Below are 72,089 nucleotides of genomic sequence, written 5' to 3' on the forward strand. Positions count from 1 at the left end.
ATATATATATATTTATTTATTTATCTCAAATATAGAAAACTAAAAAGGTAAAATCTAAAAATTGATATACATTATATTTATTTTAGTATCTGTTGCATATATTTATAGTATATTTTAAATACTTGTATCTTTTTAGAAAAGGCCAAAAATAGCGAGCAAATGATATATGCTCAACAAAATATTAGTATACATTAAATATATATTTGATATCTGCAACTATTTTAATTCATATAGATTGCATATTTATATATAAAAAAAGTACACTCTTAGGAGATACTATACATTACATTTATTTTATTATATGTTGGGTATAAAATGTATACGTTAGCTATATATTAGGTATATACTAAATAAATTTTAATCAAGATTTTAATTTATTTAATATATTTTTATTCCAAAATTTAATTCTTTTTCTAGTAGCAAAGATATAATATCAATGTTTATTCAAAATAATAGAATACATTCAATTTATTTTAATATATATTTCTTATATATAATATATTCACTATGTTTATATCTTTAGAAAGACACAAGGACAAGTTACAGTAAATGGTATACATTTACAGATTTTAGTATATGTTTCATATATATTTGGTATACATATAGTATATAAATAGTATTCAAAATTGGTCTTTAGTTTCAATTTATATCTTTGGTATCTATGCACCTGTAAGCTTGGCCACTATTTTACCAATTTCTTAAAACAAACATATTATCAAACATTATAAGTGCAAACCATAATCCTATTTAGTTCAATTTATTAACCAACTCAAGTAGTTATTTCATTATTTATTCATACATTAGGTAACATGGATAGTAAAATACATTTTAAGTCAATTCAACACTTACAATGTCCCAGAAAAAAAAAAATAAATAGAAAATAATATTTTTTTTGAGATACATAAACAACATATCAAAAACTAAAAATTTTTAAAAAATCAGACTCAAAATTTGTTTTCATTTCTATAAAAAAAAAAAAAAAAAAAGAAGAGAAAGTTAATAACAAACTCTTTTATGGTTCAAGCACATTAACAAATAGTTGAAAGATAAGACAATTTGAAGTCATAAGTTACCGTTTTATTCACTTTAAGACATCCAAAATACTATTCAACTTTTTAATATTTATGTGACAATCTGGCATAGAGAAGCGGTCCGATGAGGGCAGGAAATGGACGTCGGGGCAAAGATATGATGCTTGGACAAGGAGCGACTTCTAGGATGGCAGCACTCTAAAATACGGAGGTACATGAATGAATCGAATTACACATCAAAATAATATATGTAAATAGTTGGAACTAATCACATGAGGCACTTTTTGGTTGTTTAGTTGTGAAGTTATAGAAAATTCAAAGTTAAACATGCTTGGTTCAAAGAAATTCTAGGATGGATGACCTCCTGGAAAGTTCTCAAACCCGCCAAATGGACAAAACCGTAAGGCCAGTGGGGGCCAAAGCGGACAATATCTCATGTGATCTAGTTCTGGGTCGTTACAAATGGTATCAAAGCAAGACTCCTCTAGTAGATGTGTGGTTCAAGAATGTACTAGGCGGAAACTGGTGGGCATGTGACAACCTGGCCTAGAGAACTGGTCCGATGAGGGCGGAAAGTGGATGCTAGGGCAAAGATAGGATGCCTGGATAATGAGCAGTTTCTGTCAAGCTTCTAAGATGACAACACTCTAAGGTACGGGGGTACATGAATGAATCAAATTGCCCATCGAAATGGGGCGGGGAATGGTTGATAACATATATGTAAAGAGTTGGAACTAATCACATGAGACGCATTTTGGTTGTTTGGCTATGGAGTTGTAGGAACTCTAAAGTTAAACGTACTTGATTCAGAGAACTTCTAGAAAATCCACCAAAGGGACAAAATCGTAAGGCCAGTGGGGTCAAAGCGGATGATATCTCATATGATCTGGTTCCGGGTCGGTACAATTTGTATTCACATTTTACTTAACAATACCACAATATAAAATTTGAATCAAATATCAGTAAAATCATTCAAACAAATCAAGATTAAATAATTTTAAGACCAAAATATTTTTTAATTATTTCTTCAAATTAAACTAAATTAGATAACAAGAATTTAATGTCAAAAAAGATACAACTCGTAAAAATTGTAAAAGCCTTTGCCAACCAAACACCCATGCCTCTCTCCATCACTAATGTCTGTTGCTTTACAATTATATAGTTTTAATCTAAGCTTTGGAGTTTTTAAATTGGCTTTCTTCTAAATATTGATTTAAACATTTCTTTGATTTTTAATACTCGTTGAAGGTTCGCCAAGACCTGATGATGACAATGAAGAAAAAGAGTTATGATATTCTCCTTTGGTATCATTATAGCCGTAATGATGATAATGACGAAGAAGAATAAGAAGAAGAAAAAGAGATATTATATTATATTTAAAGAGATATAGTAGAAATATCTGTTTTAAGAGAAATTATCATATAAATGAAATGAAAAAAGTCAAACAAAGTAAAAAAGAAAAAGAAATAAAGTAAAAATGAAAGAAAAATAAAACTACAATATAAATGATATTTTTTTTAAAATAATATATAGTATAATTTTCTCAAAAAATAATTGACAGTTCATCAAACATTTTTGCCCAACCAAACTATCTATCTAATTCTTTTTTTTTTTTCTTTTTCTAATAATATAGTTTAGCAGCAGAAAAGTCTATATAAAAGTTGCATTCTATTTTTACATATAAAAATAATAAAAATTATGTCCCAAATCTAATTAAGTAAATATAAAAATAAACTCAAAATTAATATAAAATTCAAGACAATATAAATAAATGAATAATTCAATAAAAAACCATTTACATAGTATTTGGTTGAAATGTATAAAATTCATTTACAAATCTAAAATTTATATGCTTTAAATGAAGTGGAAGTTAATTTAGCATTCTAAATAATTAAATTTGTATAGAATTGATTATAGCTACATTAAATTACAATAAAATAGGTAGAATTTTTAAATAATTTCCACATTAATAAGTCAATACATTTCATAACACTAAAATATCTCTTTTAATTTTATTATTATTATTTTATTTTATCTCTCATGTCTTTTTTTCAAATGAAATGATTTTTTTTATAAATTTCAACCAAACATAGCATTAGAGATGCATCTTAGTGATTTCTAACAATTTTTGATGCTCATATATCTTACTTTTGCAAAATTCTAAAGTGAATCTTAGTCCTTTCGGCACAAACAAATGTATTTCTGAAAAAATAAATACTCAGTAAAATAAATAATTTTTCTTATAAGTAGTGTGATTTTTATTTTAAAAATTTAAAAATCTAAATGGTCAGTTAAAGTTTTTTAGAAGCACAATTTGATTCAATTAGCTAAAATCTTCTACGTAAAACATATATGCACACTACTATTTTTTTTTTGAATTTATGGGAGGGCCAGCATGCAATGGACTACACAACATGGGGTAGTTATCTTCTTACACTCGTCATAAAAATAAAAATTTACTTAGTGTGGAGGAAAAAACTCGTACTCGGGCCTTTTACTCGCAAAAGGGAATGCGCTTACCGTTTGAGCTAGCCCTTAAATAGAAACTAATGATTGAATTAAATAAAATCATAACCTTTTAGTGTTTTTACAAATTTAACATTATTTTTCTTTTTCTATGGCCTAATTATTAATTAAATCTTAAACTTTACACTTTTTAACAATTTTATTCAATTGTTTCAAACTTTTAAAATAAATATCTATGCGTTTAATTTATTTTTAAAAATAATTTTCGGTAATAAGTTTTAAAAATTTACAATGAAAAAAATGATATGGCAAGTCAATTCTGCTTGCTAATATTAAAATTAGTGAATTAACTTATTGCATTTAAATATAAAATACGTAAAAAAGGCATATATATGAAATTCTTAATGATCATATTATTAAAGCTAGAAAACAATATTTTTGTCGATTCATAATTATTATTCTTTAAATAAGCACAATCAACTTTTTATATTTTTTTATTATGAAATACAAAATTATTATCGAAAAATAATTCTAAAAATAAATTAAAATATTGAGTATTTATTTTAAAATTTAAAATAATTGGATAAAATTATTAGAATTTAATTTAATTAATTAGGCCCTTTTTATATATTATTTAGGCAAAGCTCTACTCTGAACTAATAGAGAATGGGCTAATGGGTAAAGCCCTAAAATCTAGCCAGAAATAAAACAAAAAAAAAGGTCCAATTAGCAACAAGGCAGCAAGCCCTTAAAAAACTAAAAAATATGTATCTTATCCAGCTAAAGCATCAATAAATACTGCCTTAGTATCTCCCAAAACCCTCACTCCTATCTCTCCCAAAACCCCTTTCTTCGTTTCGCTATAGAAATGGCTCAAACCCTAGCTCGTTCTTTCACGCGCCACCTCACTTTCTCCCTCCTCCTCCCTAAGCGCCTCCTCTCCACCATCACCACCACCACCACCACCACCACCACCACCTCAATAATCTGTCCTCCTTTACCTCCTTCTCTTCTTTTTACTCGGCGTTCATTACTTCCACTTTCACATGCCGTTCACTCAATCAAACCGACTCGTTTTACTTCAATTCGGTGCCGGGTCAATCGAGCCGGTAACTCCGCCTACTCACCCTTAAACTCTGGGTCCAACTTCAGTGACCGTCCACCTAACGAAATGGCTCCCCTTTTTCCGGGTTGTGATTATGAGCATTGGCTTATTGTTATGGATAAACCTGGTGGTGAAGGAGCAACTAAACAGCAAATGATTGATTGTTATATTCAAACCTTAGCTAAAGTTGTTGGCAGGTATATCTTCTTTTTGTCTTTTGTGTTAATTGATTGAAAAGTTTGGATCTTTGATTAAAACTTTGGATATCTCATGTGTTTGTTTTCGTCTCAGTGAGGAAGAAGCTAAAAAGAAGATTTATAATGTTTCTTGTGAGCGGTATTTTGGATTTGGCTGTGAAATTGATGAGGAGACATCTAATAAGCTAGAAGGTCTTTTCTTTAGTTTTCTTTAATTTATTTTTAAGGCAATAAATAAGTTGCTGGTGTTCTATTTGTTCTTCCTGATTCTTATGCTGATGGCAAATTGAATTTTGTTATTGGTTAACAGGTTTGCCTGGCGTTCTGTTTGTTCTTCCAGATTCTTATGTTGATCCTGAAAACAAGGACTATGGCGGTAAGTTCTTGCATTTCTAGGTGTCTGCTTTGTGATGCACCTCATATAATTCGACGAAATTGATTTATTTTCTCTTGTTTCACTCAATCTCATGGAGTAAACAACTTTACCATGTTTGAAACCTTTTCTAGCGTTAATTGTTTATTTTGTTAGATTCTTTTCCTCCATCGCATTGTCATGAATATTATTTAGTGTGCAAGATCTTAGAGATTTTTTTTCCTGCTGGTAGTAGATGATTTTGACAAAAGGATGCAGTGTACTTTTGTGAAATATGAAGAAGTATGAAGTATTGTGACAGTGTAATTGGGTTTTCCTTTAATGACAGTCCATCTTGGCAAAGCTAAAGGAGTCTTACAGACAATGCTTAGCTTTGAATGCTAATGGACTTACGCCAAATGTTCACTCTTAAGAATTCTGTGCTTCGTGTTAAGTTGCAGATCAGTGTGAATGAAACATGATTAAAATAGAATTTCTTTGTGTGGCCATAGATATATCATGCAGTTATTTACTCGGTGTAAGCACAATTAATTATGTCAGATCAGTTACACCAATCTATTGTTCCTCCCTATGTATCTTGATTCCCTAATGAATAGTAGAGATATAATGATATGCTTCCCGAGTTGTTATTCCTGCTGATAATCAATGATGATTTTTGACCAGGGTTACAGTGATACTTTTGGTGAAACAAGAATTGTGGAACTACACGATTTTTTAATTGGATTTTTCTTTGATGTAAAGTCTGTCTTTGCAAAGTTAAAGGGTGCATTGCTACTTTTGGTGAAACATGAATTGTGAAACTATGTGATTTTTTAATTGGATTTTTCTTTCATGGAAAGTCCATCTTGGCAAAGTCAAAGGAGTCTAGACAATGTTTAGCTTTGAATGCTAACGGACTTGCATCAAAAGTTCACTCTTAACAATTCTGTGCTTTACGTTAAGCTGCAGATCAGTGGGAATGAAACGTGATTTTACAGTAGAATTTGTTTCTGGCCATGGATTTATCACGCAGTTACTTTCTTGGTATAAGCACAATTAACTGTGTGAGATAAGCTTACACCAATCTATTGTTCCTCCCTATATATCTTGAATCCATAATGAATGGTTCAGATATAGTGATATACTTCCCGAGATTATTATTTCTGCTTACAGTCAATGATGATTTTGACAAAGGGGTGCAGTGCTACTTTTGGTGAAACATAAATTGTGAAACTACATGATTTCTTAATTGGATTTTTGTTCATGTATAATCCATCTTGGCAAAGCTAAAGGAGTCTTTGCAGACAATGTTTAGCTTTGAATGCTAATGGACTTGCATCAAATGTTCACTCTTTAACAATTCTGTGCTTTGCGTTAAGCTGCAGGTCAGTGGGATTGAAACATTTATATAGATGAATCATGCAGTTACTTGGTACAGGCACAGTTGGCTGTGTTAGATAACCTATACACGAATCTAATTTTCTTCCTGTATATCTTAATTGATATGGAATGGGAGAAATAATTCTTGTTTTCTTAGTATCAATATAATTTTCTTGCACTGCAAGTGACAGTAATTTAATCATGGACTTGCTTCGAATTTCTGTCTTCAGTTCTTGACTATTCTGTTCTTTATTCTTAGTGAAGTTGCAGATCACTGGAGATGAAATATTATGCTGCCTGTTCTTTTTTTTTTTTACATGAAATAAATAGTAGAATCTTCTAACACATCAAGCCTAGGTGCATATTCTGGTTGATTGATTGATTTGCATTGAACTAGTCCATTACGTGTTATATACATGGAGTTTTGGCAAACATGCATATATCTTCTTTTTTTTTTTTTTCCCGTTGGTTGATAATGTCTAGCTTTGAATGCTATTGGACTCACATTAATTTCGAGCTTTGAATGCTATTGGACTCGCATTAAATGTCTCCGTTACCTGTTCCATTCTTTTCTTTTTGTTAATACAACTCAGTGGAGCTGCAGAATCATTGGAGATTATACATGCATATATCTTCTTTCTTTTCTTGTCTGTTAGTTGATAATGTCTAGCTTTGAATGCTATTGGACTCAGATTAAACATCTCCATTACCTGCTCCATTCTTTTCTTTTTCTTAATACAACTCAATTGGAGCTGCAGAATCATTGGAGATTATAAGTGAATCTGGAATGATTATATTTATGTCTGATTGTTGATATACCCCTGAGAAAAAAAAAAAATTGTGGAAAGGTTAATGCCCTTGAAAGGATTGTTTGCATCCAAATTTTTCTCATTTGCATGTTGTATCTTTATACTCTGGATTTATATGTCATTAAGATACGACATTAAATGTTTTGGTAAAGATTTTTGGACTTTTAAATTCTATGCTTGCATTTTTATGTTTACTGATCTGTTCTGTGTCAGTCCATCTTGGCAAAGCTATTAACCTCTAGTGGGTATTGTCTAGCTTTGAATGCTAATGGACTTATATTGAACTTCTCTCATTTCCTGTTCTCATCTTCTTGTATTTAATGGAAATACAGAATAATTGGAGATGATACATTAATTTTAATGATATTTGTAAATTTCTTTCTGCTGCTCTAATGTGATTTAGTGCAGAAGCACCTTAATTTAAATTGCTGTAGGCTATGCTTTAAGATGCTCTGTTGTATGTTATAGTTTATAAGATGAAAAAGTACTAGCCATTTTTCTTCCAGTAATGGTAATCTATTTTTAATCTAGTTTGTGCATTAGGATAAAAGGAAACTTGTTGCATCGCATGGAAGTTTGAATTGAAAATTTGATCTGGCAGAGGTCACAGTCTTGAGTTAGGTTACAGGTGCTCATCATTCCTGAGATTCCAACTAATTTTGCATCTCTATCTTGCAGCTGAATTGTTTGTGAATGGAGAGATAGTTCAGAGATCACCTGAAAGACAGAGAAGAGTGGAACCACAGCCACAGAGAGCTAACGACAGACCCAGATACAATGACAGAACCAGATACGTGCGTCGCAGAGAAAATATGCGTTGAAAGACAAACATTGGTTGCAGAGAAAATATGTGTTGAAATACTGTGTGGGAAAACTAGCTGTATAGATTCTGGCACTGGAGCCAATTTTCCTGCTTGGTTATGAGTAGGGTTTAAAATGCTCTAATCTAGTCTTGATGAACTAATGGTAATTGTATGCGGGCATCTTCTAGACACTTGAAAAAAGGGGCAATGAATGTAAGACATGTTATCGTGGTTTGTTGACCAGTGGAATGCCTATTACATTATTATACAGTCGATCTTGAGCTGAATAACAATGCTTTAATTTCAGAATCTGCTTAATTATAAAAGCTTCTTTTATTGTTCATCTTTAAACTCTCTGAAAGCATTTTACATTTTAATCAGAATTGTAATTGTAAAAACAAACATGTTACTGTATTATAGCTGTCGTCTTTGGCCAAATATAACCTGTTTTTTGAACTTTTCTCTTCCTGAGAAAAAACTTTAGTTTTGCTGCTTTCTACGTTCTGACCGTCCTTCATCTTAAAGAAGCCAATAACAATGAAAGGAAACGATCAGAATCTTGATCCTAAACCTGACCTTTGGAGTCCTGGCATTGAGGAGATAGATCGAGATACCGGTCAATTGAGTACGGAAGAAGTTGGTGCCTCATTGGATCCAACAATTGAATCTCAAAAAAACTAAGAACAAGATCGTGAAAGATTACAATGTAATACATACGTAATCAGCGCCTGCTTGATATGGTGGAAAAGATTACTGGGAGTAAAATGTGGTTGTAATTGAAAGTGGAAGTGAACTAAATTTTACCAAGAAATGCAGGATTGATGAAGTAGAAGAAAAAGAAGAAAATGACCTTGTTGAATAGCCTCATCAACCAAGTAAGTTCTTGGAAGGATAACAAGATTCAAGAACTGGAAGCCAACATGCATAGACTGTTTTTGATCAATGAGGTGAAAACAAGAAGAATTTTTTGGACTGGCTAAAAGAGTGCAATGATGTGCCAATAATTAGAAGCCACTGGAAGAGTTAAAGATTAGAGAAGTCCATCAAGTGATCAATTTCTCTCGTCTGGTTGTTCATCTCATGTTTTCAATGTCGAAGGATAATGAGTTTATGGAGAATGTTCCAACTCCTCTAGCATTACTTCAATTGTTACTCGAGGGAAAAGGAAGACTGCTACTTTGGAGCATTAATAAAATGTGAAGTAACATTGCTGGGGATAAAACTGGAGGTAATGTAGTTACTTGCATCTTGTTCTGGACCAAGAGGAAGTGAGTATGAAGGAAACTGAGGAGTATAAAACAATGGGCTTGAAGATAAAACAGCTCTGGAGTCGAATTGATGAGTCACTGAAGGAGACAGGCTAGAAAATGGATTGATGAATTGAATCAAAACTAGTGTGCCTTTGTTTCAGAAAACGCATTAGCAGTGTGGAGGTTACAAATTGTTGGCATTCTTCCTATTGTTTCCGTTTAATTTCTTTGACAGAAGACATTATGTTAGGTTTAGTTTTATGGAGCTTGCCTAATGGTGCAGATACAGAAGATGAAATTACAAAATGTGAACTTAGCAGTAGAGAAATAGAAATTACGGGTATTCTTGGAAACGTTATAGCTATCGATCATCTTTCAATCTCTATACAATATAAATCAGTAGTAGCAGCGAAATTCAAATGCTGTATTTTCCTTAAATGGTTGCATTATTTGTAATAATGCATTTAAGGGTAATGAGAATCTGCTAAGTTCTTAATTCTATGGTCATAAGCATTACCTTCCATTCAGAAGACTCTATCAGTTACTGCAGTTAACTAATTTCTTTAGCTACAATTTTTGTTAAACCGATATATCTATGTTAGTATTGTCTTGAATTTAGCCCCATTTTGAAGTTACCATGGACTTGTTGCATATCAAGATTGTCTACCACATTGGTCACCATGTTTAAAATGGCTATAATTATGATCTTCTACCATATTGGTCACCAAGCTTAAGTGGTCATAAATATGGCATTCTACTAATGTGGTCACCAAATTTAAAGTAGGCCATAAATATATAACATTTCTACTACATTGGTTATTAAAGTGGTCATAAATATGGTCAATTACTGAATTAATTGCTAAGTTTAATGTGGTCATAAATATAGTAATCTATTGCACTAATTGCTAAGTTTAATGTGGCCACGTACTGCATTAATTGCTATGTCTATAAATATGGCATTCTTTATTGTTTTGTTGAGTGAAGTAATGAATGTGTGCAAGTGTGCTATTTTCTTTGTCAAATATCTTGCGAGATTCTTTTGAAAGATTTAGTCTATCCTTTTAGGTCCAACAATATTTGTTGTGTATAATGAGAGAGGTGAGCTTATTTGGTGTATTTGGGTTTAAGAGTATGAGAGTTATTCTCTACTTTTTTATTTTGTACTATTTAGTTTAATTGATGATTACTCCATGAAGGTATGGATTTATTTCTTGAAGCACAAAAATAGTGTATTTACCACCTTCAAGCAGTGGAAGATTTTGGTAGAAAAGCAAACTAACAAGAAAATTAAATGCGTTCGGACTGATAATGGATTGGAGTTCTGTGATGGTGATCTTAACAAATTCTATAAAGATGAAGACATTGTTAGACATCTTACAGTCAGAGGTATGCCATAACAAAATATTGTTGCCGAGCTGATGAATAGAACTTTGTTGGAGAAAATTCGTTGCATGTTGCCTAACTCGGGCCTATTGAAAGATTTTTGGGCAGAAGCAACTTCTATAACTTGCTATTTGGTGAATCATTCTAAATGCTTCTATTAGTTGCAAGGCTCCAGAGGAATTATAGTCTGGTCATCTTGTTGATTACTATAATTTGAGGGTATTTGGATGTCCTATTTATGTTCATGATAATGATGGCAAATTGGAGCCTAGATCTAAAAATGGCATATTTATTGGTTACACTAACGGTGTAAGGGGATACAAGGTTTGGTACCCTGATCTAAAATCACTTAAGTGATTAGTAGGGATGTGGTGTTTGATGCGTCTTTTATGCTTCATCGAAAAAATGAGCATTCTACTGATACAATTGTGAAGAGTACAGGAGAGCAAGTGAAGTTTGAGGTGGAAAGTACAACTCTTCCACAATATGATGCAGAATCAAGCCTAGTTCAACAACTTATTTCTGATGAGGCAAATGAATCATGAGCAATAGAGGAATATTCAATTACTAAAAATAAGAATCTAAGATATACCAAGCAACATGCAAGATTTGATGATTATTATGCTACTTTTGCACTAGCAGTGGCACAAGAAACATATAGAATTGGCAATCCCTCTACATATTGATAGGCTATTTCTTATGATGATTTTGCCGAGTGGTTGATTACTATACAAGAAGAGGTGGACTCTTTCCATAAGAACAAAACTTAGGATCTAGTCAAACCACCTAAAGACAAGAAAGTTGTTGGTTACAAGTGGGTCTTCAAGAAGAAAGATGGTATTCCAGGTGTTGAAAATGCTACGTATAAGGCACAGTTGGTTGCTAAGGGCTACAGTCAGATAGATGGAGTTGATTTCAATGATGTTTTCTCACATGTTGTCAAACATAGCTCTATTCGTGTCTTGCTAGCTTTGGTTGCTATATGTAATTTAGAGCTTGAATAACTGGATGTTAAAGCTGGTTTCTTGCATGGTGAACTTGATGAGACTATTTATATGCAATAGCCTCAGGGTTTTGACATTGAAGGTAAGAAAGTTTGCCTATTAAAGAAATCTCTATATGGCTCGAAACAGTCTCCTCGACAATGGTATAAGCGATTTGATTCCTTTATGGTTGGACACACTACTCTAGGAGTGAGTACAATAGTTGTGTGTACTTCAGAAAGATTGCATATGGCTCATTTGTATATTTGTTGCTTTATATTGATGACATGCTTATTGCAATTGAGGATATGTCTAAGATTAACAAGTTGAAATCAAAGTTGAGTGGTGAATTCGAGATGAAGGATTTAGGAGCAACGAAAAAAATTCTAGACATGGGGATTCAAAGAAATAAAGCTACAGGTAAACTTATCTAACTCAAAAGAGTCATTGAAAATTTATTAGAGTGTTTTGGCATGAACAATGCTAAACCTATAAGCACTCCACTTGCTACTCATTTTAGACTTTCAGCTGCTATGTCACCATAATCAGAGAAAGATATTGAGTGTATGTCATATGTTCCCTACTCTAGTGTTGTTGGTAGTCTCATTTATATTATGGTTTGTACTCGTCTTGACATTGCACATGCAGTTAGTGTTGTTAGTAGATATAATTCTAATCTTGGTAAGGAGCACTAATAGGCAGTGAAATGGATTTTGAGATATTTTTATGGTACTACCCATTCCTGTTTGGAATTTGGAAAGAGCAAGGAAAATATGGTTGGTTATGTTCATTCAGATTATGCAGATGATCTCGACAAGCAAAGATCCATTACTGGTTATGTATTTGCTCTTAGTGATACTGCTATCAGTTGGAAAGCTACTTTACAGTCTACAGTAGTATTGTCCACTACAGAAGTGGAGTACATGGCAATTGTTGAGGCTATTAAAGAAGGCATCTTGTTAAGAGGATTGTTTGGTGAGCTCAATTCAGATTAGGAGGTGATTGTTGTCCATTGTGATAGCCAAAGTGCTATTCACTTAACAAAATTTTAAATGTTTCATGAGAGGAAGAAGCACATTATTGTGAGGTATCATTTTGTTCGTGATATTATCTCTTAGGGTAATATTTATGTTAAGAAAATCGATATTGCAGATAATCCAGCTAATATGTTGACAAAGCATCTTTCACTAAGCAAGTTCAAGCACTGCTTGGACTTTATTAGTATTTCTCATATTTAAATTGTCCTTATGGGTTTAAATGGAGAAGGTGGAATAAAGTCTTCTAATTTTTTTAAAGTTTGAAGAAATTCAAGTCAAGGTGGAAATTTATTAATATTGTCTTGAATTTAGCCCAAGTCCATTTTGAAGTTACCATGGACTTGTTGCATATGAAGCTTATCTACCACATTGGTCACTATGTTTAAAGCGGCTATAATTATGGTCTTTTATCACATTGGTAACCAATCTTAAAGTGGTCATAAATATGGCCTTCTACTAATGTGGTAACCAAGTTTAATATAGGCCATAAATATATTAGCATTTCTATTATATTGGTCATCAAACTTAAAGTGGTCATACATATGATCACCTATTGCATTAATATGGTCATAAATATAGCCACCTACTGCATTAATTGCTAAGTTTAATGTGGCCACCTACTGCATTAATTTTTATATCTCTCTAAAGTAAAACTAGTGGTTTAAAAGGTGATTTTGGCCAAAACTACTCCCTCAATCTTCTTTATATGTATATTTTTCTTGTAGTTTTCATGTTTAGCTGTATCTTTCTAAGATTAAGAAAAGTTTCTAAATAATATTTTGTGTTCTCATAGTGAGAAGTTATTGTGCTCCCATGGAGCTCCTTTTGAAGGGGGAGATCTAAACCCCTAGTTTTGTTCAAAAAAATTAGTATCTCTTAGAGGAACGTGAATATTTATGAGGAGATAAAAGCCATTTGTATTTTCTTGGTTTATCTTTGAGAAGGGATTATTATACAAGGAATCAACCAAAGAATTTCTAGCAATGTCTCATATGCATTGTTAGATTATGTTATGGCCTGGGTGACATCCTTAGAGGAGATTTTATGCCTTTGGCCTTAGGGATGTACATCCCACTCCTCTTTTCCATCTTTGAGAGATATAGTTGCACGAGTTTTAAGTTTGTCATCTCTTACATATCCAAAAATTTTCTTTGGTGCCTAAGCTTTACATCTTGAGGAGATGAAGACAGTTTCGACATGCTTCTAGAAGGTGCATGAAGTCTAGCTTTTCCTTGGGCATGTAATAATTGTATTTTCTAGGCTTTTTTAGAACTTTCTAAACTGACTTTTCTATGTGCTTAGCTTTAGTTTTATTGGACTTGGGTCTACCTCACTTGGTTGGGTTTGTGATTTCTTATATAATTTCAATATATAATGAAATGATGTTTTTATGGATAAGAAAAGTAATGAGCGTGCGCAATTGTGCTATTTTCTTTATCAAATATCTTATGAGGTCATTTTGAAAGCTTTAGTCTCTCCTTTTATGTCCAACAATTTTTGTTGTGTATAATTAGAGAAGTGAGCTTATTGGGTGTATTTGGGTTTAAAACTTGAGAGTTATTCTATACTTTTCTATTTTATACTCTTCATTTTAATTAGTAGATTTTACTTCTCCCTCGCCTATGGACGTGGGCTTACGCCGAACCACGTAAATTTGTGTATTTCTTTCTTCTCACTTTATTTATTGTGTTGTCCAAATTATTATCTCCGAATAAATATTCTTTCATATCACTTATAAAATTTCCTAACAATTTGCCATTCTAAGGTCCTCTTTTTTATGTCACGATTATAAATCTCTAATCCATTATTCTTGATCATGTAACATTCTTAATCAATTACATGATATTGTAACTTTTGTTAGTTTTCTTCCTATAAATTTCCATAAATTTATATTTTTTAATCACATGTCTTCATCTTTAGTATTCCATCATTCCTTCACATGATTTTCAAGTTCACCACGCTTGATGTCTTAAGTAACCGCATTCTACAAGGTGCATGAGTATCAACAATTTGTAGGCTACTCACCGAAGAAAGGCCGACCAACAAAGTAAAGGAATGCCATTAGATATACTTTCCCATTGTTGGATTCATCCACAGTGCGTTAAAAAAGAAGTGATTGAAGGATAATACATTAGCTAGTTCTTGAGGACTTCAAGTCCTTAATCTTCTCGCAATACTTCCCAGGCCAAGTTTTCAGAATCAATGTATTCATTACTTATTCATGTCAGGCTATATGTAACAAGCGCAACATATTCCATTATTTCTTAAATAAACTTTTCTAGTACCAAACAATAATTTATTGAGTTAAATGATCTATAAAAAGATATCTCTCTCCAAGCAAATTTTCTTTCTAATAATCTTCACTATTTGTATTTATAGACACGAAATCAATAGATTTAGTAGATTTATGAATGGCTTTACATTTTATTTCAACACTTGTTAGAGAAAATATATTATCATTTAAGTCCTTTGGTGATATGCAAGGAAGCTCACATATTTAAACTAAGTGACTCTGTTTGGTTCTATATAAAAAAAAACTTAATAAAAGCAAAAAAAAGAAGAAAGCAAATTATGCCAAAATTATTCAATGATTCTATCTATGTACATACTTTCTCACTCATGTACACTTATATGGAGTCCTTAAGTATTGATATACGAATAACATCATCTATAAATCTATCAAATTCATTGGAAGATGATCCTCCTTGCTTGCAGCTGCTTTTGCTTTTTTCCTCCATTGTAAAGCACTCTTTTCCATTTGGTTTCCTTTCTTGCCTTCCATAATTTCCTTCAATAGCATTTGAATTTCATTATGCTTAATGTTATGGCTAATCTTCAAACCAATGTCTCATTTTGTGCACAAATATCAACAATTCATTGGCTACTTATCGAAATAAGGCCAACATAACATTGGCACCCCATTGCATAAACTCTCCAAAGTAGATTTCCACCCACCATGAGTTAAAAATGCATATACTAATGGATGTGACAGGACTTGATCTTGCGGACACCAAGATGCTAAAAACCCTTTATCTTCAACCTGTTGGTGATACTCTTTAGGTAAAAATCCACAACTTCCCATCACTACGTCAGGCCTAATTATCCACAAGAGCGGGTGCTTACTGTTTGCCAGCCCCCACACAAACTATTTAAATTGTTCTTCTAACAGTATGGTTATGCTGCCATAATTCACATAAACAACTGACTTAGGTTTTTGTTTGTCAAGCCACTTTATACATTTTAGGTCTTCCTTCAATAGATTTGACCTTAGCGACTTTGCTGCTAGGGTTCGTGAGATGTGCCTTTCAAGCAAGGAAAGTGGACCTATTGTATATGTATTAGGAAACTTGGCGTTGATTGTTTTTAGAACTTGGTGCTCCACCTCATCAAATGTGTTAAAGATGATTCCAGAAGATTTTAAGCAATTTTGTGCCTCGTCACTCATAAAATTTAACATGATATCTTGAGTTGCATCTTGGTCTGACGTGGGTAGTTCGTCCAGTATTGTTTTGAACCTAAAATCCACTAAGCCCATAACTAAGCCAAACCCATTAGATCGAACCAATCGTTTGTGGTTAAATTTAGTATTGACAAAGGTGATGTAAAAACGTTTTAAATGAAGAATTTTAGCCAATTGCATGAAAAGGTTCACATGACCTTGTGCTAGATAAGGAAGAAGAACTACAGAGGCTTGATATTAAGCGAATCCATATATGCTTATTTAGCAAGAGAAGGATGAATTGGCCTTTTTTTTGTCTCTTTTCAAGTGAAAATTAAGATGGGTTTACTAGTACTTATGTAGAAGGATAATTGCAAAAACTACATAGAAGATATTTTTTTGCTGGCCATTTCCATGCATGCATCCAACTGTTAAAATTGTCTATTTTGTACAACAAGATGTTTGGTCCCAATTATATGTAATTATATATAGTATATAATGGAATGTACCTTGGTATTTTCTTTCTTTATTTTTACTATATAGATTTAGCATATATTGTTATGTTTTTTCTTTGTTGTTCTTTTTCAAATATTAATTCTTTTCTGTTTAGATTGAGAATTTGCAACTAGTAATGTATGTACCTTTTTTTCCCATTCTTTTAGTTGATTGACTAATGGTTAGCTTTTCATCCTAGGGGCAAGGAGAAGAATTTTCTTTTTGGAATGCATGTTTCTTGTTCTTGGGATACCTTAGTAGCAAATTAATTTGATGAGATTGATATAAGTTAGTTCCCAAGGCCAGCACTGAAAAACAATACAAATATTGGAGGTGGAACCTTAAATTAGCCTAAAGAAATTAGTTAGTTGAAGTGCATGTAAAATTGATTCGAAGACTACTAAGTTCTTTTATAAATTAGTAGGATAGTATTCAAATTTACTTTATACTGCAAAAAGAAAAAAAAATAATACTCAATTCATATTACTTAAAATTTTCATCATATATGAAATATGGAAGCCGCAATAATGATTGAAAGGAGTATTAGTTTCATTCTTATTACATGAAGATTATAAGATTGAGATTTACCAATTTCATTACCTTTGCTATGCGATAATGAGTTGACTCTTGGCATAAGGCAGTAGTTTGAGTTATAATTTAGTTTATAAATAGTCAAACTAAAATCTAGAATTGTCATTTTCTTAATTATATTTTTACTCTGTTTTTTTATTTAAGGATCCTCTCCTTGTAGTTAAGGTAACGACTTCGGACTTGACCAACGCCTATAATGTGACAAATGATGTGTACAAAGCCCAGGAACGAATTCATCACCATATTGTTGATCAGCGATTATCAGCGATTCAGGTTTCATGTAGGCGAGTTGCAGCTTGCAATCCGAAATGAGGACAGGTTTTTGGAGTTAGCTCACCCTCGTAGGATCATGACTCTTTATTTCAACCATTATAGCACGTGTGTTGCTCAGGGCATAACATGATGACTTTGACACCATCCTCATATTCCTCTGGTTTATCACCGATTGTTTACTAAGAGTTTTAAATTCAAGAATGGCAACTAAATATGAGGGTTGCGCTTGTTGTAGGACTTAACTCAATTTTTTATTTTTTATTATATTAGTGACATTTTTTTAAAACTAATGAGACTTAACCTCTAGTCCACTTATAATATAGTCTTACCTTACAAGGAGGCTAAGAGACTAGTTGAATTTTTATTCATTTGTTAATAGGCAACAAGAAGATAAGTTTCTCCCAAATTTCTGGTGTATGATGCTGTGACGAGTAAATTCTCTCCTTAAGCAGGAAGAAACAATGCACATATTTTACATGCAATTTTTTTATTAATTTTATTTTTAGTATGACATATGTAAATAGAACTAGTTGTGTTTTTAATCAAATATTATTCAAACTTAGAACATACATAGTTTTTACCTCTAAGGGCACGAATAAAAGAATCTTAAGTATATGTTTAAGATTACACTTGATCAAAGGAGCGGCTCGAACTGTGGATTGGGCCAATCAAATCCAAACAACCGTTAGTTGATGATACTAGCTCGGCTTTAGAGCTAACAATGGATTAATTTTTTTTTAAATAAATATTCCAGTAATGAAGATAAACAAGTACATCTTGATATAAAAAATAAAAATAAAAATCAAATATCAAGAGATATATGTAAATAAATTTACTTCTAACAATCATCAATCATGTTAATGAAGTAGTAGATTGCAATTTTGCAGAAAGAATACTTCACTCGATGGCACTAAATCACATATCGATTTTATATATGTTTTTTGACGAGTCTGATTGCTTGAATATCATATTGAATTTCTTCTTTCTCTTCACAACTCTTATAGAGGGAGAACTGAACACTTCCATAATGGAAAATAATAAAACTCCTATCGAAGGAGAACTCAACATCCCCATAATAGAGGACTATAAAACTTGTAAAAAATTACATTAATTTTTAGTTATTAGAACTAATTAATAAAGTTAGAATAAAAATGGACCACTGTCTATCTAAAAGTGATCGGCGGTGGACCAAAAAATAAAATTTCAATAAAAAACAAGAAAAATAAGAAAGAAAGAAGAGAGGTGGCTAGGGTTTTGCAATCAATTGGATGTCATTGTAATGCTAGTTGAATTTGGCTTATTGTCTCCTTAGAGTGGATTAAAATTTATCATCATGTTGAACATAAAATAGTTTAATCGGAATCGCTGATTTAACCGGTTCAATCTATAAATAAATAAATAAAATATTAATTTAAAACGTTAAATTTTTGAATTTATGTTTAAATTTAATCTAATTACAATTTATAAAAAATATTCAATATATAAATATATCATTTAATGTTGTCTAAATAATTAGTACTTAAAAATAATAACTAAACTAAATTATAGTTTTTAATTCTCATGAAATATATAAGTATTATAATAAATTTTATAAAAAATATAAAACAAATAAAATAATTCTCGTGAGGCACCAGACCTCACACACATATTCTGTAATCAATAACACAAATATAACGACGGCGGATTAGAAATATGACCAATATAAGATAGTCAAATAATCCGTTTGCGTGTACATTTTGGTTCTCCTTTGGTAAATTGACTAGAATTATGATTAAGCTATAAGGTCAGAATTTAATCAACAAAATTTAAAAGTTTGATAAAAGAATAACATATAATGTTTGTCTTTCTTAATCATTTTTCATATTATATTTATGTTCCTTTTTATCAATAGACATATTATAGAAATAAATATAAAAAATATATTATATAATTATACCTTTTCATTATTTTAATATATCATTTTTAAGACAGAAAGATACATGATTAAAAATTACGAATAAAAAAAATATTTCACTATAAAAAATTTTAATAAGTAAAAATTTAATTATTTTAATTCCGATCAACTACCATTATTATATTATTTATGTTTGATAATATGTATTTAGAGTTTAACAACTCATAACATTATTGTTTGATGGTTATATCCATCTCATCGGAGTATGGTGATTTCTTGAATCGTAATTTGACTGTCAAATAACGAAATTATGAGTTGTTGAACTGTAAACTTAGATTATCAGACACTGACAATATGATAAAAATAGTTAATCAGACTAAGAATGATTTAGTCCTTACAAACCAAAATTTTGAATGATAAGATACTTTTTTAGACTTTGTAACTGCATTTTTTTTTAATCTATCAAAAATTGAGACTAGAGCATATTTCTTTTTTCTACTTTTTCCCATAGTATACATAAGTTGATTACAATGTTATTCAATTTTTAATGAATAGATTGGGCAGTCCTTTTTTTCTCTTACATTCTAGATTAAATTACTAAAAATTCTAGAATCTAGCAATATATACGTACCAAAAATAAATATTTATTTAAAAAATCTGCACTTTATTAATTCAAATATAACAGATATACACTTATAGCTACTATCCAAGTTCCTATTCCATGGGGCGATAATTTTCTTCTTTTTGGAGATGAATGTGCCATAATAATTCTAGAGAGAACTAACTAAAATGGAGGCATAAAGGAAATGGTATAAATTATTTTATATGTTTTTCAGATATTATATTTTGGAAGAGAAAAGGAACCATCAAGGGGTGGTGGCGCAGTTGGCTAGCGCGTAGGTCTCATAGCTTCTGAGTTATCCTGAGGTCGAGAGTTCGAGCCTCTCTCACCCCATTTGCTCTTTTTTCCTTTTAGGTCTGAATCCACATAAATTCAATGGCCTTTTCTGGCGTTAACTGCCATCATTGCTCTTTGTGCTATAAAGTCTTCTCCAGTAAACAAGGAGGGGTGGTGGCGCAGTTGGCTAGCGCGTAGGTCTCATAGCTTCCGAGTTATCCTGAGGTCGAGAGTTCGAGCCTCTCTCACCCCATTCCTTTTTGTTTTCTTTAAATCATTTCCCACCAAATATTATACAAACAATCAGTTTACTCTGTGACAATCGTTTTTCAGTAATTTTATTATTCATTACCATCATTCCCTAGATTAAAACCATTTTTCAAATGCCTTACTTTTTATTTGACAAAAAAATAAAGGTTTATTAATTTATTGCTAACAAATTTAGACTTGGCTTGTCCATGTTAATTCCGAGTTGATTTCTCTCTTTTTCTTTTTTTGCCCCCAACTTTCTGTGATAAAGCAGATCATGAGTTCTATTGGTAAAATCAACTTGTTCTTCACTAAACATCATGCCTAAATGACATAATTACAGAGGCTTGAAAGATTCTAAAGCAGCAGCATGATGATGAAACATTTTTTTGAAACTCCAAGCTTAATGGAGCAAATTAAGGCCGCTGAAGTTCTGAGTCTCAATCACTAACTTTAATTAATATCCAAGTATTATTATCAGCAGATATTAAGTTGGAACCTTAGCCCTAAAGAAAATAAAATATCATGTACACAATGTTTTTGGCAAATAAAACCAAAAAAAGAAAAGGAAAAAGGGAATATCAACTTATCAAGTTGAAAATAATTAATTCTACTAGTTAGTTATTAAATGGATATGAATCATGAAAATTATCTTTTCGCACAATCTCAGTCTCTAGTTAAATTGGATAGCTAATATCTTCCTAAAATGATTCATATTATATTTTGTAGTGAATATGTAATATATTAAACAATGAAATTTCAATAAGTTATTTTAAACTTAAGTGATTCCAATTGTACAAAAACCTATCTCGAAGGACCCCAACATGAAAGAATCTGAATCTTCTACAGTGGCAGCCAAAAGAAACTCTTATAACTAGCTAGTAGAACTATCCACTTATCCTCTTTCCTCTATCTCCCTTCATCAACAATATGGAAAGTTCTCCATTTTTCATCACCATCAGCCTCTCTCTCATTCTATCAATACTTCATCTAATTTTTGCCCTAGACCTACCATGCCGGACCACTTGTGGCTCCCTACAAGTTAAGTACCCTTTCGGCACCGCCTACGGCTGTGGCTCTCCACGGTTCTATCCTTACATAACGTGTGCTTCCGGCGGTGATCAGCTCCTCCTCACCACCCACACGGGCTCTTACCCTATCACCTCCATATCCTACACAGCTACCACCATAACCATCAGTCCTCCTTCCATGTCTACATGCACTTCCATGCATCAATCACCCAACTTGGGCCTCGATTGGGCCAGCCCATTTCAACTTGGCCCATCAACTTTCCTCCTCCTCTCATGTCCACCACCAACCTCCTCCCTCACCATGAAAGGATCACCTGTCTGTGACGCTTCTTCTTCTTACCTTTGCGCCTCAATTTACACGTGTCCGTCGGTAATCGGACTCGGGTTGCCGCTCTTTCCGCCAACGAATACTTGTTGTGTGTATGCTCCTGCCAACTTTAACGGTAAAAGTGAACTCGATCTTCATATGCTAAAATGTTCAGGGTATGCTTCAATAATATCTCTTCAGGATTATCCAACCGACCCTACCCGGTGGGAGTATGGTGTGGTGCTGAACTATAGAAGTGGAGCTTTTGATGATTTTTACATGGATACCAAGTGCAATACTTGTGAGAGTAGTGGAGGTGTATGTGGTTATGCTGCTCCTGGTTACTCATTTCTATGTTTGTGCAATAGTGGAATCAACACCACTACGGATTGCAACGCCTACAGCCAAGATGTGGTGTTTCCTTCGAGCTCTGTTTCTACATCATCATGTAAGTTTCCTCCTCACTTCTGTTGTTCAAATCGCATATTATTAACCTTAATTGGTAAGTTTTGTTCCTGGAGAATAATCTGAGTGTAAACACACTATCAACAAATGACGCCAGGATGGCCTTTCAAGAAAGTTTATTTTCTTTCTGTTTTTCTGTTCAATGGAAACAAAAAAAATTTAATAAGATTGTAGTGTGTTGATGGATGGATAGGCACCCTATTCTTATATGCGGTTTTGCATCATTATGCACTTTTATTATTTATAAAAGAGCTTCTTTTTCCTTTTCTTCTTTTATCATTTTATAGGATAGGAAAATGCAATTGTAATTTCTCCATTTGGGTACAAAGGATCAATTCTTTTCCTTTTTTTTATGAGAAAAGAATAAATTTGCTAAAGTTAAAGTTGTAAAGAAAAAGGAGAAAGATAAAGATACAAGTAAAGCTAAAAGTCGCAAAACAAAAAGAAAAATGAAAATACAAGTAAAGCTAAATTTGATGTAACTCTTGGTTGATTATTAGTCGATTGCCTGGGATTTCTGCAGATTAATTTATAAAACAACAATGAGCTTTACTTATTTCAATATTCTTACAATACGTATTTGATACTCATAAACAATTAGTCTAAAAATAATTTTACACTTATTTATCTTTGATCGGTTCCTTTATTTCGGTAAGTAATTTGAGTTTTACTAACATATAAAACATTAGGAATAAGTATGGAATCATTTTCTTTGTTGAAACGTATTTAGAAATGAATAGTATGATATTTTCTTACTTTCTATTAGCTCAAACAGTAAAAATATTTGCTTTTGGAGGGAGGGATTTTAGTTCAAAATCTCTGCATCAGGTGAGTTGTGTTGTTCTTCTTGTGATCTCAGTATAAATTGTAGTTTTATTGTCATCCAATAGGAATAGATAGATTAGAATTAAATATTTAAATTTAAATTCATTCCTATAATATATTTATTTCTCACTGTTTTTGCAGGGAAGATGTGGTTGGGGATTTTGGCCGGTCTAGTTTCCGTTGGAGCAGCTTGATGTATGTAGAGATTTTTCCCTTTTGTATTTGTTTGAAGGCTTGTGTTTTCCCCTCTGGTATGGGTAATCTCCTTTTCTAGTAAAATACATTTTTCTTTGTTAGAAAAAGATCGAAATAGGATTAAAAGTTAGGCTCCGTTTGTCGAACTTGAAATAACAAACAGTAGCAGAATATAGGAACGAGCATCTTAGGCCTGTATAAGAACATTATAGCTATCCCAACAACTAACAGATCAACAAGGTGCAGAACCTTAGTTTTTAAATTAAAGATAATGACTCAGGCTTCTGGATTTTCTCTTTATTTCTTTCTCTGCATCCGTTCATAGTGAATTCTTAGTTATATAAATATACATCAAAGATATTAAAAAAAGAAGAAACAGAATATGGAAAACAGCTTTATGATTTTCTTTTTCTTACTTTCTCGTCTACTCAGTATGGTAAATTTTGAATAAGAGAGTTTACTTTTCCTCCTTCAAATAATGATTGAACTTTGAATTACAGCATTACTAGCTAGGGGGAGCACCCGCAAGACGTGTGCTATAATATTTAATTTTGATAATGTTAAATAATTTAAGCGTTCGATTTGAGCTGGACTTGATTGTATATTCAATATTAACTCAGTTCGACTCAATTACCATATGAAATATAAGAAAATAGTAAAATAATAAAAGTTTAATCAGGTTCGTGGATATGTCAAGTGGTGTAATGAGGAGTTGGAGCTAATAAAATAATCTTTAATTAAATAAAGAGAAACTAAAACAATTACTTAAATTAAAACCAAAAGATAAGAACCCATATAAATATAAATTAAGCCCAAAGGCCTAATCATAGCCGAATAGCTTTTATTCTTCAAAATGGACCGAATGCTTCATTATAAGGTTGGATTCTTGTTTCCATACATGAGTTGCATTTCCATTTTGAACCTTTTGGTTCATGCCTTTGCAATATAATCTCATGGTAACCTTGATTCAAGCTACTTGTGTAGCTAGAGCTTCACTCAATTGATGTTTAAATCTTGAATATTTCTTGAATCCATTTGAATTGTCTGTGAGTTGATTCAGCTCAATTACACTAGCGTTAGTTGATACTGATATATTTTGGTCAAATATACAGTAACAAACAAGTTTTTGAACTTATATGGCATTACTGCATACATAGTTTCAGATAGAGAAAAGATTTGATAAATCTCATCCTGAAGGAATTGCTTCGCATATGCCATGAGTGTGATAACCAAAAACTAATTAACAGGTGTAGTGAGTCCTATTTAGATGCATGATTGCAGCTAAATCATGTCAAAGGCATTCTTGGCTATCTCTATTTAAATGGTGATATGGTACCAGTTCCCATTATGGTTAATTCAAGCCCTAGATGGCTACAAAACCACCTTTGCTTACTAAGATAATGGATTCTGCAGCTTAGCTTGCTTTTGTGGAAGATTAATTAGTTACAATAGAAGCAAACATTTCAAATCCTTGTTGAAAAATTAATTAGTACAATCAAGCACAAAAAATGATGAAAAAATACGCAAAAATCAGAATAGATTAAGATCCTTTGCAGTTGGTCACTGGGTTATTTGAAGTTGCAACTTTACAAGCAATCTTCTATTACTTTAAGGAAAAAAGCTGAAGCTTAGCTGCCAAGGTTTATGTAAAGTCATTGTCAGAGTGGAATCTATAGTTAGAAGCTTCTTTTATTCATTAAATATTTCATGTCTCTTTATTAAGAAAACAAAGAAAGGAAAGAAAGAAAGAAAGTGGATGATGCAACTTTTGTGCAACCATCTTTGCCATCCATTGGTCCTTTTGGCTAACTTAAGGTGTGAAACCTACTGTTCTTGGTTCAAGGATAATTACAAGGAATTAGAGTTGTATGAGTTAGGTAGGGTTGACAATCTTTGACACGACCTAACGACCTAACTAAATAACTAAATGACACGACACGTCACATAGTTAAACAAATTTAAATGTAGAATAAATAATTTCGGATCATAAACATATCAACACAGAAAGAAACTAAGTTTAAATGGATTTACTTTCTAATCCACCAGTAACACAAATACATATTTATTTAATCAGACTAATAAATTAATAAGTAATATACAATATGTATAAACACGTGCGGATTTATCATGATATTCAGTTTATTTTGCAACTTGTGCATTACGAATCCAATCTAACATATGGATATTAAAAAAAATTAAAAAAAAGAAAACCAGTCAAACCAGTCTTTACAATTACGAATCAGATCAGGGCATTTGACGGTTCCCTAGTTACTAATTTAAGAGTGAAAAATTATATTAGCAATATGTATAAACAAATGTGCGGACAACTAGTCCTTAAAAATCCATATATTCAAACCAAGTGATAAAAAACAATGCTGAGACGAGTACATTATTCACATCTAATGTACAACAACACATTATACAACAATAACAGGGTGCTTCAGTACTCTTCAACACTTTTTAAATGGCCGGTCAGCAATAAGAGGATAATGCCGACTAGCAACTGGCAACTAGAAACTAGCAACAGCCAATTATTCTTCTCAGTATGAAACTTCAACATGCTTCAAAAATCAAGGATTTTCAGCCCCTGTGGATTGAAAACCCATAGATAACCTAGTGAACTTGATCCTATATAAGAAGAAATGGGGGAATCCTAGTTCATACCTCATATCCCTGGTGTTGATTTAACTCGGTGTTTCTCAAATCAAAGAAAATAGAGGCCCGGATTCGATACACCACCGACTCCCAAAAGCAAGATGCTTTGCTGAAAATGATGTTCAATCTGTTTTGTGACCATTTGTGCGGTTCCCTTGCTTAGCAGGGAGAGTATCAGTGAGGAAAGACTTTATGTGCTTCAGTACCTCTTTAGGTCTCTCTGCATTAAGTGCATGTCCGACATTCTTTATTATCATTAATTCTGCATTATCACCTATATGCCTGCATAGGTAAAAGAGAAGGGAATATAAAAATAAAAAAAGAAGATAACCTTAGTGATCAGTTAGATGATGTACTGTATTGAAGATGAAGATTGTGAAAATACTAGTAAGCTCGTACTAGCCTTTTTAATCTATGTGCCAATTCCAATGGGAAGACCTGGTCATATTCTCCCCAGATTATCAGTGTAGGCTGCATAAAAGAAAAAATTACACTCTGAGAGGGTAATCATGGAGATAAAAGGGAAAAAAGAATCCAAGTTTAGCTAGGAAGCACAGTATAAAACCTGGGTTATCTTAGGAAGATTAGATAGCTGTCTATCCTTGTGCAATGTCTGTATCAGTTCTTTCTTTTCTTGGCGGTATTCTGTGCACATCACCTGCCCATTAGAGCCAAATTCATGACATAACTTTCAAAACAGAACAATCACTTAGAGGGTTAAGGTATTACCAAAAATGTAAGCAAAAATAGTTCACTTTGTTAACAACAACAAAGTTACCATAAAAAATATCAAATCTGATGACCCTTTCTGGAGAATAGTCTTGTGGTCTTTTAAATCCAAGCTAATTCAGACCAATTCATGGAAATTTTGGAAGTTCTTAATTATATCACCCATCTTGTAATCACGTTTTAATTCCTAAACCTTAATCTTCAATTCACAGCATGTATAAAATTAAAAGAGATCTCAGTAATCATCCAAATACAGTTTCAGTTGTCCATATTCAACCTCTTATTTGGACAATCAAATTTAATCAAATTCAATTCTATCATTTTCATCCTGAACTGATCCCAAAAAGGGTCAACTTTTTTTCTTTTTTTTAGCAATCAAGAAATTCTTGTCCACTCAAACAAGAAACAAGTAATAATAATAATAATAAATCAATAACTAAAATTGATTCTAACCTGAATAAAATCATTCAAAAAACAAGAAGGAGCAGGAGGAGGAGGTCTATGAAACGACAATTTCAACAACTCTCTAACTTTCTCCGGATTTTGAGGCAACAAGATATTAACAGCTTCATCAACAGTCTTCACTTTAAACATTCCTTCCTCCATATCCTTCTCTTCCAAACAAACCCCAGCGCACCCCAGAACCACGCGGCCCACCCGCTCCTTAAACTGCGCAGCCATACTATACGCAACAAAACCTCCATAGCTGAGCCCCATCACATCCATCTTTTTCACATTAAGCCTCTCCATAACAGCCATTAAGCACCGCGCCTGAAACGACTCGGTTCGGTCGGGTCGGGTCGTGTAGGAATCGCCGAAGAAGAGGAGGTCCGGGATGTAGATATTGAATTTGGATTTAAACGGAGGGATAACGTCGTTAAATTGCCACATTGCATTGGCGCCAAAGCCGTGGATCAAGAGAAGAGTAGGCTTCGTTTGGATGTGAGATTTTGGAATCCAACAATGGATTATTGTGCCGTCGCCGAGATCGGTTGTGCATGATTTCAGACCGCCTCTGGTAAAGGAGTATCGGTAACAGGAATCTCGCGATGCAGTGAAGCTAAAACACTTGGCCATGTTTGTTCTTTTGTTGCTGTTATTGTTTTATTATCAGTTGCTGTCCCTCAAGTGCTCCTTTTTTTTTTTTTGAACTTTTCTTTTCTACGGGAAGAGTTTCAAGACATTTTTAAGTTAAATTTCGCGCATACACTTCACCGCTTACTAGTCAAGTGGTTTAGATGTTTCTTATTTTATAACGGGAAAAATATGGTAAAAGTTTGCAAAAAAAAAAAGGAAAATATATAAATGTTTAGGTCATTTTCACACGTGTATTATTCTTAGTGCGATACCAATTTTTAATTTTCTTATCTGTTTACTGATTTTTCAAAGAAGATAGTGAATATTTTGTGGTTTTTTAATGTTTATTTTTCTTATTAAAAAATTTATCTATTTTTAATTTATATACAAATATTAATATATTTAATTACTATTAATAATTTAAAATAAAAATATAATTTAAAATGAACATAAAAAGAATTACCTTCTTAAAATAAAAGAAAATATTAATTTTAATCGCTAAAAAATTATGTATATTAATTATTAAATCTAGCAAATAATTTTTAAATTTTAAATTTTATATAGCTTTAATTTTTAGTAAAATTATCAATTAACTTTATTGATATGATATAATTCCAACGGAAAAAAAAAAAGATTGAATGAGTATTTTTATTATTAAAATATTATCGTTTAAACATATTAAATTAATAATATTTTAAAATTAAATAATAATAATAATAATAATTTTATATGCTTAAATAATAATATTTTAATAATAAAATGAATTAATAATTTCAACATTGACTTATTTTTTTGTTATTATATATGCAATGCCAACAAATTAGTAGTTATATTTTGCTAAAAACTAAAATTAAAATCTATATAAAATATGGTGTTAAAATTGAAATTTTAAAATTAAGATTTCAAAATTAATATATTAAATTTAATAATAAAAATAAAGTAGATGATTTTTTTTGGAACGACTAAGCATTAACTATATTATATAAAGTAGGCCAAAAGAGAGCCAACATGTTTGAAAATTTTGAAGGAAAATGTAATTGGGGCGGCAGGTGGGATGTTTTTTCGTTTACGGGTCCTTATGTATAAGCATATAAAGGACAGAGATTGGAATTGTTGTTATTTTGGTTAGATTATGTATTTTAATGGTTTAATTGTGTAAAAGAATTTTGAATATTTAACTTTTTTAATAATATCATGCACTAATAAATTTCTCTAATTTAATTTCTGACTGACAATTTTTTTCTATTTTAACATTCCAATGAAATTGACTCTTGAGATGCTGAATCAATAGATTTTCCAACAAAATTTTTTTTTAATAAAAAATAACTCAGCAAATTAAATTTCTGAGTAAGTAATAATTGAATGATGTCATTATCAAGAAATTAAACCCAAAAAGAAGAAACAATATCGTTTCATCGTAATTTTCATTAGCTAAACCTAAAAGCAAAGGGATTGTATTCTTTTCTCTAATTCGATAACTTTATTCTTTTCTCTAATATCATTTGTTTATTCATCATTTTACCCAAAAAGAAAATAAAAAAGGCAAGGAAATCTATTGATTTTGTACTAGTGTTATTGTGGTCCCACTCGAGAAAAAATTGTTGTTACAAGTTTTGTTTGCTGGCAGGAAAAACGACAAGTATCATAGGTACTTCACAATTTGTGAAGTTATTTAATATATATTTAGGGTTTATGGTTTCTTAGCTAGCAACATATGTAAATAAATTAACTAATTTTGATAAACTATTATTGTCTGTTACAGTAAAAATTTTATTAAAATATATTAATTTATTATCCTTTTATGTGTGCTCAATTGTAAAAACGGGTTTATTGGTGTTGTTTGTTGCAGAATGGATAAATACTTTAATATAGAACTCCATCATGGTGGTGTGTTCATAGAGAACGAAGTAGGAACATATTATGTTGAAGGTGAAATGATTGAAATTAAAGACTGTGACCCTGACAGAATAGGGTACTTTGACATTGAGGGTTTTGTAGAAAATAATGGTTATGAAATATAAGAAAAATAGAATTTAGGAATGGTTTAGGTGGTTTTATGTTTCTTAAGGATAACGATGGTGTAATAGCAATGTTAACTTGCATTACAACAGGAAAAGTTATTGTGTTTATAGAAGCAGAAAATATTGTTGAGGTTGTTGATGAAAATGTGGAGAATATTGGAGCTGGAGATGGTAGGCATAAGGATCATATTGAAGGACTACATGAACATGCTATGGATGGTGGGTTCTGTTATTATAGTTGGGCATGAGGAGGGTTTTGTTATTAGAGGTAGGCTACATGAGGTGATTGTGGAAGGCAATATAACTAAAGCTGAAAATGCAGACTATGTACTTTGAAGTGAGCAATACAAATGATAGATTAAGTGAGAATGATTTTAGCTCTGAAGATGAAGAGCATATGGAAGCTCGAAGAAATTTGAAATGGGCTAGGCTGCACCAGTTTCTTTATGAGGATGAAGCAACTAGTGCATGGAAAAAACCAAAAAAAAAGATACTAAGAGAAAGGAAAAACAACCAAATCAAATAACAATAGTTGATGTAAGTGGAAATGAGATGCAGTTAATCGAGAGTGGGTACAATAGTGTATACCAGGCTTCTAATGATTTTCTTATAACTCCAATAAGTAGTGATGAGTATGACTTTAGTCCACACAAGAAAAGAAAGAGCAAACCAAAAGTTTATGCTCCAAATTGTGATCACAAAAAGCTTAATTTGCATATTGGTTTAAGGTTCAAGGATGTAAATGAATGCAAGGTAGCTCTTCAAAAGATGGATAATTCTGAATGAATATAACATCAACTGGTCAAAATTTGGAGGTAATAAATTAGGAGCAATCTGGATGTAAGTGGAAATCTTATGGAAGTAAAATACAATATGAAGATGCTTTTGTTGTGAAGATATATTATGGTGAGCATACCTATTTTAAATAAGTAACTCAAAATGGCTATCTAGTGATTATTTAGGGAGGATTTGGATGAATCCTAATTATGAAGTTAAGAATATACAAGATGACGTTAAACTGAAGTTTATTGTGAAGGTGCCTCTACTTACATGCTATCAAGCCAAATGGAAAGCATTAAATAAGTTGAGGGGCTCATTTGAGGAACATTATGCAAAGCTAGGATCTTATCAAGTTAAACTTCAGAGAGTTGATAAGGAATGGATAATTGGGATAAAAATTAATTTGGACAGTAATGGGAACATTATGTTTCAGAGATTTTATGTAGGTTTTAGTGCTTTAAAGAGAGTCGTTGGTTACAAAAGTATGCTAGGTTTTGATGGTTATTTCTTAAAAAACAGTTATTTGTGGTGCATGAGTTGCAGCTGTTGTAAAGGATGCTAATAACAAGATGTATCCAGTAGCTTATGTCGTAGTGTAAAGGGAAAATGAAGCTATGCGAACTTGGTTTTTGGAGATATTGTTTGAAGAATTAGGCATCAATGATGGACTTAGTTGGTGTTTTATTAACAACCAACAAAAGGTCAGCTTCACAATTTTGTTCAATTAAATATCTATCTTTATAAATGATAATCCATTTACTTGATTTGTTTTACTATGTAGGGTTTATTGAATGCTCTTGGCAGGCTAGTTCCAAATACTGAGCATAGAAATTGTGCTTCTAACATCTATGCGAATTGGAAGAAAGTGTTTAATGGCCCCAAATTCAAAAAAACAAATATTTTGGGATACTGCAAAAAGCATATATAAGTCTCAGTATCACTCATGCCTTAAGAAATTAAAAGATGAGTCTATTGAGGCGTATGAGTTGTATCTTACTAAAAACCTAATTGTGTTTTGTAGGTCAAAGATAAGTACATGGACTAGATCAGATGTTACTGATAATAACATTTGTGAGACTTTTAACAGGTATAAAATTAAGTCTAGGACCAAAGTATTGATTGATATGTTAGTGGACATAAAAAAGCGCCTCATAGTAAAAATGCATGATACTGTGAAGGAATAGAAAAATGCAAATATGTAATTTGTCATAGAATTAGAAAAAAATGGAGAAAATTAAGAACTTGACCAAGTATTGTAACCCTAAAACAACTCTAGAAGAAAATTTCAAGTTGCTTTCTTATATGAAGGTTATGTAGTTGATTTGAATAACAAGAGTTGTAGTTGTCGAGCTTGGGAATTATCAGAACTGCCATGTTGTCATGCATGTGCCTGTATTTAATTCCGTAGAAAAGATCTTGTAAGTTTTGTTGATGAATTCTATGGCATACAGACCTTATTGGCAGTCTATGAGTATGCTATACAGCTAATCAATAGACAGAAATAGTGGCCAACTATTAATGAACCTCTAGGATTGCCACCTATCTTTGTGATTCGGCCTGGTGGACCTAGGCAAAATAGGAGAAAAGACCCCATTAAAGATAAGAAAAATTCATATAAGTTAACACATGCCAGATTACAATGAAATGCCAAGTTTGTTTGCAATATGTCATAATAAAAGAAGCTACAAGATGAAAGGAAAAGTTGTTCAGACTGAACCTACATAGCCAAAGGTAAATGTACCTTGTCTTTTGTGTGTTAAAATGTGTGTTAGTAGTGACATATGAGCTAATTGATGCATTTATGACTTGTATGCAAGCCAAACGTGGCAGGCCAAGGAAGGAAGGCACTGCTATAGCTTCAAATAAAGGAAGCCAACCAATTTCTACTTCTAGGAAGACTCAGCCCAGGCTTAGAAAACAGGAAGACAAGTTGATGAGTTTGTTGTAAAGGAACTTAGGGAAACAGCTCAGGTTTTAGTTTGTAAATTTTATTATATTTATGAGTCTGTTGCAAAGTTGATAAGTATGTTGCATCTCATTAATACCTGGCTTTTTCTCTTTTTCAGACCAAACAAGGATTTTGATTACGTATTTTTGTGGATACAGGAAATGTGTATATTAAGGTATGTATCTTTGTGGTGTTAAGGATTGAACTTTCTACAATTTTTATAAGTCTCTTGTGGTGTTATTATTGCAGATGCTTGGTCAAAATAAGGTTAACTATGTCACTTGTGGTGCTGCAATAACAAGTACACCAGCTTCTACCAGACAAGCAACTGCAGCAACTTCAAGGTCAAGATTTAGGGTACCTATTGAAGTACAGCCTCAAGCAATGCCAAGCTCAATCCCTCCAGTCATAAACAATCAAATTAACTCCTTATGTAGCCAACAATCAGATGTCACCAAGGATTAGGCATAGGATAATCTTCTTCTGAACTCATTTTGTTTCAATAAACTTCTAGTGAACTTATTTTGTTTGACTTAAACATACTATATTTTGGGTCATTAGGTATATGATTTGCCTTTATTATGACAACTTTTTATGGCCAATTCTTACTACCTATAAAACAACTGTAATGTGGCCAGATTTTGTATGTTCTATTTCATTGTGTTTTTGGATCATATAGATTATTGTTATTCAAGTGTGTACTTATAAGTATCATGTTCAATATAATAGTGGAATTAAAATAACTAAAATTTAAATTTAATATTTTATTAATAACCCATCAAAGTACAATAACTGCTTCCTCTATAGCCAAAAAACAATCAAGGGCAAACTTAATATACTTTTTGTTTTTGGCCTACCAAATACAATAAACATGATTACAATCAAAGCACCAGATTGCCTCTTAGTCTCCAACTTGTTCTGTAATAATTAAATCTTAGTCTCCATTACTTTGCTTCTTGCCTCTTCAACTTTCACTTTTTCTTCTAAAACTTCTTTCTTTATATGTAGCTCCAACAACAACTCATTCATCCTTCCATTATAAGGTGGCTCAATCAACTCAGAAAACCTACAGTCTCCTTCCTATAAAATCAAATTACAAAAACCCATAACTAAAAATCTATAAGGTGGCGAATATAATACTTAATAAATAATATCACATATTAATATTTAATTAATTTTATTAATAAGTAATATTACATGTTAATATTTACGTTTTGCCCATGAATAATATAATAAGTTGATTTCTTATCATGAAATGACCCTTATATTTTTAATCATGTGGCACACTCTCAAACCCACTCATTCTAGAAACGAAGTTATATCAATCCCTTTCGATATTATTTTTCTAAACTATCCATATTTTTTTCTCTAGCCACCATTGTCTTATCTTTTTTTATTTTGTCCTTTCAGCTTTTCATATAAAAAGATTTATCAACAACGTCAAAATTGATAAAATCAAATACCATGTTTTTTGTATTTGTTCAATTATTGGTAGAGTCATTCATGATTATCATGAAGCTACTTCCTTTTTTCCCTTCCCTCCATATGTAATTTTTCTTTTAATTTTATTTTAAGCAAGTCTTTTCTCTCACTTTCATAGAATGTCCAAATTAGTGGTTATGGTATTAATGAAAGTATTCTTGAACGGTCAAATACATCTATTGGCACCTCAACTTGTACAAGAAAATCTAACACCCCTTGAACTTTTGAAAAAACCTTTCAACCACCTAAACTTGTATATGTAATTACTTTTAAGCCCTTTAGTGCTAACATGGAGACGTGTCCTATTCACGTGTGTTGATTGTATCAACAAAATTAATATCAAATATTATATTTAGTCCTTATGAGTTTTATAAAATACTTTTTGTTTTCTTAATTTTTTTTTCACATTTTCTAAAATATCTTTTTAGCCCTTCTAACATAATTTTTATAATATATTTGATTGAAGTTTCCAAAATTTATAAAAATACATATTTTAGATTTGTAAAGACGAATAATGTGTTTTAATAATGATATTGAAATTCTTAATATATTTTTTTCTTATGCTTGCAAATTTTACAAACAATCAAGATGGAAAATTTAAATGCTTTATTTATATTTTAATTTTCATAATTGAATTGCTTTATTGATACATGATCCTTAAAACTCTTATGATTTATCTATTATTTTTTATTAATACTAATTACACACAATGAAAATTTTAAATAGAAGCTATACCATTTAACTTTATAAATCTAACAAATTAATGTATTTTTTAAAATTTTAAAGGGGCCAAAAAGAGACTTTATGAAAATTATAAGATATTAAATAAATTTGGAGGAATTGAAAAAATAATCATAAAAATTATGAAATATTGAAAACGATTGGTCAAAAAGATATTTAAAAAAATATAAATGAAAAAGAAATTTGAGGAGACAGAGATATTTTATAAAAATTATAAAGATTAAATAGATTTAGTATTAATTTTGTTGACATGTTTTGTATATGTGTGTCCATCTCATCATGGAGGTATTTAAAAAGAGTTAGATATACAAGTTCATATGCTTGAGAGATTTTTCTAAAAATTTAGGGCGATAATGGACTATTCCGTACAAATATGATCTAGAATATTATCAAAAGTCTCTTAACTCAAATTCAATTTTTATTCAAAAAGAAATCGTAAATTATATCGGCCATTCTTTAGAAGTTCTTCTTTTCTAATAGTTTTCGTAAAAGCTTGGGAGGAAAAGTTTTGATGACAAGGAAGAAGAAGACTTGGTGTTGGAATGGAAAGGAAGGAAAAGGAGGCCAACAACTTTATTTAGAAAAGAGTTAATGGATTGGCACAAACAACTCATTTAAATAAATAAATAAAGGATAGATTTTCTTTTAATTAATTTTCAAGAACTACATTAAAGAAAAGAAATGTTAAATAAAAGGACGTAGAGAATTTGGGTTGGTTATGTGTTTCCATTGCACGTTGGGAATTGATATTAGAGAGACTTGTGTGTTGTTCAGGTGGTGATAGTGCTGCGATGGACCAAAAGTTTTGAAGGGACGTGAAGTTCACTGTTTTAGAGGCCTTTGTTTCATGCTTTTCATTTAATTTTTCAAATAGAATCAAAATGTGTTTATATTTTTCTTTTTTCTCATTTTCTGATTTATTGCTCAAAAGACAATTTTTTTTTTTAAGAAATCTCTATAATTGCTTTTATTTTCTATTAATTTCTCTCACACATTTCTTTTCATCCATTCTCTTCTCTTTTTTTTTCCTTTTTTTTTCTCTCACTGCATTCTATCTATTTTTTTTATCGGAAATAAACAATTATTTTGTTAAAATAATAAATGAAAAACATTAAATAGTTTTTAGGTTTTTATAAGTTAAAAACAAAAAAAAACAGAAAATTAATCATTACGTTTAGCAATAAAGTGGAAAGAAGAAGGAAAGATATTTTAAAGGAAAGAAAAGAGAGTTAAAAGAGAAGAGAAAGTATTTTTACTACATTGTTCATGGTAACATAAAAATAATTATTAAAAAGAATGAAAAAAATAATTAATTTTTTATTTTTTATTATAAATAATAGAAGATAGAAATAATAAATAATTAGATATTAATATTTTTTCAATGAATTTTACGTCCTAAACTGAAGTGTAAGCAATTTCAATTTAATCTTCCCCTTTAATTCTTTTTCTTTTCTAAAGAATTTTATTAGTCAAATACTATTAAAAATAATTTTCAATCCATTACTTTCCCTTTCCAGTAGATTACCCGCCATCCATTCATAGAATTAGTTCTCTTTTTTACCTACTACCCACTTGCAATCCATTTCAAACACAACTCCCGAATAGCCCAAAGAAACCACCGATGACATGGCTTCCTCAAGTGCAATTGCTTCCGCCTCATGAGCCGCCGCCATCCCAGAACTGACCTTTGAAAATCCATGCAGAAAAGTCCCCGTACTAGACCGGATTATGGCACCCATTCCATAAGATTTCTCAGCATGAAAAACGGCAGCATCTCAGGTTGCATTTTAAGACCCCTTCTGCAGGATGCTGCCGACAAACTCTAGCCCGGTTCACTCCAGTCCTTACCTGAGACGCGCCAACCTTAGAATTCGCATCTCGCCATGAATGAAGGAACGATAGCCCATCCCTTACTGTAATAGATGGAGACCATGTCATTGAAAACCCTAATTGAGAATTACGTTGATGCCAGATACTCCATGAGAGCACAGCAATTTCAGACGCCTTATCTTACAAACTAGAATTCCAAAGAGAAGTCCAGAATCTACTATAAGAATCCGCTCCCAAACCTGCAACATCCACGTCATTTTTCTTTTAAAAATTATTTGTATATGCAGAATTGTACTTGAGTCTTTAAATTTTATAAGTTTAATTATTCTTATATTTTTTTATATTGACAAACTGTCTTTTTCAAATATAATTTTTTTTATTCATCTCTTTTTTTTCTCTTTCTTATCCCTAATTTTATGAAATTTATTTATAAATTTAAAATATATATATATAGATTGCAATTAAACTTAATTATAATCCTTTGAACTTGAAATTATAAAATCAGTTTTAATTGAAATTAATTCTAATAGAATAAGTAGAATCTTCAAATATATTCTATATTAATAAATCAATATATTTTATAAAATTAAATTATTTTATTCAATTTTATTATTTTTATTTTTATTTCATGTATATTTTTTATACATATTTTCATTGTCATTTATCTTCAACAAAATATTTGTTTTATTTGAAATTAATTTTATAGTTATTATATAATACATCCAACATAGAAATTTATTTTAAAATAAATTTTATTTAGAATTTTTGTAAATATAATAAGTTTCTTAAGATCTACCAAATGCAATATAAACTAATTTTAAAATATATTTATTACATATCATGATAAAATTATTTGTACTTTTTTTTAAAAGAAATATAAATATTCTAATAATGAGAATTGACAAGTACATTTTGATATAAAAAATAAAAATAAATATCAAACATCACGAAATATATATTAAGAAATTTACTTTTAACAATCATCAACTTTAATGGAGCAGTAAACTGTAATTCTACGAGAATAATGTTTCATTCGATGTACTAAGCCACATATATCGATTTTATAAATATCTTTTAACGAGCTCGATTGTTTAAATGTCATATTTAATTTTTTTTCTTCACCGCTCTTATAGAGAAAAAATTCATCAACTCCGTAACGGAGGACTATAAAACTCTTATAAAAGGAAAACTCAAAATTACTATAAAAGACCATAATACTTCTCAAGAAAAAAATTAATATTTATTTATAAAATTAATTAATAAAAAAAATACCGTAGATCTAAAAATGATCCGCATGGGGTCAAAAGATAAAATTTTAATAAAGAACAAGAAAATAAGAGGAGAGAAGAAGCGGCTACCATTTTTTATGAAAAAGAATTTTTTTGAGTTGTAATTATCTTTAGGTGAACAACAATTTAGATTTTGTTATCGGAGACTGAATTCTATTAAAAATGGATTTTGCAAATTAAAAAAATTTTCCAATAGAATCTAAACTAAACACCATATTAAAATTAATGGTGTCAATTACAGCCAATTTCATAATTAATAAGATTAATAAATTTATTTCAACTAAATAGAATGATAGAAATCAATCTAAAAGAGAACGTCTGAAGAAAAAAATGTCAAAACATTTGCAGAAGGGTTTGTAATCAGAATCTGTCCCCATTAACAACTTTTACTAAATATACAAATAGCTTATTCATGTTGTATGCTTCAAATTACATGATCCATTTGAACTTCTAGTGAATGTTGATTTAAATATTATTAAAGTTTTTCTCTTGAATTTTAGTTGCTTTGGGAAGAACTTTGTTTGGTTTAATGGGTGGGGCTAAAAGAATAACTTTTCAAGTGTTCATCTACATTCACTCATTGAACCACTGATATCCATTGATTTTCTTTTTTTCCTTTCTTAGAAGAAAGGAAAAGAAAATAGAGTCAAAATGGACCCCCTTTTCTTATAATCAATTGCTAACTGATTTCTTTTGTTTCATACATGGGTGTTAGTAAAACTATTCATACTTCAATTGACAACTTCTTGATCTCAAATAATTAATTAAAATTTTTAGAATTGGATAGTGTTTTGGGCCAATTAGTTTTGATTCTAAATCTAATATTTTTATGTTCATGAAAACAATTTTTTCTGTAAGAAAAGAGAATCTTCTCTAACAATCTTCAGTTATATTAACAGCAACTATGAATCATAATTCAGCAGAAAAAAACGTTACATTTTAAGTAATGTATAAATCGATTTTATAAATATCTTTTGAAAGAATTTAATGGTTTAAAAAATAAATTCAATCTTTTTTTTTATTATTTATTAATTCTGTTGTTGAAATATTACAAATTTTTTTAAAATTTTTTTTATTTTATTTATAGAGTTTTATTTATTTTCCATCGTAGAAGTTAGTTTGAGTATGATATTCAAAATATGAGACCCATTGAAAGACTTCTCAAACAATAATAGAATTAATTATTGTTACAAATTATATCTCTCTTGACAACGCACTAAATAAAAATAACATATTAGGTATTAATTATTTCATCAAATATAAAGAACGAAGCTCAAAAAGAAAAGTTAATCTTTGTAATAAGCTCCGTATGTTATAAGGTATAGTTATTATTAATCATTATTAATTAAAAAATAATTATTATTTAAAAAACATCTTTATGGGACAAATCAACATTCAAGCTGAATTATAAGCCTTGAACAAATTTGAGGAGAAAGAAAGAAGAAAGGAAGGCCAGTTCTTCACTTTCAAACCTAAAACTGGGCTTCGTCAACTACTGATGGTCCTTGCTTGCCTGGTTTGTCTTTGTAACAAAGTCTTCCTTTTTCTTTTTTCCTCTAAAGATTTAAGTTTACAAAAGCCACTATATAGTATACTTAGAATTGCTCCTGGATTTGTTGAAAAAACATGTTTAGAAATCTTTTAATTTAATATATTAATTTTATATTTTTTATATACTATTTTTGGCAAATCTATTTTTGAGAAAAGCATACATATTTATATATTTACATTTTTTAAAGATAGTTTTAAAATTTTAAAAATATAATAAAGTAAAAATTAAAGTTAACTTTTTTCATCTCAATTCCAAATACCTCTTTAGTGGTTTTATTTTTTGTATTAATAAATTACTGTATTCATTTTAGTAGTTTTAGGTATATATCATATTATTCTATTTTTTTATATATATATTCGACGTATATTATATACCAGAAAATAATTTATAAATTATATGGCATCTAAAAATATATTATCAAAATATTAAATATATTAAAATTTTATTTTAAGATCATCCATTGAATTTTTTTAAAGACTAAAACTATATATTCTAATAGCTTATTAAGATCATAAAAAATCACATTGAATATTAATTTTTTTAAAAAAAATTATTTTATTAAAAATTTATTTTTATCAACATTTATAGTGTAAATGATAAAAAAAATATAATAAGCACCTAATAATACTAAAAGATAATAAGAAAATATATTTATCTCTCAAATATAAAATGAAACTATAAAATAACTTCTTAAATTTTATTCTATTTCTTAAATAAAAAAATAACTTAATAGGTCATGTTATAAGACAAAGGAGGACTATTTAACATTTAAACGCACACTTAGTTAATATTTAAAATCACATAAAATTTCCCTTTTCATTATTGATTTTCAAATGCATTAAGTGATGAGGTTTTTCCTTTTTTTATTTAAAGGGTTTCGCATTCCAAGGGCTCACCTAACATCCCATTATGCTTATTATACCTTATGTAATTGATTCTTTTCTAATCCACCAACACCAGGACTCATCACTTGTGTTTGTTAGACAGGAAATTACAGTCGCTTTAATTAATTAATTTTTTGGTGAACTTAAAATATTTTTATTAAATTAAAATCTTAATTAAGATTTTAATTGAGAGTGTGATTCAATTAAAATTTTTATTTAATTTTTGAAATTAACAAAAGTATTAATTGAGTCACGCCCTCAATTAAGATAGATTTTCAGCTAAACACATATTTATATCAATTTATTTAGATTAATTAATTTAATATTTTATTTAATTTAATAACACTAAGATATTTTTATTTTTAATAACTAAACACCTTTAATTTTTAATTGTACCTAATATGAATTCGAATAATTTTATTTTTAATATTTAAATATATTTATATAATATATATAGACATATTAAATAAAAATATATATTATAAAATATTAAAATATTATAAAATATAAATTTAAATATTTATTAAATTATATAAAAAATTAAAATATTTAACTGATTAAATAATCATAATTTACGAATATAAATATGTATTTAGCGAAAATTTTATCTTAATTTGATTGTCAAGGAATAAGATGGAGGAAGAAAATATTAATATGAATTTTGGTAAATGTAAATAAAGGAAAAAGAAAAAAGCAAAAGGGTTTAGCCATTCATTTTGGTAAGTGTCCGAGTGGACCCATCACTAAAATAATTGACATATGAGAATACACTTGGGCTTGTCTTGTCTCCTTGACTTGGACTGGAACTTAATGGAGTGGTGCCCATTGCATTGATTTTGGTGGCTTCACCGAGTCAGTTGTAACTCTCTATTGGGTGTGAGAAACGAGAATAATAAATGAAACTAATTTTCAGGAAAAAAAAAAAAATCAAATAAAATAAAATAAAGAAAATCAGCCTGAAAATGGTTACCTGGAATTTCTGCGTGTACCCTTGGTTGAGGGAGAAAGGAGAAATTACTGTATTTTAAGAGTATATGATAAAAAAAAAAAATGAATTGAGCTCAAAATGCAACACGAATCATATAATACACAATGGTTATTTATAAGCATCAATTAAATATCAAATGAAATATAATATTTCTCTTTTTTATTTCTTTTTATTTTTAACTGTTCAATTAAAAAAAAAAGAAATTATCTCGAGATAAATTTTTAATTATATTTTACATATATCATGGACCGTTTGAGACTATAGCGATCAAACTTCTCTTCTCTTTTTATTTTTATTTTTTAAAAAACAGATAAATTGGTAGAATATAATTAAAAAGAATTATCTAATAAAATCTTAAAAAATTGAATAAAATTTTTTAACACCCAAGACCTCATATATATAAAAGAACAAGTGATTAAGATTTGAGCACTAGGATTTAAACTATAGACACCAATAATTATCGGCCATCTGTCGATCCATTTGAAGTTCAACTTAGAATTGATTTCAGTTTGTATACATTTAACTTTGACCACTTCCTTTTTTTCTTTTCAAGTGATAATGCAATTAGGCTACTATGGATTTCGACGTTTCATGGTGTATTTGGTTTGATTATTTCTGGACGCCAAATGAATTAGGTTTTTCGCATGTACTTAACTAGTGGAAAAAGAAAAAAACCTTATGTCAATTTCCTTGTTTTCTATAGAGGAAAGGTAACTTCCACATAATTTTTTGTTTTAATTAAAGAGGTATTTGCAAAAATAATTGCTAGTTTTACCATTTTTATAAATTTAATGTAATTTTTTAATTTTAATAATGATAATGGCCATTAATGACTAGTACAGCTGGTAGCTAATGACTGATAGTTGATAATTAATGGCTAATAGTTGGTAAAAATAACTAATAAATTAAATGTTTGGTAAAAAAATTTATTTTTTGTTATTAATATGTTAAAGGACTATAAGTATTTTATTTAATAATACTATTTTCAATGATTTAAGTTAATAAAAATAGTTTATAATAATTAAAAATATCATAATTACTTATGTTTAACTCAATTTTATTTATTATTAAAAATATTCATGAAAATTAATTTAAAAATAGAGGTTAAAATCTAAATACCACTATTAAAATATTTATAATTTCAGATGCTATAAATAATTATTATCATGATTATTTAACTAAGTATAATTTTATAATAATTATTATTTATCTTGAATTATAAATCAACTTAAAATAAATTATTACTAATATTTTTTAATAAGAGTAATATTGTCCAAATAAAAAAATAAACTATTAGCTGATAAGAAAAAACTTTAAAATTGAGATAATAGAATCAATTGTTAATTGAGATTAAATCAATTATCAGTTGCAGATTTTTAGATTTTACCAAACAGTATAATATAATTGTTGGATGAGAAACAACTATCAATTATACAAGACCTCTAAACCAAACATTCTCAAATTGTTATCAAAAAAAAAAAAAAAAAGAGGGACTAAGTTAGCATTCCGATTATTAAGATGTTGTCATTTAAGCACATAAGATTAATAAAACTCTAAAATTAATCAAAAAATTTATTATATATACTTAAACGATAATATTTTAATAATGAGATAAGTCAATAATTTTCATATTAACTCAACTTTTTTTTATTGTTGGTGTTAACAAATTTGACAGATAACTTTTCTAAAAATTTAAAATTGAAAGCAATATTAAAATATATTATTAAAATTGAAAATTTTAAAAATATGTATTAGATTTGATAATATAAAAAAAGTGCATGTTGTGTTTGACAATTAAGCCTTGCAACAATATACACTATAATCTCACATTATAATAATATTCTCTACTTTAAAAATAAACTCACAATACAATATCTTAAATTTTAAATAAATTAACATTTTTGTCCTGCATTTACCAACTTTTCAAGGATTACAAAATTAATCTTTTTATAAAATAAGGATGAAAATGTTGTTTTGACTACAAAAATAGGGACTAAAATGTATATTATTTAATGAAGAAACTAAGATAAATAAAAAATAAAAGGCAAAAGATCATTCCATTGAGTTCAAATAGGAGGATTAAAGTATAAAAGAATTGTTGAAACTCATGAAAAAAATAAAATAATTAGCCCCGGAAACTAATGCTTCCAAATAAAGAAAAATAAGTTTGTGTAGTACAATTTAATCCTTTTATAGAAGACATAATTATGAAATGGTTAAAAGATTAGATTTAGATTTGGGTTTATCACATCATTGCGTGCCCTTCGATTTGTGTTGATGTGGTGTTATTGCACCCTCGTTGTCAAAAGAATAAACAATGTATATATTATACGGTCCATTCATTAATATAAAGAATAAACAAAACTTTGTACTATAATGGATATTGGACCGTCTTTTGCGGTTGTTTAGTTTAATGAATGGTGCTGTTTTTTTTTTCTTTTTTCAAATGATTAGATAAGCCAGTGCTTCTTTTTATTTATATTATTTGCCTACATTTCTTGACCAGTCAGAGTTTGTTTGGAGAAAAATACTCTGCAAAAAAGTTGAATTATAAAATCTAAAACTTCTTAAGGTAATTTCTGTGGTTAAGAATTGTTAATTCTTAAACAAATATATTTAATACAATTGATTTTTTTTTTTGTTTATAATTGAAAGGGAATAATAAATTAGTTATTAAAAGAAATATTAGAGAGGTTGCTCAAGAGTATGGAGTAAAGCTTTAACGGCAAATTTGAAAACAAATTTTTTTTTTAAAGAATAAGATAAGAATGTTAGTAAAGGAAAAATAAAAAAAATGAAATTAGAATCCAATTAAATAAACTTAAAAATAAAAAAGTGAAAATCTTTCGTTAACATTAAGAAATTATATGTTTAAACTTTATTTTATTGAATTAAACTTTACTACAAGAGTTTATGACATGCTTCTAATTCATTGCACTGGATGTAATTGAGTTAAAAAAAAAAGAAGTAAAGTCTTGTGCAAATTTGATGAAATTCTTTTAGTTTTGGCCTATTTGATCCTCTGTCACAAGTACAGGGGCCAAATCTGTTGTTTCCAATTTTTTGACTGGTATACCGTATGTGAAAATTTGGAGCTCTGCCATCTTGTTCTTATCTTTGAACTTTTCTACAAAAAGAGGGAGCAAGAGAGCGCCATATTAATGGACTCTTTGTGGGCAATTAATTTCATGTCAAAGTCTTTTCTTTTTTTATTTTGACTCAAAAAAATTTAACCACAATTGACTATGCCTCAATATCAATAGAGGAATGTTAGAGTTTGCCCTATTCAAGCAAGTTGTTGAACCTGAGTTTAAACCAATTTAACTGAGTTTACTATATTTTTTACTTTTCTTGTAATGTTTTAATAATATATTTTTACAACTCAATCAATTTTCAAAATTTGTTACAAATTTAATTAAATTGAGTCAAGTTTGGATAGTTTGTCGACATAAAGTGGAGCTCTAAAATAAAAATTATTTACTCTAATTGAGTTTTAAATTTTAAATTGTATATTGAATTTAAATTTAAACTCAATTTTTTTAAAATTTTTTACAGTGAATCCATCTAGACTCCCACACTACCTTATAATTGATATATTAATTCAATTAATCAACATAAATACTTGAACTATTTAGTAGAAAAGTAAGTGTACCAAAAAAAGTTCTCAGAATTATCATATGTTCAAATTAATGGTAAAAAAATATCTCTGAGATTGTGTCATGTAGGGATTTGGAATGTGATTGTAACCTACTTACTGTGCTTTTGAGAAAAATTACAATGAAATGAGAAACGCGATTCGAAACGGATTCTCTAAAATTTCTGCTGACATGACATGCAACATCCTCCCACAGAAGAACATTTAAGTAAAAAAAGCAAAAAGTCTAAAAGCACCTTAAATTACAACAATTAAGAAATAAAATAAAGTTAATCTTCTTTTTCCTAAGAGGACCCAGCCACCAAAAAGCACCCATCTTCTTTATTATGGATCACAAGATCTAAATTAGTCACCTTAATTAATCCACCCACCACATTCATAGGTTATCATCCCATACGGTCATCATCACATACATCTCATTTGTTCACAATGCAATTAATATTATTATTTTCAAAGTCATCCAAATCATCCTCTCCCTTTCTCCATTATTATTTATGATGCCTCCATTAGCTGCTAACCCTAATCTTAAGATGTTAAATTTGGGCGGTTAAGATTCTTCATACAAGGGAGAATATTAATCTTTTTCTTTTTGGAGATTTTATTTTTGTCTTAAAATCCAACTTAGAAATAAAAGTTAAGCTTTTTATAACTTTTACTTTTATTTTGAAATTCAATTAAGCCAAATCCATTTTATCATTTGAAGAAAATACAGATTATCAGCTCAGATACTTGAAATAAATGATTTCATTTAAATATTAAAATAAGGACTGCATAAGTTTTATCTAAACTGATTAAATTGAATTGATTTATTCCAATTCAAATAAAAAATCTCAATTTCAATGTAGTATGGATTGATTTTGATTTCTAAATTAAATAAAATTAATTTTTTTCTATTTGATTATAGTTTGAAAATATAAAAAATCATAAGAATCAAGTCGAACTGAATATTAAATAAAAATAAGTTTTTATATTATTTTCACATTGACATACAGAGCAAGTACAAAAAAAGTTACTCTGATAAGTTACTATAGTTTTGATAAGTTATTATAATGTCAATTTTATCTTTTTTTTGGAGCTTTTAGTTTATTATGACATATCTCTTTAAAAAGAAAAAGAAAATAATATTTAGTTTAATAAATCAGAACTTATATATTTTTCATACGTAGATATAAATAATTTAACTTCTATCAAATATAAATTTATTTTTATGCATATAATTGCATACAATTCTAATCTCTTAGAAATATAATTTAGTATTATATATTAAGTTTGATAAACAATATAAATCGATTAAGCCAAATATCCAATCCGAAATTAAATTATTTGGGGACAGTATATTTTGAATTATCTATAAACGATCAAATTGATTTGATTAAAAAAATATTTTATAAATCAATCAAATTTAAATATTAAAATCCCTAATTAAAATAGTAAAAGATGAAAATGAAAATAAAAACAGTGCAATTATTCCCAGTATCTCTTTTAAGCACACTTAAAATGCAGGTTGAGTCAACTAATAAAGACATACAAAGTTCAAGTGCTTTTTTAATTTGAAAATATGCACGAAACACTGTGTCTTGTTTGTTGATATGCTCAGAGACTATCCTTTTTTATGACAAAAAATTGATCCCAACCATTTGTTTTATAGCGAATTGGCCTTTGAAAGTTCATGGCAGATATTAAAAATTTAGGGTCTCAATTGATGGCAGTTAAAAGGAAAAAATGAAAAAGATCTATTCCCCAATTGAAGGTATAAGAGTTCAGTGTTCTATTACTCCCCAATTGTAACCCAAAGTTAGGGACTCATTTAACCTTACCCAAAACTTCAAGTGCCAATTTAAACTTTTGGCTTTCGAGAAATACCAGAGGTTGAAAGAAGAGATTGGAGGAGAGGAGGAGTAATGATGAGCACTGAATGGCAAAAGCTTGCTTCAAGTTAAAAATAAATTACAGTACTTATGGAGAGAGATTGAAAGAAGAGAGAAACGGAAAAAAGAAACAGAGAGAGAGAGTGGGAGACAGGAGTATATACATAGTACAGAAGGTTCTGTTTAGAGTTTTGACTGTTTAAGAAAGAACACAAAAAGCAGACACAATGAAACTGGCAAACACCACACACACACATACACCCAATAGCACTTTTCAAGCTTTGCTTTACTAGCTAACTATCCAGCTCAATCTCTCAATAAAGCCCCCAATATTTTGATTCGTTCTCTCCCAATCCAGTCAAATAATCTAAACCCTTTTACCACCCCACCTTCTCCCATGGGAATCCCTTCTCTTTCTTCTCCAGATTGATTCTTCTCTAAAAGAACAAGGTGCCCTTTTATTCATTCAGATTCTTCTTTGGTATGCTCACTGATCTATACTTTTTTTTACAGATATGTACATTTTTTTTTCATTTGTTTTTTTTTTTTTTGGGTTTCTTTTGTTTTGGTTCTTATTTTGAAGCTTGAATTAGTGTTTCGTTTCTGGGGAAGTGTAGGAATTTTGAATTTCGGCTCTTCAATTGAGTTCTGGATTAGTTGAAATTACCTATTAATACTTTCTTCCACCCCCCCCAAAATTGTACTCTTTTTTTTACTGTTTCTTTTAAAGATAAGAGGGAAATTTGAAGGCAATAATAGTTTGGTTTGATTTTCTATGAAACTTGTTAAATTCAATATGTTGTAACACGAGAGAAAAATCATTTACTTACATTCTTACTTCTTAGTCAACTATACTTTAGTCCTTGAGGTATTTTTGAAATCACTAGGATTCAAATCTTGTTTTCACTTTAGGAGTAAACCTGTTTGCTAGTAAGAATGATTCATGGGAGGACCTAGTTAGTCAAACATGGAAGTATAGAAATGATTTGAGTGCATCAGACTTGCAAAATTACCTATAATATACTTGAAAAATTACTAAAACCTAAAATGATGTCATGGGTTTATTTTCTATTTATTTTCATTTTTTTTTTTTAAATTTTGGAAAACATCAAACCTTCATATAATTTCAGTCGGTAGTAGAAGGTTGCATTTGGGTAGAGGGGAAATGAAAGGATTTATACTGGAAGTTTTAGTTTTAGTTAATTGAATGAGATTTATAATGCATTATTCGATATCTATTTTCTTTGATTGGCTATATTTATGATTAGAAATCAGATCATGATGTGGTCAAAATATTGTTTTGAGAATGAATTTGAAAAGCGATTGAGCATGTGCAGTTCAAACAGTCACTATAAGATTTGGTTGGAGCATGATTTTTCCCCTCTTCTTTTCAAGCTACTTATTTATACAATTTGAACACAAACTCAAATGCAAATCATTTATAATACTGTATCTGAACATAGTGTGGAAGAATGCAATAGTTTTGCTAATCCATGTGACAAAATATAATCCAAACTAGTATGTATTAGGAATTGCTATTAACTTACATGCTGGGAGCAGAAACTTTTGTTCTTCCCATCTATGTGTCTTGCAGTCAGTACCTCTTTAGTTTCATTGTTTGTATTATTTTCTTCAAATCTGTTGTTGTACCATAGTAGACTTTTGTAATTCGCTGTGGGTATTTTTCTGTACAGATGGACTGCTCTCAATATCGTCAATTGGGTTCATGTGTTTCAATGCATAATCACTTGAGTTGATGTCAGTGAGGATGGAACAGGTGGTTGGAGCTTTAGTACTTTCTTGCTTGCTTTCGATTGCGTATTCTGATTTGCAAGGTATAAAAAGTGCAATTTCACGTTTAGTGATTTGACTCGATTTTTAATTTTGACATTGCTAGGAAAATAATTAACAAAGTATATCAGAATATGGTCAATCTCGATGCTCTGTTTTCTTCAAATTATCTTGCTTTTGAAATTCTCTTACATAGCATGTATGCATTTGTAATGGAGTCACCATTTGATTTAACAATTTTTTATTTTGGGTCGGAGTTTAGCTTAAATGCGAAGTGATATATGAGAATGCTGAGAAAGCTACATGACTTTCCAGGTTTTCTTTGTTTGAAGAAATTGATCTTTGGGTAATAAACCTCTTGATGTTTGTCCTAATCAATTTGGTTCTCCTTTTTCCAAAGTTAAACAGTTTGGTCATTTACTGGCTGTATGAAAAGAAATAAAAGTGCCGACTTCTTTTTTCTAATAAAAGAATTTAGGATCAAAGTATTTGAATTTAGAAAAAGAATGGACCCCAATAACTATCAGGTCAAACTCCTGAGAGTTATAATTTTCCCCTGAACATAACCTACAATTGGTTAATACATTACCTACACTAGGTACACTGTAGTACAGCAAGGAGTTTTATCACACTGGATCAAACGAGAAACAATTGAGAGGAAACTTAGATGTTTTGTGCTTGGCTGATGAAATTTTAAATGGGAATAAGGAGAGAGGAACTAAGCTATGCCTTTTTTAACCAAAATTCAAAATATCAGTTGCTTGATCTTCAAATTTTAGGTGAACTTATAATTTTTGACGGTAAAATGAGGGCTTTGAATTAATACTTAAGGTCAAAGGAGGAATTATGCAGGAGTTTGTCTATGTACCAGGATACAGATTCATCTGAAAAGTACAAAGATGAGTCCTACAATATAGGAAAAGGGTAATGGAACCTTTCTAAAAGGGAAGTCCTTAAGGTAGGTGCAGTGTTACAATTCACTACACTGTTATAGAAGATACAGCAAAGAAAGGAGATGAATGATGAGTGGTGAAAGAACATTCTTCTTCCTGTTTATAAGAAATATGATAGCCTAAGTTACATAGGTATCAATTGTATGAGTGAAATTTTAAAAAAGATTGATTCAAGAATAGATAATAGATTAAAGTTGTAACATAGCCATATCTGAAAATTATGGTTTTATGTGACGCACTTCGTCTTTTTGGATTGAACTGAATGCTTGAGTTGAGTATTGTGGATACATTAACTATGACCTCTCATTAATTTTGGATACTTACTATTTCTAACTACATGTCTATTGATGCTTAGTTGAGTATGGCATGGTGGCTATATAACTATCACCTCTCACAGTTCAATTGCTTACATAATTCTCTGCTTTTGTGTTTCTAATCCTATTGGAACAATTTCTTGCCTGTCCTCTCTCCCCCTCTCTTGGTTCGAGGTGTTAAAAATATCATCTTATTTTTTTAGATGCATAGCATGAACATATAATGAAAATGTATAGATCCATATGTCCTTTATATTTTTCTACCAACCTTTCATAGTTTTACATTTTCAATGCTAATTGAATAAACATGGGAGTTGCTTTACTGGATGGTGATTTTCATTTTTGTGGTTTTAGGAGATGCATTGTTTGCATTGAAGACATCACTGAATGCTCCAGCCAATCAGTTGACAGATTGGAATCAAAATCAAGTTAACCCATGCACTTGGTCAAATGTTATCTGTGACAATGATCTTCATGTCACTTCTGTGTGAGTCTTCTTTATGCAGTTTTACCTCTGTTGGCTATGTGGATGATAATGCATGTGTAAATAATTTAACATTCATGCACTATTATGTACTTTTATTATGTGAACTACTTACCTTTGTAGGTGTTTCGTGTTTTACTTGTATGCAGAACATTGTCTGGCATGAATTGTTCAGGAACCTTGTCTCCTAAAATAGGAGTTTTGAAGAATCTTACTACATTGTACGTATGCAATATTGTGCAATAATCAGCAGATAGTTTTCTTTCTATTCTTTTTACAAGTATATATACATGTATACACACACACACACACACACACACACACACACAAATATATGTATATATGTGTATGTGTGTGTATATCTGTGCCTACACACAGACTTACACATATATACCTGAAGCATTTGCTATTCAATCTTGATTTTTATCAGCAGTTACAGAAACTGTTATCATGATGCAACTTGAAGCTTTCTGTATTTCCTTTTCTTCTTTTTGTATCAATTTTTTTCCAACATATATTGTGCGGTCACAGGTTTGGTTGACCAGTGATTTGTTCATGTTTCACATAGCTTTGAGTTAGATGCCTTTGGTTTGGTCTGTCGAAAATATATTCAAGCAATGTGTTAGTGAGGGTTATTCTAATATTATATTGAGTTCATTCGTATATCAGAACACTGAAAGGAAATGGCATAACTGGTGTGATACCCAAAGAGTTTGGTAATTTATCGAGTTTATCCAGCTTGGATTTGGGAAATAATCATTTAAGTGGTGAAATACCATCTTCCCTTGGCAACCTCAAAAAGCTTCAATTTTTGTAAGTGACATCGCCTATTTTGTATTAAACCTTGAGCTTTGCAGCACGTCTGAGTTTTTGCAAGTGACATGATCTAAATTTTTTTATCATACAAACAGGACATTGAGTCAAAATAATCTCAGTGGAGGTATCCCTGCATCACTTTCTGGTCTTCAAACTTTGATCAATATGTAAGTAATAAATTTATAATATTTTATATGGTTCTTAGACAATTCAAGATGGAGTCACTTAATTCACTCTCTCAGATTGAAATATGTGTGACTTGCTCCTGCATTTGTACACCCGAAAAGCTTTACAGGATGATCCAATATTTCTATTTTCCTGAGAGTCTATAGTATATGTTTCAATGTTTGTACTCTTTGACAGATTTACAAATTCTCAATGTCATGGTTGAAATTTTCTTTGCAGTCTGCTTGATTCAAATAATCTGAGTGGTCAAATTCCTGAGCATCTATTTCGGACTCCAAAATACAAGTATGAACAACAATGAAGATATTATTATCATGTCTTTTTTCCTTGCTAGCACAATGTCACTGCCTGAAAACTATTAGTTTATTTTCTACTCTCCTGCCCCTTATTTTGTGTGTGGCATTGATTTTTAGATACACAATTTGAATTTGATTTGGGTTCACTTATTTCAGTTTCACTGGAAATCACTTAAATTGTGGTGCAAGTTTTGGCCATCTCTGTGAATCTGATAGTACAGCTTCAGGTGATTGGATCAACTATTTTAACCCATCAAAGATTTATTAGACAACAGCCATCAAAATTTTCTTTTTCCTGAGCATCTAATTGATCAACTTTCTCTGTTGGCAGGTTCTTCAAATAAGCCGAAGATTGGTATTATAGTCGGGATTATTGGAGGAGTTATAATTCTTCTTCTATTTGGAGGCCTGCTGTTTTTCATTTGCAAGGGTAAACACAAAGGTTACAAACGTGAAGTATTTGTTGACGTTGCAGGTTTGTGTTAATTTCATAATGTTGAGACTAATCGAATGATGATATTGTATCAGTGAGAAATGAGGAATAGCCTCCCCAGTAGTCCCTAAATTTAATTGGAGTAGCCTATTAAGCTTGCCTCAATTTTATGTTGAGACAATCAAAAACAAGAAAAATTATAGTATGAATCGGATTTTCCATGTCAACGTCTGACATGGAATGGCAATCTAATAAAATATTGACATGTGAAAAAGTGAATAATTAGTGGGTGGTTAGTTTTTTTTATTGTTAATAAATAGATAGTGGGTAGTTTTTTTAAATTTTTTTATTATTATTTATTTATTCTATATATGTTAGTTTTCTATTAGATTGTCATTCCATGTCGGATATTCATATTTTAATTTCTCCAAAGCATATTTGAACACGTCAGAGTTGCACATAAACCCATATTTTATTGAATAGAAATTAATTTAAAACTCGCCAAATGCCAAAGAATAGTTTTCTTATTTTTTTAGCTTGCGCCAAACAGCAGAAAATAAATTATATTCTTGAAACAAGTTATTCTCCACCAAATTAAATAGGGTATTAAAATTTGATTGTAGTTGAAAATTGCTTTCGTTAAATTTTTTTCTTAATTATGAACTAAAAAAATACTTTTAATATAACATAACAATGTGCAGAAATGCACTTATTATTTTACTTTATTTTTATAAAATTCTATTATACTTCAAAATTATATTCATAACATTTACCAAATTTGTAAGAATTTCATTTTATAATTACAAAATCCCATTTAATATCTTGCATAAAGCCTAAAAGCACCACTTGTGATTTATTTTAATTATTTAAAAGTTTACTTCATTTAAAATAATATTCATAAAGTTCACCCAATTTTTTATTAAGTATATTATAAACTAAAACTAAACTTAACATTATACATATAGGACTTCAAAATCAATTGTTATTTTATTTTTGTCATTTAAACTTTATTATATGTAAAGAATTAAATCTGTAATTTTAACAAACTTGTATTTAAAAAATTGTTCTCATTTAACAGGAACTTATTAGTATATTCTATCAAACCTTATGGGGGAAATAGTAACTTATCTAAACATGAAAAATCATATCTTAAAGGCAGTTTATGAATTTCAACATGTGTTAAGATTTTCCAATATCAGGAAGTCGACTTGTGCTTTTCACTTTGTCTCAAGGGGTCATAGTATTTCACCCTATTTCCAAATGTTGTTTTCATGATTGTTCTAGAAATCCAAACCAGAAGCCTATAGGATTACCTGCAAGTTGTAAATAGGATTTTCCTTGTACTAGGACATTGGTGGATTAGATTAACCAGATCATTCTAGTTGGTTTTAATTTGAATTTCTTTCCTTGTAATTAGCTTTTCCTTGGTTTGACATTTAATGCTGTGGGAACATTAACTTAAAAACTGGACCACTTTTTCTGACTGTTAATTGACTTTGTGTAATTGCTGTTCGCAAGTATTAAAAAGCATTTATATTAAGCATAACATTCTAAATTTACCTTTGAAATCTATCTTACTTCATCTCAGGTGAAGTTGACCGAAGAATTGCTTTTGGTCAACTGAAAAGATTTGCATATCGAGAATTACAGCTGGCCACAGAAAACTTCAATGAGAGAAATATCCTTGGACAGGGAGGTTTCGGAAAAGTTTATAAAGGAGTGCTTCAAGATGGCACAAAAGTTGCTGTTAAGCGTTTAACTGATTTTGAAAGTCCGGGAGGAGATGCAGCTTTCCAACGTGAAGTTGAGATGATAAGTGTAGCTGTTCACAGGAATCTATTGCGGCTGATAGGATTTTGCACAACACCATCAGAACGCCTTTTGGTTTATCCGTTTATGCCAAATTTAAGTGTGGCCTATCGTCTAAGAGGTATCTCTGACTTCTACCATATGTTTGAATTGGATTTTATAACATATGTTGCTAATTTTATATTCATCTATTAGTATATGCCATATGTATTAATCATGCAATGTTCAATATCCATACTAAAGTAGTCTAGGTTTAGCAGGGTGATAAATCTGTATCCTGCTAAACAAGGACATCTGTAGGCAAGTCTTTTGACATGCCTGTCCTAGCCCGATTTATCAGCGGTTAACGTACGTAATTTTTGGTTGATTCAGTGTGTAAATTTTTGAAACAATTCAATTTGACGAAATACTTATAACCTGTACAAGAGAAGTTGTACTAATTTGGCATTTGGCTTTCTTTTTATTATAGCATGCTTCAGTTCACAATTGCCAATGTACAAAAGTGCAACTGCTGAAATTGATACCAAGAGCAACATAGATTCCTTGTGAACTTCAGTTGTTATTATAGACTGTTCATAATTATGGTGTGCCCTGGCAGCATGGAGTTAAATCCATATTGTTAGGGGCATGGTGGAGTACAAGCGGCTATTAGATGTTTGGAAAGGGGAATGTAAACTTCACTTTGTCATCAATGTTAAATTGGCAAATTCTTGTGAACATCGAAAAAACATTACTTTTATCCATCCTGTGCTTATTTGTTTCCTTTCAGCAGCAGTGTTATTTGATTCTTAACATAAATGACTGATAAAACTGGATGTTAAATATAGCGAAAAGCAGTTGGTTTGGGTTATATACTCTGTACATCTTGGTGTTAGTTTGAATTTTTTTCCTTTCTCTTGGGTGCAGAACGAAAACCTGAGGAGCTTGTTTTAGATTGGGGAACAAGAAAAAAGGTGGCCTTAGGTGCAGCACGTGGGCTGGAGTACCTTCATGAACATTGTAATCCTAAGATTATTCATCGAGATGTAAAGGCTGCTAATGTACTGCTGGATGAAGATTTTGAAGCAGTTGTTGGTGACTTTGGCCTAGCAAAGTTGGTGGATGTAAGAAAGACTAATGTGACAACTCAAGTTCGGGGGACAATGGGCCACATTGCACCTGAGTACTTATCCACTGGGAAGTCATCTGAAAGGACAGATGTTTTTGGGTATGGGATTATGCTCCTAGAGCTAGTAACAGGTCAACGAGCAATTGACTTTTCACGATTGGAAGAGGAGGACGATGTCTTATTGCTTGACCATGTAAGATAACCATGAACGTGGCAATTCATTTCATGCAACGCATCTAAAATCAGACAAGAATTTAGCCGCTAGTTCGGAGTCCTGGTTTCTTCTTCTTATTATGACTTTCATGGTTTTGTCTTCTGTGTTGTTGGTGGCTGATTCTTCTATTTGTTGTCTTTTGCTTGTAAAGGTTAAGAAGCTGGAGAGAGAAAAGAGGCTGGACGCAATTGTAGATCGCAACCTTAATAAAAATTATAACATTCAGGAGGTGGAGATGATGATACAAGTCGCATTGCTGTGCACCCAACCATCACCGGAGGAGCGTCCGGCAATGTCAGAGGTGGTACGGATGCTTGAAGGAGAGGGTTTGGCTGAGAGATGGGAAGAATGGCAGCACGTAGAGGTTACACGCAGGCAAGAGTATGAAAGACTGCAGAGAAGATTTGACTGGGGAGAAGATTCATTATATAACCAGGATGCTATCGAGCTATCTGGTGGAAGATGAGGTGGCAGATTTGCTCCCACGCCACCCCATCCCATCCCCTTTCTTAGATTAGCTTCGACATTTTCCTTTTGTGTACTATATTGTGTATTGAAAAGAAAAAGGATAATGCTTCATAACCCTACTTCTCTTTCATCCTTTGTTTCATATAAATTTTTTTGCATAGTCATATTTTATATGATGAAGCTTTCTTTTGATGTTTAAAAATGGTGGACGATCTGCCAGTTTGCCATCAATTTGAGATATATAGAGATGGTTTCTACTGTTACTTTGATGAAAACAAAGTAATCCTGTTATTTTTGCAATCCTGTTTTATTAAATTACAGACATTCAGATTCAGTGTCAAGAATCTTTTAAAGTGCTTTCCTGAGGCTGCCCGCGATGAGCAGTTTGAGCTGAACCCAACTATATTGGGAAGAAATAGGATACAGCTTTCAAACTGGCTTTTACTTGTGAATAAAATTTTCAGTTCTGACTCTTAGGGAATCTTGCCTCACGTCCATGAATCACTGGAGGATAGGTGGCAAATAGTACTACCAAATAAATTATAATCTTATAAAAAATGATAATTCTTTTTAATATATTTGTATAAATTAAAATAATATTTTTAGTTATTATTACTAATAAAAATTATGCCATTAAGAAAATATAATTACTTTTATCTAAGTAAATAATAAAAAAGAATAAGTAATTTTGCAAAAGAAAGATACTAATTTTCATAATCGGTTTTCATAAAAAATGATACTTCCTTTTATATTTCTCATTAATTTAAAACAAGACTTTTGTAAATTTTATAGATGTATGCATTTTTACTATTAATTTTATTATTTTTTATTTGAGTTGGTAACTTATAATTATAATTACTAAATTAAAATGTTTATTTTTAAATATATTTAATTATTTTGGCAATGTTTTATTGCTTGTTAGAAATAAAGTATAGGCTTAATTGTTATACTTTCTGCTTATCATCAAATCTAGCATCTAATTTTTAAATTTTAGTATTATATATTAATATTAATTTTAATTTTAGTTTTTAATGAAATCATTTTTTAAATTTGCTGACATAACATGAACTCGGATGATAATAAAAAGAGTTGAATTGACACATCATATTACTAAGTTATTATCGTTTAAGCTCATCAATCTTTTTTTCTTAATTTTAGAATTTTATTAATCTTATGTATTTATATGGTAACATTTAAGTAATGAAAGTGTTAATTTGGTTCTTCTCTTTTTTTGTTATAGGTGAAGATCATATCATGTTAATAAATTTGGATGATATTTTTATTAAAAATTAAAATTAAAATCAACATAAAATTATATATTTAATATTGATTTTAAATTTAGCTTCTAATAAAGTTAACAATTAAATTTATTGATATGAAGTGAACATTGGCAACAACAAAGAAAGAAAAGAGAATCAATAGTGTTTTATTATTAAAATATTACCATTTAAGCAGTAAGATCAATAAAATTTTAAAATTTTAAAAAAATTATGTGAAAAATTATTTTTATATACTTAATCGATAATGTTTTAATAATAGGATGAGTCAACAATTCTAATATTAATTCAGTTTATTTTGTCACTGAAATACGCACTATATCAATAAATTTAACTGATAATTTGACTGAAGGCTACAATTTGAAAGTAAGATTAAAATATAGCAATGAAAATTGAAAGATTTAAAAAGTATAACAAGTGTAATAATATACAATTATTTTTGGCAACTAAGCCATTTTCCTATGTACTAGAAGAAAGACGATCTCAGTGAAGCACATGATTCGCATCTTCATTCTTCAGCAAATTAATACAACGTTTTTTTTTTTTTTCGTTTTCAATTGCGAAATGTGTGTTCAATGATTTCATGTTAATGTTAATCTGTAAAAGAAAAGAAGAAATTACATAAAGTACTGTTTTTCTTCTTAAGAAAATATCATTTTTGTTGTACTTTTTTTTTTATTACTTATATAATATTTCATTTATAATATTTTTGAATTTATTTTATTATTTATACGGTTCTGAAAAAGAAAAAGAAAAGAATAAAAATACGGGAGAAGGATGAGTCTCGTGCGGGTAAAGTTTTTGAGAGGCACCGGTATGAGAAGAACAAACACATTTTTCCTGCTTCAAGATGGGAGATATATGACTCATCAAAGAAGTGAGAACGTTACACCATCCATGGAGATTGAGCTGGTAGCCAGATGCATTCATGTTTTTTTATGTTATTTGTTAACGAGAGTAGGGAGACAATTTCATCTCTTGCATGGGCATGCATTTTTCTCTTTGTTTGCAACAATTAAATTAAGAACTCTTCCAGTTTAGAATTGAAAATTTTCACTGTATAGATTGTGGTGATTTAGCTAGAATGCTTGATTATGCACACAAACTATTTGATGAAATGTGCGACTTAAAGTGCAGACCACTCTTTGCTCCTTTGATGTTTTATTGTCTTCTTGCATGACACTGGAAAGTTTGATAAGCTTGAGGGTAGTTTTTAATAGTTTTAAGTAATCTCAGAATGAATTTCATAGATTTTAGAGAATGGATTTTGAATTTGTATGATTTTAGAAATAAATTTGAATATTAATTTTCTTGTACCAAATTATGATTCTACGCCAAACTCGGGAGAAATCCTCAAGCTAAGACCGTATAGAGGCACCTTGCCATGAGAGTTTTTTCTGCTCTTTTGGATTCTTATAGCCGAGTTAGCCCTTTTGAATCATAGAAGAACAGATCGTGCAAATAAATAGCTTATAGCCAATGAATCGAGAAGAAGAGATGAAGAATTTAGAAAGCCATGAGAAGAGAGGAATATTATGTTGACAGATGAAAGGAAAAACTTGCCTCTTTCATTACTTCTCGACTCCTCTTTATATAGAGAAGTCTAAATACAATAAGACATAAAAGATAAGGTGGGAATCTTATCTTTGACACATGTCTTTCTCAGAAGAAAAGATGAGATTTCCCACTTATAAAAGGATAAGTCCTATCTAATAATACACTGATATCTCACATGCATATTAAGACGATAAGTCTTAATAATACACTTACATATCACATGTAGAAAAGCAGGAAATAATACACCTAATAAGACGAAAAAGATGAAATTGAAATCTCATATTTTTCTTACATCTTGAATTATTTGAGGAGAAAGACTATCTTTATGGCCAGCTCACGAACCACTATCATTGCTAGCTCACAAACCACTATCATCGCCATCATCATCCATAGGTTGAGAATCTTGCATAATGGCCTCCTTCTGTTCAGTGGTCAGACTTGGATCATCTAGTGGGGTTGGGAGAATAGGAAAAGTGGAATGTTCAATAATGGAGTGTTCAGTCCATAGATGTCCATTGTAAGTGCAGACAAGTAGTGTAGAAACATCGGTCCATCCTAAATTATTTCTTAGTTGTAGAGTGTGATCTTTAAGTCCATTGTTATTGTTGGAGGGGCAAGATGTAAGGGCATTTCAATTGTTCTCCAATAATGACAGATATTTTAGGTGGCATAAGTGTTTTCTGAAAGCTGAAGGTAAGGCCTGTGAAGAATATAGATGGCATGATATCCTGAAGCCTTGAAGTCATTGTCTGTGAACAATTTGTTTTCATGAATGATTTTGAGGATATCCTTTTTCCATTGGTATGAGGTTTTGAACCAAGTGAGATATTTCCATGGATATGTTCCTGCATTTGTTTCAATATTGAAGAAGTATAGGAGGTCCATGACTGAGATTTCTATAGTATGATAACAAACTGTAGAAAGGCACCATAGAAACCATAATTCACTTTCAATTTGTGGATGGGTAGGAAAAAGGTGATAAATTAAGCACCAAGGGTAATCTGGATAAAAAAATTGGGTTGGATGGGTAGCGAGAAGGTTTGTTGGATAGTTGCCAAGTAATGAAACATCATATTTTTAGCAAAATCGTTGACTTGTTTTGTTGTGAGATTTGGGGGAAGGTCTGGTGGTAAGGGAGGTTGCAGAGGGTTTTTTGAGGACGAAGAGGTCATGAAGATGATGGGAAGATTAACTGTGGAGGTGAGGAGGACAATAGGTTGGTGTTTTGGTTGTGGCTTTGACAGTCTGGATAAGAAATCTGTAATGAGATTTCTCGTTCCTTTTATATGCTGAACTTCAAAATCATATCTGCTGAACCGTGATTTTAACCTCAATAATTGAGGTTCTGGTAAGGTTTTTTGGTTGGACTCAAGGATTTTTGGGAATGAAGAATTATCCATCCGAACCAAGAAGTGTTGACCAATCAGGAAAAAATCAAACTTTTTTATCCCGTATTTGACTGCCAAGATCTCTTTGTATGTTGAATGGTAATGCTTTTCTGATGAAGAAAATTGTCCTGATGCATAACCACATAGATATTCCTTGTTGTTGAGGTTTTCAAGAAGAATGGCCCCCACGCATGATCGGATGCATCAGTCTGTAGGATAAGATTTCGTGTAGATGGAATGGTGAGGGGTGGAGGATTATGACCCAATTCTTTTAGTCTCTGGACAGCTGTAGTATGATCTGTTCCCCAAGGGGGAGGGTCCTTTTTGAGCATTTTGGAAAGATGACATGTGTAACTTGATAGGTGTGGTATGGCTTCCGTGACGTAGTTGAGTATCCCAAAGAATTGTTGTATTTGCTTTACCGAGAGATTCTCATTTGGAAAGTAATCAGACTCTTTTGTCAAGTGTGAACCATCGTGTATTGGCTGTCTTTGAAATGCATGCCAAGAAACTCTATCTCTTGCTGGTCAATAACACTCTTTTTCTCCGACAGCATGATTCCATACTTTTGGATGATAGCAAGGAATTGTTTTAGGAGTTGATGATGTTCCTCAGCTGTCTCCGAGAATAGGAGAATGTCATCAATGTAGATAAGGGAGGAGTAAAGGATAAGCCCAAAGATTTCTATCATGGTTTTTTAAAACTGAGAAGGAGCTGTTTTGAGCCCAAAAGGCATAACTGTCCATTGATATTGGGCATTTGGGATACAAAAAGCTGTTTTGTATCTTTCTGAGGGATGGATACCCAATTGCCAAAATCCAACCTTGAGGTCAAATTTTGAATAGAACTGGACCTTTTGAATGTGGACTTTTAAGTTCGAGATTCGAGGGAGAGGAAATTTGTTGTCTTGTAAGAAATGATTCAGAGGCTTGTAATCAATAACAAGTCTCTTTTTTCCCCTTAACTTTTCAGATCTTTTTTCCACATAAAAGGCTTAACAGGCCCATTGTGAGGTTGTGGGCTTAATAAAGCCTTGTTGTAGCAGAGTCAAGTATTCTGATCTCGCAAGGGCTAGATCTGTAGGAGACATTCCTAGATGGGTGGCCTTTGTTGGGTTGATATCTTCATTGAGCTTGAAAGGGAGGTTGATATAGAACTAGGAATTTTTCCACAAGGAAAGAGGGTGTTGGAAATGTGAATGGGATTCTAGACAAAAATGAAGAAATTTTTCTTTGTATTGCAGGAATGGTGGTTCTGTATTTGCTATGGTGAACAGATTAGAGGTATCTGTGTATGGGCGAAATTGCCTCTTGAACTTTATTCCATTGGGAAGGATTTGAAGCCTTTGAGCTTGATGATAAACATCAAACCCTATTAAGAGGTCTTTGTTTGGGAGATCTGAGCCAATAATGTGCGTCCATACTACGTAATCAGGAAAAAACTGTATCCCGATTTTTTGCCTTGTGATTAGAGTAGTCTTGAAAGTTTGACCATTTGCTGCTCTAAAAAACTGAATATGGGATTTCCAGTATTCAGATGGGAGGACTTCGGGATTCATCATGCTTCTTTGAGCTCCAGTGTCAAAGAAAGCTATAACTGGAACAGGTTTTACATACTTTGAAGGCAAGACTTGTATAGGAACATAAGGAACTGGAGAAATTTTAGTAGCAAGCTGAGATAACTCAGGAACTGGATATGGGGAGAAAGGGTACTGCATCACATTTGTCAGAATGTCTTTTTCTTCTATTGAGGGAAGACTGATCATCAGAATTGGAATCTCACTATCATCAGAATCTGAAGAGGACTCTTCTGAAGATTCAGTAGAGTCGGAGTATTCTGCTTCTAATCCAATGAGACTTTTTGGAGTAAGATCGTCTTGTTCTGATAAGAGAGACTCTATATCTTCTTCGAATGAAACTGGTAGAGACATAGACATGCTTGACTTCACATCATCCTTCACGATTTTTCCGAATTTTGAGGGCAATTCTTAGCATAATGCCCTTTCTTTCGGCAGATGTAGCATCTGCCTGATTTGTGGCCTTGATTCCTCTTTTTTTGGAAGTATCTGAATCCTTTTGAATGTGGCATTTTTCCTCTAAATTCTTTGCTTCTGCTGCGTGAGTATTTTTGATGTCCGATTTTCTTCTTGTGGCCGGAGCAAACGCAATTAGAAGCCTTGCATTTAATCTTGAGGTGACTTTTGTTACAGGCCTTTTGAACAATCAAATCACACTGAGACAATCTTCTGAACAATTCTTGCTGGTCACATAATCTCTTGATAGAGGAGAGAGTGAACTGCCACATTTCTCCAAGAGTAATGGAGGTGACTGGTTTTTTTATTGCGGCGATCATGTTGTTGACTTCTGGTTGTATTTCATCTGGTAATGAGGTGATGAAAGTATATTTCAATGTATCATCACCATCGTGCCCTCCAATGACATAATATAACTTGAACATGGCAGAATAATGTATTTCCAGATCCTTGATCTTCAACGAACAACAACTTCCAAGGAACTGATTGGAGCCTGGTATACTCAGGCTGTGACTGGAACCAATCTCTTAAACTCCTTGTGAATCTCGTAACAAATTCAGCAAGAACCTTTTTAAGTGTGGCACCATCAAAAGTCATTTGGAGATCAATCAATGCCAAAAATTCAGAAAGCTTATCCCTCCATTGTGATGGAGACAAATCATCAAAGGTGAACCAAGGTCCTGTGCCAGTTGTCGGTTTTGACCTTGGGTATGAAGCTCCAGTAGGGGCAAAATATGACTGTGCATCCTCTGTGCCATCCTCAGGCTCTACTACTTTTGGACTGGGTTCAGTAGTAGAGGTATTCATGAGAATTTCTGTGATATCAGCCATCTCAGAGGTATTTGAGGAAGAATCAGAATCATAAGGGCTGGTGAGTGATTGGTCTGGCAATTTATTTTCTTTCGAAACTGGAGGAGGAGATATTTTCTTTTGTTGAGTTATGGAGCCTTTTGGGTATAGATGTGAGAAGGTACCAAAGGGTTGGTAAAAAGTTCCTTCTTGTTCTAGCTGTGGAAGGAAAGGAAATGAAGAATAGTATGAGGGGGCAATGGCAGAAGATGTAGAAGCTGCTGATGTAAAGGAAGGGATTGTAGAATATTAATCTTTTCTAAGGTCATGTTCAATTTGATCAATCTGCCTTTTGAGCCTTATAATTTCTTTTTCCTTCTAGATGAAAGCTGGTGTAATCGGTTGAGGAACTCGAAGCTCTCTATCCAAGGCTTGATATTTGGCGATTAGAGAAGAATATAGTTGGAGTACTTCTTGAGAGAAGGTGTCCAACTTCTGGTATAACTTGTGAGCCAAATGAAGAGCCTGATCCAATTTTCCATCTATCTTCTTTAGATAAGAATTCTGAACTATGGAATTTGAGATCTCCCAATTTAGGACCTCTTCTGGTGGAGTGAAAGGCTCTATGGATCCTGAAGGAGTAATCCTTGAGGGGAGGATCTCCGATCTTTTATTTTCAGACTTCCCTAGGGGAGAGAAATCTTCAGGCTGGAACATGAAACAACTTTAGATTGCATGGGGTGGTTGAACTTTTAGTAAATCAGAATGAGTCTCTTCTCTGCAAGTAGTAGAAGGCTTTTTCCCAAACACAATTTCCATTTGGGCCAAAAGTACCTTCATCTCGTCAAAGGTGATGTCAAGGACAGTCTTTCCTTCTTTTGCAAGAAGTTCTAAGGCTTCCTTATACATCGGAAGAGGAGCTTTACTCTGATTTTCTTTTTGTTCCTGTGGATGCCAATCCAAGGACCGTCTGGATCTCGGTCACTGACCTTGGTTCCATGACTGAACATGGAGTTTCTGGAGTCATGTCTCTTGGAGTTTTCTTAGAGTGTTGAAAACATGGTTCAGCAAAATCGAGATCATCTCCGTAAGTGTATCTTGATCTGCACATTCTTGGGCCAACATCCCAAATAAAGTGTCCCTTAATTCTGACAGCATAGATATGATATCCAGAGAACTGAAAAGAGTGAATAGGGATCTTTTCTCTAGGTCTAGACACATGCTGTATCATTGATGCTTAGAAGATAAAAGGTGCAGAAGAAGATTATTTCATTTTTATGAAAATCGTTTTCACAGTACCATCCTTTTGGTTAACAAAAAGAGGGTCAATAGCCTGAACAGGCTTGGCCTGGGATGCCTGGAGTTTCTCATAATTGGTCACCCATTCAGTTGGGATTAACTTCTGCAGGTCTTCTCTTTCCAGTTGCCTTGGGGCCTGGACTATTGTAGAAATTTGACCAGAGTCAGCCATAATAAACAAAGCATCAAAAGAGGCTTGAAAGCCTGGGATCTGAAGATTAAAGGCATGGTCCTGTAATCTGTAAACAATCTGGTGGTGCAGGGTCGCAGAGAGAGCATCGGTCACTTGATTTGCTCCAGTGATGTGGACTTGGACCTTGAGTGCAATTGACAAATAGGGATCATTAAGAGATAGATTAAAATTTGGGAAGAAAGTTAGAACAACACTTCCAGTGTTAAGTGTTGTGACTATAGTTCCGATTACTGCATGCTCGTATCTAAGATATCTGGTATCCAAAAGCGACATACGGGCCGTAATTGGTAGACCCATCCTGCCATGATATAAGAGGACTAGCTTGGCAGCTCCAAGATGGAGGTGTGTGTATCCCTGCTTCTTCCATTGTTCTATGAAGGAAGTGAGAATCTCAAGAGTAACATACTGCTCCTGAGTGGTAGAGGTAAGAGAACATTGTGAAAAGATGAAGATTGGACATACTCTTTAACGGATAAGGGTTGTTTGTGGATGATTTGGTTGAAGGTTTTTGTGACAAAGTTCTGTTTCTTGAAAATATTATATGGGTTGACAAAGTTCCTATATTTTTAATTCTTTAATTAAGTATAACATGAGACTAAATTCAAACCAAAATAGGTAATAAAAGCACCACATCAATGCCACCTCATCTAATAGTAATGGTGTTATTTAATATACTTGATTTTACCAACTAAGTCAACCACCCACCTTTATTTATTATGAAAAAATAGCAAGTGCTAAATTTGTATTATTCTCTAGATTTAATTTATAGCCATCTAAAAGTATTGATTAATCATCATTATAAAAGTGTAAAAATTGTACGTAAATTATTTTTATATTATATATAAAATAATACAAAAATTGTTGTACTTCAGAAAAGCAAAACTAGTTGTAAATATTAATTATATATCATATGTATACTAAATATATTTTTTATATATATACCACAGTATATGAAATAAATACCATAAATATTAAATAATATATATCGGTTTCAAATACTAGTAATATATCATATATATACTAAATATATAATAAATAGATATTAAAATATTTGAAATTGATACTAAAAATGTGAAATATATTTTAAAATATAATGTCAAATATCAGTTTTATATATTAAATATATACCAAATAGATAAAATATATAAAATAGATATTAGAAAATAGTTTCAAATACTAATTTTGATACTAATTATGTATACTGAATATTATTAAATGAATATCAAACATATACTAATTATATACTAAACATATATAAAACAACTTAATACTATAAAAATTCTGAAAATATATACCAAATTGCTAATAATATATACTATTTTGTAACAAATGTATAACAAACATATACCACCATATTTTTGAAATAAATTCTAAACTTATAATACTTTTGAAAGAAAAAAATTTTGACGGTAAATATGATATTTTCAATATTTTTAAAAATATTTCTGAAAAAATCTCAAAAAAAAAAAATCAAACCTTTTCAAAATCCATCAACAATTGAATCACTAAAATGCCAAAAAAACTTTAATTATATAAATCAATAAAATGATAAAAGAAAGCAAATTATCATATATCTAACTCAACGATCTCAGTTAGGAGGACATTAGATTAATTATTTTAAAAGAAAATAAGTAAAGTAGGTGCCATTATTGGAGATTAATTATCATAAACTAGCCGTTACTTGATGGTTATTTATTATAAACCATCAATATTCTTCCATGATTAATGTTTTACTTTGCTCGATCATGAGTATGCCATTAATTGTATATATTATTTAACTAATTGATTTTATGTGTTCGAATAAATACAAAAAAGAAGTTATATGTTACTCATGACTTGAACTATAATAAAAGAGTTAAAAAATAATTAATCACATTAATTGATAACAAAAGTTTACTATATATATTCAATTGAAATCAAATTCTTAAGTACTTTTCCTTTTTCAGTACCGTATATCTTTTATGATGAAGTAGCAGAGTGACTAATTGATATAAAAGAGTCTGGATTGCTATATCACTAGATTTTTTATCGGATTTTCAATTGGTACCATAATTTAAAGGAGAACTAAAAGGTCTGGTACTAAAAAAAAAAATAAAAATTTAGTATTAATTAGATATATGCATTAAAGTATTGATATCAATGGAGCTATTCATCGATAATTTTTGTTTTTAGATTGAATGGTGATTTTTTTTTTTGTGACTGATACCTTAGTAAGTTGTAAATAAGATATTGTCATTAATAAAAAGAAAATTTTTGTTTGGGGTTGGTGTATGTCCATCTATACATTAAATTTATAGATGATTGACATATATTCATTAATTTTAAATGATAAAATATGTATCAATTATCCAATACTAAAGTATAAAACAATCATATATAGATGTCATTTTTCTATTAGTTTTAGTATATATATCAAGTCTATTTTAAACTCGTCTTGATTTCTTACCAATAGAACAAAATAATGACCGGTAATATTGGGTTTGAGCAAGGAAATTAGTATACTTTAGAGTTTAAAACATGAGCCCAAAGATTTACAGAATAACAGAGTCAACACCCAAGGTATTTTATTTAAGGAACAATTGCAAGAGATACAATAAATAGGAGCCACATATATTATAATTTAGAGTAATATAGGAGCTAAAACTAAGACTAAACCTTGCAAGCTAACTGAATTTTTCTTGCTAGCTATTTCAAGGTGAAGTAGGGTAGAGATGAGGAGCCAAGCGAGGCTTCGCAAATGCCATTACTGGATTAGCAACATAGAGTTCGTCAACAGCTTCTGTAAGATCAACCCTGACATCATTCCCTGGCGGACTCCAGGTGAAGCATTGAAGCATCCTGGCAAGCAACATAGTTGTCATGCAACTGCCAAGCAAAGCTGCTATGCAACCGCGCCGTCCAGTGCTGAAAGTGACAAACCTCAAATCATGCTCTGTCAGGACAACTTCTCCTTCATTCAAGTGGCGTTCAGGATCAAACTTCAGTGGATCTTGCCATGTTTTTGGGTTTCTGCCAAGGCCGAAACGGCTAAGAATTGCCCAGCTACCCTTTGGGATAAAGTATCCACCAATAATAGTATCTTGCGTTGCAACATGAGGAGGAACGAAGGCAGCCACTGGATGGAGCCTATATGCTTCTCTTGCGCAGGCCTTGATGTAGTTCAGTTTAGGAATATCGGATTCTTGGACAAGCCTGTCCTTTCCGACCACCCTGTCCAATTCCTCTGTTGCCTTCTGGAGAAGTTCAGGTTGATTTAACATCTCAGCCATTGCCCATTCTATTGAGTTTGATGGGTTATCTACTGTTGCGATCATAATCTCCTGAAATCATATGCATTGTTCCTCAATATGTATATGTATACAGAAATTCAATTGAAGAAGTTAATCCGTCTCTCTTTCCACTAATTAATTTAAAGAGATATTGTATACTATGTTTCAGAATTCTTGTCATTGATTCCATAAAATGCAATACCTCACTAGTTGTCTCCCAGCAAAACTTCTCTGGGTTGACCATAATGACTATGACACTGAGATGGGAAAATCATGTATCAAACTAGCCAACAGATGAATCACATCATTGGTACCTTATGTGACAATCATGGATTGAACGAGCATAACGCATCAATTAATGGTCTAAATTCATGGAAATGTTTTCTTAATTATGCAAGCAATGAATTTTTTTCTTAATAAATTATGAGAAAATTGGTTCTTACAGCGATTTGATTCTTGATCTCATGTGCTGTGAGCAACGGCTTGCCATCTGAATCCGCGAGAGTGATGAAAACATCAAGCAAGTCCTCCATTTCTTTTCTTTCACCACTCTTCCACTGTCGAATTCTTTCATCTATTAAAGGATTTTGATAATCCCTTATGGTCTTGTTTGCAGCAAGAACGAAATTTTCCTGCCCATCAAGATCAAATCCTTGCAACAAAGGCATGAAATCAGATACACAAAATCCATACAAGTACTTAAGGGCAGCAAAGATTGCATCGACGTGCTCGATTTCTTCAAGTCCTGGTCCTCCATCAGGCATTCCCTTTCCAAAGAATCTCTTGCTAAAGATCATTTTCCTGATCACGTTTCCACAATAATGGCGGGTGGCGATCCTTATGTTGACATTCTTGTTGCTTTCATACTGATTATGAAGATAGAATACAAGGTTATTTGCCTCCTCAGTTCTTTTATCAAGAAGCCATTTATGTCTAGCAGGAGAAACAATCTCTGAAGTTAGGATCTTCCTCATTTTCTTCCATTGATCATTATTAGGCACAACAATTGTTGTAGAGTACTCTCCGCTCATGCACTTAGCAGAAAATATCATTGGCCTGGAAGAGAAGATCGCGTCATTCTTTTTCAGCAATTCACGAGCAAGAATAGGACAACTGACAGGGACAATGTTTGTTCTCCCTAAACGGATAAGGCAAATTTCGGTGTTCATTTCCTGCATGAGTTGGTGAATCCACCGGAATGTGGGTCTATAAAGCATCATTTCAGGTAAATTGCCAACCAATGGCCATGGTGCAGGGCCAGGAGGGAGTGGAGGGTTTCTGCTATTTTTTTTCTGGGCCGCCCTTCTTTTATGAATTCTTATAGCACTGATGGAAATCAAGAAGGTGATGAGTAAGGTTTTCAAAGTGTTGATAGTGGCGGAGGAAGCGGTGCCGATAGCAAAAGCTGTATCTTTGATGTTCATTGCCATATTGGTTTATAACAAATATGGCCAAGGAAGCTGGAAGAGATTGAGAGAAGAGAGTGGTAATGCTTGATACCATGCACGTACTGAAGGTAGGTATTTATGGAGGTTTAAGTTAATGTACGAGGAATAGTCATTCTAAGATAAGGGAAAATCTTCCTGTTAGATTATAAAAATAAGAATGCAAAATGTGTTTTTAAACCCTTAAATTTTTTAATTTTAATTTATTGACTATCTTTAACTTTTACTTAGCTCTTTTTTTTTTTAATTAAAAATACTTCAACAGTACTTAACAAAAATAAAAATAAAAATACATGTGATTAATGAAATAAATAAAAACCTCATAAAACATATATAAAATATTATTAATCAAAATATAAAAAATTAATAAATAAAAATAAAAATTTAGGAATTTAATATAATAAAACTGAAAAATTTAAGCAACTTGATAGTGAATTTTGCCAAATAAGAATTTGAAATCCATTGAACCTAGCATACTCCTCTAGCTAGTGACCATATGACTATTATTTTACTTCTCGAGTTTTATCTTTCTCAAAAACAAGTTCTGTAGCTAATACGCACGTTTAATTTTTGAAAACGAATTAACATGTGCATGTCGAAACGTTACACAAATATCAAATGGGATAAGTAAAGGGAAGAAAAAGAAAAAGGAAATTATTGAAATATGGCTCACCCATAAACAAAAGTAATTATTGAATAATTACACAGTTTCCATGACATAAACGTAGTATCTTTCTTTTACTATGAAGATAATAATATTTATTAATACTTGAAAAAGATAATTTAAAATAAATAACTCTTTTGTTTTCTACATTTTATAATAATGTGAGAATAAGATCTACCCCACTAAATTTTCTTATTAGTTTATGCATCATCAAAGTTATCCGGATCAAATGGGGGTATTTTAGCAAAGTTGATTTGTCCTCCATTCTGAATAATTAAAGCATATTAATAATTATAAATTGACAAAATATCCTTAATGTGTTTGGAGGCAAAATAAAGATAAATTTTCCTCTTTCATTTACAACAATTTACCTCCAATTCTAATTATTTATTGAATGGTCAAGGCATCCTCAGTCTACATGATCTCTCCCAATAAGTACATAATAAAGGAATTTATACACAGTTCTTTAGGATTCTTATGATTTTTAACTGAGTTTAATCATTAGGTTTACATCTTAAATAAATTAGGTTGATTCCTTCCATAGTAATAATATAAATCCAAAACAATTTTGCATGCAGAGTACTGAACTTTTGAAACAATCTTAGATTAAAAGGAAAGACATCAAAATACATCTCACAACTCATCATCGTTAAACAATCTATTCCAATTTACATAGATTCATCAGATATGCGATTCCTAGAAGAAAAACAACCAATAAAAAATTATAATCATTCTCAACATAGCATGAATTCTCTCTTGTGCAAGGATCGTGTTCTGCATCGTGCCAATCTTTTTCTTTTCATTTGACTGAATCTGATAAATTGGAGAGTTAGAGGTTGTGATATTGTTGCATTATCCTAACTGTTTTGAGTTGATGTATTTAGAGAAGTTAGCACAAGCCTCCTCATATGATTCTTATGATTTGTAGATGGAATTACTGACACCAAGCACATTGGAAGCGCATCCACTCCAGTCGCTGTAAATTTCTAGAAGAACACTCTTGAACACAATTGTAGGCAGTTGTAATTTTTTTATATAATATGCAACTATAATTTTTAATAGGTATGCAATTGTAATTTGAGTTGTTCAATGCATTGAAAATAAACAAATACATTTAATGTGTATCTTAATGGATAAAAAGAATAAAATTTCAAATTTCAAATTTTAAAGGGTATTTTAGAATAAAAATTTGCTATGAATTTCTCTATATATCATTAAGTAAACATGAAGATGAAATTATCCAATTATCCCATTTGATTTGGAGCAATTTGAGTTGCTAAATTTATTATAGTAATTTTAGAGAAAGAATAGGACCAATCCATCAATTGAATCAAACATTGATAGTGTCTTTATTTATTAATGATCACACTTATTGATTGAATTGTTTATGATCATTTATTACTTATAATTTGAAATCAATCAATATTAATTCCAATAATTAATAATATCATATATTACTATATAATCAATTTTATTTACAAACAATTATTATGATTTGACTAGTCATAAACTCAAAGATTACATGATTATTGCTATTAATCTAATTAAATTTTTTATTTTTAAAATAAAAATTAAATTTTTTCATTTTGTAAGATTATATTTATTTATACAATTTTACTACCACTAAATTAAATATATATAATAACAAAAATCGATGATATATCATATAAAATGAGGAAATTGTATTAATTTTTTTGATTACCAGTATTAATAGCAACAAATCCTAATTATATATATATATATAAAATAATTCCTTGAATCTAATAAATTGCGAAATTTTTAAGAAGAAAACAACTCCAACTGAAAAACTCCAGAAGAGGAAAAAAAGAAAAGAAGAAAAGCAGTTGGGGAGCATATGGTCCCCCATCTGAAGAAGCTCCACCCCGTTCCCAGCCGCCCCGCCAAACGCGTGGGCGATCTGAGTTTCCTTCTGACTTAATACAGTATCATTAATCACAGTGCCAAACTCGTTTAACATACGTTTTTGTGTATTATTTCTGACCGTCGCTTTCCACCTCAACGTCCCTGGCACGGCAGATCCAAGCTTCCATATTAGTATTTAAGGTACTGAGATTTTGACTAAAATTTGTTGGATTTTTAATTTATTTTTGGATTTATGTGTTAATGATTCATATAAGGTTGTTGGACTGTAATGTATTTAATGGAATTACCAAAAAATCACATTAGAGTTTTATTATCTTTATATATATATATGTTGATTATGGTTTTCATATCACAAATAATTGTAGAACATGTATTATAAAGACCAACTACTATAAAAAATATATTTAAATACTCTAAGTTAATGTTTTGAGAATAATTTTAAGGTTTAAAAAAGAAATTAAAT

The 72,089-nt window shown here is 30.9% G+C and overlaps 5 protein-coding genes, 1 long non-coding RNA gene and 2 other non-coding genes across 12 annotated transcripts; 6 read left to right on the forward strand and 2 right to left on the reverse strand.

Moving 5' to 3' along the window:
* Positions 1-4,289: 4,289 nt before the first annotated feature.
* LOC8281249 (multiple organellar RNA editing factor 2, chloroplastic) lies at positions 4,290-8,449 on the forward strand. The gene is made up of 4 exons (XM_002532835.4): positions 4,290-4,799; positions 4,894-4,991; positions 5,110-5,175; positions 8,019-8,449. Exons 1-4 carry the CDS (start codon positions 4,366-4,368, stop codon positions 8,159-8,161), a joined length of 741 nt encoding a protein of 246 aa, XP_002532881.4. The 5' UTR covers positions 4,290-4,365; the 3' UTR covers positions 8,162-8,449.
* An 11,909-nt stretch (positions 8,450-20,358) lies between these two features.
* TRNAM-CAU lies at positions 20,359-20,443 on the forward strand. Its single transcript is given in 2 exon segments — positions 20,359-20,396; positions 20,408-20,443. It is a non-coding gene; the product is annotated as a tRNA-Met (tRNA).
* A 111-nt stretch (positions 20,444-20,554) lies between these two features.
* On the forward strand, positions 20,555-20,639 carry TRNAM-CAU. Its single transcript is given in 2 exon segments — positions 20,555-20,592; positions 20,604-20,639. It is a non-coding gene; the product is annotated as a tRNA-Met (tRNA).
* A 780-nt stretch (positions 20,640-21,419) lies between these two features.
* LOC8281252 lies at positions 21,420-23,758 on the forward strand. Of its 2 annotated transcripts, none has more exons than XR_007216551.1 (2): positions 21,420-23,089; positions 23,405-23,758. XR_007216551.1 is itself a non-coding variant. In XM_002532836.4 (2 exons), exons 1-2 carry the CDS (start codon positions 21,566-21,568, stop codon positions 23,455-23,457), a joined length of 909 nt encoding a protein of 302 aa, XP_002532882.1. In that variant the 5' UTR covers positions 21,424-21,565; the 3' UTR covers positions 23,458-23,758. The 2 variants fall into 2 exon arrangements, 1 of the variants encoding a protein (XP_002532882.1); XM_002532836.4 differs by having other exon boundaries at positions 21,424-22,421.
* A 2,008-nt stretch (positions 23,759-25,766) lies between these two features.
* LOC8281251 (uncharacterized hydrolase YugF) lies at positions 25,767-28,053 on the reverse strand. The gene is made up of 4 exons (XM_002532837.4): positions 27,296-28,053; positions 26,679-26,771; positions 26,517-26,584; positions 25,767-26,395 (listed from the first exon to the last, which is right to left on the reverse strand). The coding sequence occupies exons 1-4, from the start codon at positions 27,917-27,919 to the stop codon at positions 26,236-26,238; spliced, it is 945 nt and encodes a 314-aa protein (XP_002532883.2). The 5' UTR covers positions 27,920-28,053; the 3' UTR covers positions 25,767-26,235.
* Positions 28,054-29,411: 1,358 nt separating this feature from the next.
* LOC112536858 lies at positions 29,412-33,283 on the forward strand. Its single transcript, XR_003080792.2, has 3 exons — positions 29,412-32,691; positions 32,787-32,843; positions 32,918-33,283. It is a non-coding gene; the product is annotated as an uncharacterized LOC112536858 (long non-coding RNA).
* A 13,522-nt stretch (positions 33,284-46,805) lies between these two features.
* On the forward strand, positions 46,806-56,031 carry LOC107262445 (probable LRR receptor-like serine/threonine-protein kinase At5g10290). Of its 4 annotated transcripts, none has more exons than XM_015728371.3 (12): positions 46,806-47,438; positions 48,652-48,792; positions 50,370-50,502; positions 50,649-50,720; positions 51,169-51,312; positions 51,411-51,482; positions 51,721-51,786; positions 51,954-52,024; positions 52,129-52,272; positions 53,819-54,160; positions 54,946-55,340; positions 55,513-56,031. In XM_015728371.3, the coding sequence occupies exons 2-12, from the start codon at positions 48,714-48,716 to the stop codon at positions 55,825-55,827; spliced, it is 1,833 nt and encodes a 610-aa protein (XP_015583857.1). In that variant the 5' UTR covers positions 46,806-47,438; positions 48,652-48,713; the 3' UTR covers positions 55,828-56,031. The 4 variants fall into 4 exon arrangements, with proteins under 4 accessions (XP_015583857.1, XP_015583858.1, XP_048232721.1 ...); XM_015728372.3 differs by having other exon boundaries at positions 46,806-47,407; XM_048376764.1 differs by having other exon boundaries at positions 46,811-47,438; positions 48,652-48,734.
* Positions 56,032-66,903: 10,872 nt separating this feature from the next.
* LOC8273208 (valine N-monooxygenase 1) lies at positions 66,904-69,161 on the reverse strand. Its single transcript, XM_002534117.4, has 2 exons — positions 68,077-69,161; positions 66,904-67,684 (listed from the first exon to the last, which is right to left on the reverse strand). The coding sequence occupies exons 1-2, from the start codon at positions 69,061-69,063 to the stop codon at positions 67,055-67,057; spliced, it is 1,617 nt and encodes a 538-aa protein (XP_002534163.3). The 5' UTR covers positions 69,064-69,161; the 3' UTR covers positions 66,904-67,054.
* Positions 69,162-72,089: the final 2,928 nt, after the last annotated feature.

This window comes from Ricinus communis, chromosome 7, assembly GCF_019578655.1.
Source record: "Ricinus communis isolate WT05 ecotype wild-type chromosome 7, ASM1957865v1, whole genome shotgun sequence".
In the NCBI taxonomy this organism is placed as follows: domain Eukaryota; kingdom Viridiplantae; phylum Streptophyta; class Magnoliopsida; order Malpighiales; family Euphorbiaceae; genus Ricinus; species Ricinus communis.

Bases quoted from the DNA above. Each gene is read 5' to 3' on its own strand.
- LOC8281249 (XM_002532835.4), top strand. From the start codon at position 4,366: ATGGCTCAAACCCTAGCTCGTTCTTTCACGCGCCACCTCACTTTCTCC. The intron at 4,992-5,109 runs GTCTTTTCTTTA...ATTGGTTAACAG, and splicing joins GACATCTAATAAGCTAGAAG to GTTTGCCTGGCGTTCTGTTT. The intron at 5,176-8,018 runs GTAAGTTCTTGC...TCTATCTTGCAG, and splicing joins TGAAAACAAGGACTATGGCG to CTGAATTGTTTGTGAATGGA.
- LOC8281251 (XM_002532837.4), bottom strand. From the start codon at position 27,919: ATGGCCAAGTGTTTTAGCTTCACTGCATCGCGAGATTCCTGTTACCGA. The intron at 26,772-27,295 runs GTTAGAATCAAT...TCTAATGGGCAG, and splicing joins TTTTGAATGATTTTATTCAG to GTGATGTGCACAGAATACCG. The intron at 26,396-26,516 runs GCTAGTACGAGC...TTACCTATGCAG, and splicing joins TTGGCACATAGATTAAAAAG to GCATATAGGTGATAATGCAG.
- LOC8273208 (XM_002534117.4), bottom strand. From the start codon at position 69,063: ATGGCAATGAACATCAAAGATACAGCTTTTGCTATCGGCACCGCTTCC. The intron at 67,685-68,076 runs GTAAGAACCAAT...ATATGATTTCAG, and splicing joins AGATCAAGAATCAAATCGCT to GAGATTATGATCGCAACAGT.
- LOC107262445 (XM_015728371.3), top strand. From the start codon at position 48,714: ATGTCAGTGAGGATGGAACAGGTGGTTGGAGCTTTAGTACTTTCTTGC. The intron at 50,721-51,168 runs GTACGTATGCAA...TTCGTATATCAG, and splicing joins TTGAAGAATCTTACTACATT to AACACTGAAAGGAAATGGCA. The intron at 55,341-55,512 runs GTAAGATAACCA...TTGCTTGTAAAG, and splicing joins ATGTCTTATTGCTTGACCAT to GTTAAGAAGCTGGAGAGAGA.
- LOC8281252 (XM_002532836.4), top strand. From the start codon at position 21,566: ATGGAAAGTTCTCCATTTTTCATCACCATCAGCCTCTCTCTCATTCTA. The intron at 22,422-23,404 runs GTAAGTTTCCTC...CTGTTTTTGCAG, and splicing joins CTCTGTTTCTACATCATCAT to GGAAGATGTGGTTGGGGATT.